Below are 54950 nucleotides of genomic sequence, written 5' to 3' on the forward strand. Positions count from 1 at the left end.
TCCGGCGCCTCCTTAAGACTCACCTCTTCAAACAGCACCTGTAGAACTCCTCTGTTGTATCCTGGGACACTATCACCCTTCATTTAAATATGCTTTATTTTGCTCTTATCTGCCCCCTATTTTACTGCATTTAATCCTGTACCTCAGAATATTGTAATCTCCCAAGTGTTTAATCTGTAGTATTTTGTACTTAATCATATCCTGATGTAACTATCACTACTTAATCATATCCTGATGTAACTTTCACTATTATCTGCTGTATTATTGAATTGTGGTTTGTCACACTTGAGAATTATTGTATTTCTTGTTCTTATTGTATGACTTATATTGTAACACTTGAATGTATTTGTATTTGCTTGCGATTGTAAGTCGCCCTGGATAAGGGCGTCTGCTAAGAAATAAATAATAATAATAATAAAGTATAAAACATTATGGAATGTATACAGCAGCCAAGGTCGAAAGTTTTGCATCACCTAGAATTTTAGGATTGAGTCAAAATTAAAATAAAGTGCCTATATTAGCATAATTTAGCTATTTTATTTAACATAATGTAATCAAATGATCTTGCAAAAGTCTACCAGAAGCCATAATAATAGTACAATATTTCACATTAGATTTTGAAATGTCAACTTTTTGTCTCTTTCTCGTTAAGTTTGGAAAACTATGAAGCGGTATGTAATTTAATATGTTAACGTAACATTATTAGCCGGTTTCAACTGACTTTATGAAGCAAAATGTGTTCATTCTACAGGGTGATGCAAAAGTTTTGGCCATACAGTAGCTGTAGTATAGTATAGTAACTGCATGCAGCCTTTCTTTTGAAAAAAAGTCCCTGTTCATGTTCATTTAAAATAAATACATGTAAATCTGTCTAAAATAGATGTGTACTGCCTGGGAATTCAATACCATGTGCTTTCTCATGCATGATTACATTTGAATTGCTGACAGTGTATCAATCTCTGAGATTATAATGGAAACACATTGTGTAGAAATGGAAATGGAAATTGAAAGCACATTTTAATAGGATGTTTTCAAGCAACATAATTGATTTCTAAAATGTTTTCCTTTTCAAAGTTGACTTATATCATGGTAAAAGCATTGCAAAGTGTAGTTTAAGACAGCAAAAAAAGGTATGATACATGGCAAATTAAGGTAAATGTATAGACTAAGTATGACAAACTGCAAAATGAATGTGCATTTTACCATGGTAAACTTTTACAATATTGTTTTCTGTTCATTATGAGCTTCCAAACATTACCCTCAAGCCTACCCTTCACTGACTGCATTATTGTGGGGGAAAGACAGAACAAATCGGTCTCCATTTTTTGCATTTTAAATTATGTATTTAACATTTAATCATAATGTGATGTGATTTCATTATTTTTCTTTTCATTAAGAATCAAAAAAAGTGTAACTAAGGTTGTCTCAACTGCCTCTCGTTTTTAAGTCGTTTATAAGAAGGGTGTCTCTTTATTGTATAAGAGATGTCATCTTGCGTAATTTGGGTGAGAGGACCGCGAAGCTACAGGACTAACTGCGCGAAATGATGTCACTTTCACAGTAAGAGACACCCTTCACACGACGTATTAACGTATTATAAATCACACACATAAGGATTAGACACACACATGTCTATACAGTGAAAATAACTTTTATTTTCGTTAAATATAACATTCAACCCCCCTTCTCCCTGTCTGAAAATGGTTTGGTCCAGGATCGACCATAAATGACCTACTACAGTAGCCGGTCTGTGCTGTGTTTGCAGACTAGTTAAACGTGACGAAACTATTTATTAAAAAACAAACGTACATCCTGTAAAACTTGCACCACTAGCATGTAAGTGTCCTGAAGTGCAGTTAGTAACTGAAGAGTTGAAACAGTGGCTCTGATTTGGTGTAGGAAAGAAGCATCGCTGTCGCAGCAGGTGGGACTTGTTCCTGAAGACTTGCGTGAAGAAATGTAGCCTATTTATTTCCCTTTTTTGCATTTCATCCGTGTTTGTCACGTAATGCTTGAGACTGAGTTTGCTCTTGTGTCTGTAATGCTGATGTTTGAGTGACATATTCACGGCCAGTGACATCACGTAATATGACCCAATTACTTATCCAAATTAAAATAAAGGTCAACGTTAATAACAGGATTTTCCATTTTGCTATGTTTTTATTTAGAGCATTTTATTTCTTTAAATACAGATCATTCTATGCACAGAATGACATTTATACACAAGACAAGAGGTATAGGAATGTTTGGAAATGCTGCTCTGTGATTGGTTGATTTCTCATATGTGATTTATAATAATTGGGATAGCCACTTATTCGGGATATTTTTCCTTCTTCCAAGGCGTCCCGATAAAGCGACGCAGACTGAATTAAAGTAAGGTACATTTAAACCTACTTCCCTTTGGGGTAAAATGTCTCTATGTATGTGTAATAAAATACTGCTCTTAAAATGCAAGTGGTGTCCTGACTGATATGCAATCACAGAGTTTGTAAAATAGCCTGGGGAGCACTGTTACATGATGCTCATCGCATCATCCTTGAAATTCAAATAGACAAGTCTAATGAAAGGCACAATAAAAACTATATTGCAGATTCATCTGGCTGTGGCTGATTTGAAATGTAAACGGTTTTTAAATGCAAAAAACACACCAGGCAGAGAGAATTGACGCACGGCCCTCCTGCTTTTACAGGCAGCTAAAGGTGATGAACTGGAATCACTAGGCCCACTCTGGGTCTGGCTCTTAACTCCTCAGCTCTCCCACGGGGACATTGTGTTTAAAATCAATATTCATGACAACTTCATGCTCCTTCATTACTAAAGTAAGCATGAAGCTCTGCCAAAGCTCAGTAAATCGCTCAGATGCTTTTATACTGCAATGCCATAAACATTCAACTACACACAGGTGTTGTCTGAAGAGGTGTGTCTTGAGGAGGCGCCGGAAGGTGGTCAGGGACTGGGCAGTCCTGGATGCGAGCGGTGATCCGGAGTCAGTGGAGTGAGCAGAGCAGTGGAGTAGCGTGGGAGAAGTGAAGGCAGGAAGCACACCAGGCGAGCAGCGGAGTTCTGGATGAGCTGGAGCTCACAAGTCTAAGCCAATGTTCCACTGTTACACGGTATTAAACTGTAAAGCAGGTGAAGCCAACAGAAACAGCCTCGCACGACTTTGGGGATTAAGGAAATCAATTTTGCTAATATTTAATCTACACTAAATGTAACCTATGCGTTAACTGATTAAAAATTAAGAACCACTCAATGATTGCAAAATTGCAAGGCAACAGAAAAGTTACATTTACAGAACATGAATCATAAATATGTTTTACAATAAAACAAGTATGGAACAACTATAGGATATGTCTCATTTTCAAGAGTCTTAGTGTCTCCCGACTTTTTAAACTCTACTTTTATAGTCTTGGGGCCACCCCCCATCTCCCATCTCAAAAGTGATGTGCTTACCTGAACAGGATAGGCAGAGGTTGGCACATAGCGAATAACGAAACCACAGCGCCTCCGAGTGGACAGGTTGGGCTCACTGCCATGGACTGTCAGACCATCGTGGACCTGGGGTATAAGAGTGAGTATAGCGCCCTCTTGTGCCGACAGGAGAATTTCTTGTGAATTCTACTCCTTTTTATTGAGTATCCAACATTTTTTATGTATAAAAAATACATAAAATTTCTCAAGGATGTCATTTTTTGGTTGTAATAGCACTCTTAGAAGCCCAATTTGAAAGGGAAGGCCGCAATTGCCAAGCATACATGTGGTCATTTATTGTTCCTGAGATGTTAAGCTTTCTTTTGATACCAAATGCACACATATATATATATATATATATATATATATATATATATATATATATATATATATATATATATATATATATGTGTGTGTGTGTGTGTTATTGTGTACATAGAGGTTACTTACAGACATTTGTCCGGCCTGTAGAGGGCACTCCACAGCCTCACTCGTGTTGAGGAGGTGATCTAGGATCTCCTGATTGGCTGTCAGCATGTTCCTCAGGCGGGGTGAGGTGATCTGGGGGAGGAGACCTTGATGGTGACTTCTTAAAAGATATTATGGAATTAAGTTTCATTTAAAGACATTGAAATTGCTTAAAACTGAACATCAGTATTTATACCATTAAAGTTGACCGTTAGACTGCAGTTTAAGATTGATTCATAAAATCTAAAAACATACCATTAAATCCTTGGCGGTCCAGTGGTTAAAGAAAAGGAGGTTCCTACTTCAAATTCTCAGCTACTCACTCACTTTGTGTGACCCTGAGCAAGTCATATAACCTCCTTGTGCTCCATCCCACAAATAAGACATCAAACTGAGGTCCTATTGTAAGTGAATCTGCGGCAGCAGTTGTTGATGCATAGCTCACCCCTTAATCACTGTAAGTCGCTTTGCATAAAAAGCATCTGTGAATTAATAATGATAATTTTGAAGAGGAATAGTTTATTACAATATTATATCAAAACAACATCCAGATTTGAAATTATTTTGAAAAAAAATGCTGCTATAATAAATATATATATGCCTCTAAAAAAAAAAATTGTTTACAACTAGTTATAACAAATCCAGTACACCTTACCGTACATATAAAATCAATGCAGACGTATTATGTTGTTTTGGGTGTACTTTATTCCTTATGTGATTTTAAATATGCATTTCATGTGGGTCATGCTTCAATTTGGTTTATTAACTGCTGACAACTGGTTTACTAAACTTATTTTCATTTTTACCAGTGGTTAGGTAATATACAGTAACCTATTTATAAATAATAAAAAAGGTCAGCTAAACCTGTTCAGCTGATCCCTATTTCAGTGTTATCAACTTCACGTGTGTCATGTTATTGAACGATGTGCAAAGGCACTTTTAAACATGTTACTGTAGTAATGTTTAGCAAGTTAGAGCTGTTTTTATTTTATTATACCTTAGTTTATATATAGGTTAACACAAAATAATGTTTGTTGCCATGTTAGTAGGCTGTTGTTAACAGTTACTAAACTGAAATGTCCCTTAAAATCATGGCCCACAGCATTGCTAATGCCTATTACTATTGCTTATAAAATGCATTTAGTGCTGCAGATGCATTATTGAGTGTTTATGACTAAAGTGTAACCGCATGAACCACTTGGGGATATCTTAACACACCCCAGAGAAAAAGAACTGGAATAAAGATGACTGGTTACTAGGGGTGTAGTGAGGATTCATATTTGTAAAAACGGCACACAGACAGGATACGATGCTGGACCAGGAGAAAGATAAACCCAGTCAGGCATGACATATTCAGTTTGATCTCAGATGCATTCAATTGCATTTGCAATATCCACGTGGGACTGTGCCCATTGGAGCTGTAAGTGTAACTACACAGCAGTGTTTCTTTAAAAACATCACGTCAACATGTTCCTTTCTACGCTTCCTTGGTGCTCATGCGGCGTGCAGTATTATCAACCACTGGAAAAGGTCAAATGTTGCCACGGCGAATTAGTGAAAAATATTCATGTTATATATATATATATATATATATATATATATATATATATATATATATATATATATATATATATATATATTGAAACATCTTCTGACGGGAAAATATGGTATGCTGTGATGAATAAAATCTCATTTTTAAAGCGGTAGTGATGACAATATCAGAGATTTCACTGTGAAGCATTACTATGTGTTGCTACCTGTTAGCAATGTGTGCAAAGCTTAAATCCCAACTGCAATACTGGTATGGGTTCTATACACTGAAAAGACTGAAAAGACTATGACCATATGGAACATTTTTTAAACTTCCATACTAATGTACTCAGGTACTTTTTACCTGTCATCATTACAATAGCCATATAATAAGTTTTGGTTAAAATTCGTCCTCATATTTTGCTATAAGATTATCAAATAACTGTGTTGACCTCCTTCTAACTTGCACAGTGCATAAAAAAGTCTACATCTGTACATGTAGATTACTGTACATGTTGATTGCTCCTAGCATTAATAAATTGTAGGGCTAGCATCAAATGCACATATTCATTATATTAAAGGAACCTGCCTTCTAAGCAGGTGTAAGTACTATTTATTTATATTTTAATTTGTTAACCAGGTATGGTGAAAGGGAACAAGGGGTTTTTTAAGGACCCTGGCAGCAGCTATAGAGAGATAAATACATATGAGCACCATTTAAATGTGAAAAGCAGCTAAGATACATCTAAATAAATCGCAATATACAATAAATGCAAGAAGAAAAGGTGTGAGTCGCAGTACCTGGGATGACCTGCAGGACTCCATTCTCTCAGTCTACGTCGTCCAGGGCCAGCCACACAGAAGCCACTGAACCCCCCTCAAAACCCCAGTACCTGCCATTCAAAATCACACTCAGGGTCAGTGATGATTTAAGCATCATCTCCACAACTACAAGACCCCCCAGCATCATTGCATTAACAAGCACCCTCTTATTTTCTTGTTTTAAGGTTAAAAAATATTAGATTAAGTCTAATGCCAGACAAACTTCCAGTTGAACTGTGACAAAAAAAAAAGACAGGAGCACTTTTCAGTAACCAAGTTTGATTCAATAAACAATACAGCACCTTCATTATGTCAGTGTTTAATGTAGACATTTAATCAAAGGTGCAATAAACAGGATTGCTATAAAAAAAAAAACCTTAAAGCTTTGTGGCCATAACTTTTAAAGGGAATGTGGAAAGAAGTTTGTAAAGGGAAGTGGTTACATTTGCCTCTACACGTAATGCACAATATCGCCCTCTGGTGGACATGAAACAACCTTGTGGCCAATTATTACTATAATTAATAAACTTCATTCCATACATGTGAATATGTGTATAACATGAGGCATGTTCACCATAATAATTGTATTGATATTTTTCTACACTACTAACCTGATATCCTGGTGCCAGGCAACAAAGGGAAGCCCGTGATTATGCTGACCTCCACAGGGGGCGCTGTGATATTGCAGTTCCCCACAGGGAGTGCTGCTGTTCTGTTGTTTTCCACAGGCAGCTTCGGGTATTTGCAGATGAAGCGTGAATCAAGGAGGATGACGTTGGGTCCCAGGATCCCCTTGATTGGCTCCAGCACCTTGGGATGGGTGGCCAGAGACATCACCCAGCGGTACTTCAAGTGCACGGTATGGAGACTGTACTGGGCATACTCCAACCCTACAGTGGAGAGAGTAATAGAGGTGAGGACAGGCACTCAGCAGTGCATTCATACAAGCCATGGCAAATGAAGAGATTTTACATTTATTCAAATTGTACAACCAAACAACATCCTAGGCATATACTCACCAAACTCCCTCTCCAGTCTACTGAAGCCCTCTGTAGCTCTCTCCAGCTCTTTGGGGTCTAGCACTGGCACCCCTGTTAGGAAGCCACGGTTGCAGTAGGTGGCACACAGTTCAGTCAGGGAGGGGGTCATTGTTGAGTTGAATTGGAGGTACTTACAGCTCCAAGCTCCCGCCCTTGTTTCCCTCAAAGCTCGCTCTCTTTGTTTCTAGTTTACTCTGTACTGTCTCAACTGACTCTCAGCACTTCCAGCTCACTCACTGAGCTCACTCTGTACATGCCCAACAACTTAGGAATTACTCTTCCCTTGCTCAAACTTCACATTCACGCACACAGCTTATGCTATGCAATGTGAGTTCTCTCTACTCTCTTCAGAACACAGATTCTCCTGTTTTCAGAACAATACTCACACCCGCTTGACCTGATCTCACTTTTTCCCAACAGCACACGTGCCACACTTTGTACACTCCCACTTTGCAGGATTTCTGCTCACTCTTTTAGCACTTAATGTTCACTTGCCTAAATCTCTATTCCTTATCTAAACTGGCTTTTTTTTAAAAAAAACTCTCTCATTCTGCGCACTCTTAGTTTACACAATACAATTTTAGCTCACACTCCAAGCCCTCTGTTCCCTCACTCGCCATGCTCACTGTTTTTTTTTTTTTTGTTAAATCTCAGGTCACCCAACTCAATTTATTTTCTAGATCCCCTTGTGCACTATAGCTCTAGTGCAGTATATTACAATCACACTGAGCTCACCCTTTCACTCGTAGTGCACTCTGTAAACTGGCCCACTCTCTACCCTCACAGCTGTCTCCTCAAAGTCAGAGTCCCAGCAGATCCAGGGGCTGCTTTTTAAACCCCGCTGGATCATTTTTTGAGTGTTTACGAGTTTTTTATTTGATAATAAAAAGACAACACCTGAATTTGCTTTAACAGATGAATATCTGCATTACATTAAACATATGAGTAATTCATTTATAACTTCTGGGTACAGGTGCTTTTTTCCAGCTAGTCAACTTCCTTGTGTCAAGAAAGTGGAGGAAGCCAATTACATTGTTATAGATTATTGCGGTCAATGCTTTTTCTTTTGATGCACATGTTGCTACTGTTACAATTACATGTTTTTATATAATTTGGCCAGAATTTACATGTGTACCGATTAAAGCAACTTTATATCTGATGTGTAGGACATTCACATTAGCAGTTTTGTTGCAGATTTAACATTTCCCTTGCATCCAGAACCTCTTGATTCTGTAACATCATACTAGCACTACGATGTATGATCGATCAGTCAAAAGAAGAAAAAAAAAATAAGCCTCATGGTTTAGGAACTTACAAATCTTAGAGGGTTGCTCACCAAGAAACTAAAGTATTACTGCTTTAAAAAAAACTAGTATGTTGGCGTTTGTAATTTTGATTTATGGTTATCCGTTGCATAACGCCTGTCTGATTACTTTAATCTACCTACCATTTAAATTTAAAAATAGAAAACAAAAGAAAAGCACAAACATGCTTATGAGATAATAAGTGTGCCACTAGCTATGCTGTCTATATGACATCATCTTCACCTATTCACACCTAATTAAATTTGCTTTAAGTTTTTTTTTAGTGATGCTATTATGATTTACATATTTTGTATGACAAAGGGGAAACTTTATGCAGTTACAGAAAACCCAGTTTTTCTTGCTTTACTGGTAATATAGGTTACATTGTGTGCTTATGTAATGATGGTATCTGGGTCTCTGGCAACACATATGCTGGCCTGTTAGATTTAAAATAGAAGTTTTGTGGTCTTTCTTTAAAACTCTTCAAAAAGGGCATTAAAGTCAAATAAAGATCCCTCTAGTCCATAGGTTAAACCTCAGTTCAGAAATTCAGGTTTTTTTCTGAGCTTTTTGAGAAACGTTAGTTAGTAAACCTGATAAATACATAATGATCAAAGCAGAAAAAGCAATCACGAATGAGACAAAACAAACCCAGGAGTCTATTTCAATGATCTAAAGAGTGGCATATGTAAATACCCCTGCTCTTTATCTCAGTGTTAACCCAGCTGGGATTTACTTACAGTATTAACATTACAAATACAGTGTGACAAAGTCGTGAAAAATCTAGATTTACATTTTTAAAATAGACCCCATAATACAATATAAAAGAGAGTGTTAATCATGTATTCTCCTTGTTGCTTAGGTTCACTTTGCAAATTAAATAATTTCAGTCATTACATCCTGGTGGCTTTTTAAAAGAGAAGTTTAAACAAGCCCTCCCCAGACTAAGTGTACAAATTATCTAAGAGGGGCGTCTAGTTTGTGAAGTGCATAAAGTTTAAAGGAAACAAAAACTAAAATAAGTAAATAAATAACACATTGATGAAGCAAAATGAAAGAAAAGGAAGAATGACAAATAAACACCAGTGTAATGAAGAGGTGAAAATGAGAGAAAGGGGGGTAAGGGAAATGTCTCTGGGGATATTTTTGTTTGTTTGTTTTCCAAATGGTTAACAAACTCTTTACTTAAGAAAAAATGAGCACCACTGTTGGTCCAGTTCAGGAAATGGCAAGGGTCTAGAAAGGGGATTTTTAAATGAGGCACAGATTGTAGCAGGGCAGCACGTATGTCATACTAGAAGGGTGTTTGAGGAAATACTGTAAAAGAAGAGTAATGGAGAGTCCTGCATACCTTCACTGGGTGGGTGTCCTTCCCCTGAATGCATCTCATCATTTACATATACAGTGCCTTGCAAAAGTATTCAGACCCATGACCAATTCTCTCATATTACTGAATTACAAATGGTACATTGAAATTTTGTTCTGTTTGATATTTTATTTTAAAACACTGAAACTCAAAATCAATTATTGTAAGGTGACATTGGTTTTATGTTGGGAAATATTTTTAAGAAAAATAGAAAACTGAAATATCTTGCTTGCATAAGTATTCAACTCCCACACATTAATATTTGGTAGAGCCACCTTTCGCTGCAATAACAGCTGTAAGTCTTTTGGGGTAAGTATGTACCAGCTTTGCACACAGTGTCGGAGTGATTTTGGCTCATTCTTTTTGGCAGATTTGCTATAGGTTGTTCAGGTTGGTTGGACGACGCTTGTGGACCGCAATTTTCAAATAGTGCCACAGATTCTCAATGGGATTGAGATCAGGACTTTGACTGGGCCACTGTAGGACATTCACCTTTTTGTTCTTTTTTTCCACATGGTCAACAGACTCTTTACTTAAGAAAAAATGTGCATGATGAGGAAAGTCAGCGTGCAACAATCTCTGTCAGTTCAGGAAATGGCAAGGCTATAGAATGGGGATTTTTTTTTTTTTAAATCAGGCACAGATTGTAGCAGGGCAGCACGCATGACATACTAGAAGGGTGTGTGAGGAAATAGTGTAATGGAGAGTCCTGCATACCTTCACTGGGTGGGTGTCCTTCCCCTGAATGCATCTCATCATTTACTCATAAGCTTCCCGAGGCAATGTAACACAATCCCATTTTACTGACAACCTTTTACTATTTACAAGTGTTTTATTTGATAATAAAAAGACAACACCTGAATTTGCTTTAACAGATGAATATCTGCATTACAAATTACACCGTGTAACAATTTTTTTTTTTTTTTTTGTTCCTGGTTAGTAAGTGTTATTTCCTAATTGCTTATGCCTCAAAAGTATAGAAAATGGCTATTATTCCCCACAAACTTTGCTTTTGTGACCAGGGCAGTGATATTTTGAAATGTACCTATTTTCCAGAACATTCCAGATAGATTCAATGCTGAGTAAACTTGGAGTAACTTCTAGAACTTTCTAGGACTTTCCAGTAATATAAATAGTAGTACACATACAGGGGCCTTAAGCCCACCAGTTCAGTTTAGTTCCAGCTGCCTAAGTGGATACATATCTGCATTTTTCTGAGATGGCATCAAGAGGCTGCAAGCATCCGGCAGACGCATTTTGAGACTTCAAAATGGTGGCATTCCTGATGGGTCTCCAAGGCGGTTTTACCAAGTTTCCATGCTATCTTTGCCTTTGGGACAGCAGGGACACCAAGGCGCACTACCACAGGCGGGACTGGCCACAGCGGACCCTTGTTCTCTGTGGGGAGGAACAACGTCAAGTGGGAGCCACTGGTGGACCCCCGGAAGGTGCTGTGCCACCACTGCACATCAAATTTGGCCTTATGAAACAATTTGTCAGAGCTCTAGATAAGGAGTCGGCAGCCTTCAAGTACCTTCAAGACTTCTTCCCTAAGCTGTCTGAGGCAAAGGTCAAAGCCGGTGTCTTCGTCGGACCACAGATAAAGAAGATCCTGGAGTGCAATGAATTCCCCAAGAAGCTCACTAGTAAGGAGAAAGCGGCTTGGAACAGCTTTGTCGCAGTGGTTCGGGGATTCCCGGGGCAATCACAAGGCCGAAAACTATGTGGAGCTGGTTGAGACTCTGGTGAAGAACTACGGCACAATGGGCTGTAGGATGTCCCTCAAAGTCCATATCCTTGATGCTCATCTTGAGAAATTCAAGGAGAACATGGGAGCGTACTCGGAGGAGCAAGGCGAGCGCTTCCACCAGGATATACTGGACTTTGAACGCCGCTACCAAGGACAGTATAACGAGAACATGATGGGAGACTACATTTGGGGGCTGATTCGTGAAAGTGATTTACAGTATAATCGTAAATCTCGACTTCTACTCACTTCTAAATCTTTTGTAGTCATTTTTGTATTACTTTAATATAAATACATGTTAATTTGGATTCATATGTTGTTTTTTTCTGACTTTATGTGAACGAAAAGATACAAATTCGCCTGTTTTCTCATTGGAAATAGGTAAATTTCAAAATATCACTCCTGGTCACAAAAGCAAAGTTTGTGGGGAATAATAGCCATTTTCTATACTTTTGAGGCATAAGCAATTAGGAAATAACACTTACTACCCAGGAACAAAAATTGTGTTACATAGTGTTATCTAAGAGGGGCGTCTAGTTTGTGAAGTGCATAAAATTTAAAGGAAACAAAAACTAAAATAAGTAAATAAATAACACATTGATGAAGCAAAATGAAAGAAAAGGAAGAATGACAAATAAACACCAGTGTAATGAAGAGGTGAAAATGAGAGAAAGGGGGGTAAGGGAAATGTCTCTGGGGATATTTTTGTTTGTTTGTTTTCCAAATGGTTAACAAACTCTTTACTTAAGAAAAAATGAGCACCACTGTTGGTCCAGTTCAGGAAATGGCAAGGGTCTAGAAAGGGGATTTTTAAATGAGGCACAGATTGTAGCAGGGCAGCACGTATGTCATACTAGAAGGGTGTTTGAGGAAATACTGTAAAGGAAGAGTAATGGAGAGTCCTGCATACCTTCACTGGGTGGGTGTCCTTCCCCTGAATGCATCTCATCATTTACATATACAGTGCCTTGCAAAAGTATTCAGACCCATGACCAATTCTCTCATATTACTGAATTACAAATGGTACATTGAAATTTTGTTCTGTTTGATATTTTATTTTAAAACACTGAAACTCAAAATCAATTATTGTAAGGTGACATTGGTTTTATGTTGGGAAATATTTTTAAGAAAAATAAAAAACTGAAATATCTTGCTTGCATAAGTATTCAACCCCAACACATTAATATTTGGTAGAGCCACCTTTCGCTGCAATAACAGCTTTAAGTCTTTTGGGGTAAGTATGTACCAGCTTTGCACACAGTGTCGGAGTGATTTTGGCTCATTCTTCTTGGCAGAAGAAAGCCAACAAAAAACACTGCTCACAGAGCCAAATAAACACAAATACCTCCACCAAAGAAGTAACAATTGTCTCTTTTCTTTTGATACTTTCTCCTTCGCTTACTTGCTTGCTTAGTAGCTCGCTCACGCTCCTCCTTCCTGCGCACCCACCCAGGTCAGCAAATGCTGCGGGTTTTTATAGATGTGGTCATCTCCGGATTAGCAAACACTTAATCAATCTGGAGATGACGAGTTTGCACGAGTTTATGGGGGTGGGTTTTTAACATTAACAAACATTCACCCGTTCTAAATCAACACAAACAATACATTTAAATCATACAATAATAACATCATTTGTTGCTGAATGCATGTCAATGCATACCCTGCATTCGTCTGTTTCACCCGCTAGACACAAATTACAGCACCAGCTCAATTGGAGCTCCAACTCTTAGCTAATCAACCTCTATCCCTCAGGGATAAACCACACCCGGAATTGGGGAGATTTCTGGGGAGATAACTATTTTGTTAGGTGAGGAAAGACTTATTTGGGGAAGTTTGACAGGTTATTTACATTCCCAGATGATTCTAGGTTAGGTAGAAGCTGGCTGCAAACACTAATATTAAAAATGATCCCATAAGTTTACAGAAAAGTTCATTTGAAGTTTAAAATGTTATTATTTTTGGTTAGGACATTTCTCATTGTAGTCTCACACTGCAGTTTGTCTATTGATGTAATTTGAAGGAGAGGAAAGTAAATATACCCTTGCATGAGCAATTGATTTCAAAAGAGAACACTTCATTTTACCAATTTATTATCTGCAGTATATACAATACATTTATATCACTTAACAATGAAATTACTGTATTATTGTACACCTTAAACACTGTAAACTAATAATCTTTTTCAATTAAATAAAATATAAACACCAAAACAATTACAATTGTTTCATTTGTATTATATTTGCACACTTGGGGCATTACACTGATTTCACATTTGATGATTGAATTGATTGAATTGACAGATGATATCTTCCAAACTAGTGACCTGTTACACAAATCAACAGTATTGCAATCCCGATACAAAAGTCTGAAATTACACACAATAAATCTTTGTAAAAGATCAAATAAAATAACAAGAATTCAATAAATAGGGCAATAGTGAGATTCACAGTGCTATCAGAATTGAGAGTATATACATTGCATAATCCATGTGAACTGTGCTTTACTTACAATTGAGTATGACTGGCAAATAATCACTAAAATTCTGCACTATATAACAACAACAACAACAACAACAACAACAACAACAACAACAACAACAACAACAACAACAATAATAATAATAATACAGTAAAACAAAACACAAATGGCATGAAGATCGTTTCCCCAATCATTTCATATTGTTTTCTTCAAGTGTACGTCATCAAAGGATGTCATGAAGCCCTTCACTCCAGGTGCATGGTGAGGTGGGAGCAGTCCTGCATGTCTTCTATGTTCTCCACAGCATCAATGATGGCCTCCACTCTCTCTCCTGGCAGGACTGCCCCAGCGTTGGCCCGGAACTTTTTCAGCAGACTGTCACGACTCAGTGGCTTCCTCCAGTGTCCATAAAAGGTGTCGCAACGACCCTTCAACACATCGCCAGTTGTGAGGGTCACCAGCACCTCTGCGTACATCTTATTGAAATTGGCAGGGTTGTCCTGGGGGTGCTCGACCTGTACTCTGCTCAGGAGGCTGAGCAGCTCAGGACGGTCCAGGAAGGCTGGGCTGAAGGATTGTACACTGACCTCGCCGTCCAGCAGAGCAGTGCAGGCGTTGAACTGGAAGGAGTGTCGGGCCTGGTGCTCGGATTCAGGGAAGGGCCGGTTGATATATTTGGAGAGGGGGATTCTCAGTAGGATGTTCTGGATCATAGAGGGCTGGAACCCCCCTACGGTGTTGACCAAAAGCTCCCGTGCTGCGCACGCTGCGTCTGCCACCCAGTGCATCCCCAGGTGTGCAGGGAAGCGCTTGAAGGCTATGTCCTGGTCCTCCAGCAGGAAGCGGGGATCCTGTTCCACCGGGGAGGGCAGAGCCTGAGGCAGGTAGTCGTTGTAGAAGGCACTAAAGCCAGCGCAGCCTGGGGTCGAGTCCAGGATCAGTGTGCTGGCCTCCAGGCCCCGGGATGCCAGCAGTGCCGCCTCCAGACCAAGTCGGGCTGCGTTCCCAATATGAAGAGGCTTGGATTGAGTGGCAGCATTGGCCATGGGAGCCCCTGCCAGCGAGGCAGCAATCGCCAAGGCGTTTGAGCACTGCGAGCGATCCAGGGAGAGCAGACGGGAGCAGGCAGCAGCACTACCCAGAGGGCCCACTACAGTCGGGGGATGGAACCTGAAGGGAGAAACACTGGCATGACCATCCTGGTAACTGAGAGAGTATTTTACATTATATATGCTTTTAATGGTTTTAAAATTCTGATTTAAAAACAACCTCGGGTAGACAAATGTTTCTTATCATGCCTTCTAAAAAAGGCATGCTAGGAAAGTGTAATAATTTCCAATAAAAACAACATAATCACTGTGAGGCTAAAAAACCACTGAAAAACAGATTAAGATTTGCTTTCAAATTCAAACACGGTCTCATTCATGCTGGAAGAATATTGGCACACTTCCTTCTTGGCAGCACTACAGTATTGTGCCAAGTTTGTTCGGCAGCAGTCTCCTCACCTGTTGGGGATGTTTTGGGCTTCGTTGGAGAACCTCATGAGCCGACCCTGAATCTCAATGCCCACGTTGAAGGCTAGCAGGAGGTCCATCCCACTGGGCTTGGCGTTGCCAGGTAACATCTGAGCAATAGCGAGCAGGGCAGGAAGGACTGCCCCTGAGGGGTGGGTGGCTGGGTGCCAGGTATCATCGAAATCCATTGAATGGACCTGCAAAGAAGAACGTGCGGGCACAGTAAGCACCTGGTACAGTGTGATCTCCACTGACATTCCTGATTGTGAGGAAGCCTGGCAGTGCCCCATCTTTCTACAAAAGAAACCTCAAGGACATGAATACAAACCTGAGCTTTCACTTTTCAAAAAAAAAAAAAAAAAACAACAGGATAAATGGAATGTGTCCTGAATACAGTCACTCCCTGATGGGCAAATATCCAGTATAATGAACAAATTAAATTATTTAAGTATTATATTTAAACAATTAAGGCATTACATTGGTTTTTAATTTTCTGCATTATGAAAATGTTTAGCCTCAGATCTCAGAAGTTTTTCTCCTTTGACTTTCTCATAGAACTACTCCTTAATCATCTGTTAAGTAACCTGTAAAGTGCTCTTGTTTGCTTTTCTCAAACAATTACTTAAAACTTGAGATAAAACAAACGTTTAAACTATTTTATGTTGAAATAATAACACATCATCTCTTACAAGATCTACTGATTTGTGTATGTACTGTATATACTAACATTTTGGAATGCTGTATTTCAAGAGGTGTTTTCACGGAAATTAGTTGCAGGCAGTGTAATGAGGAAATGACCAGCCACAGACATGAGCTGCAGAGCTCGTCAGCTGCTAGAATGTGCTCATTTCATGGACTACATTTTTACAATTTGAAAGGGCTGAGCACTGTGTAAACAAACCTGACATTAAAATATGCCAGCCAACAAATACACTGACTTACCGCAACTCCATTGACAAAGGCTGCCAGACTTGGAGAGAGTCTTGTGTGTCTTCGACCAAAGACTGAACTGATGTAATCTGGAGCATACATTTGCTGCAAAGAGAGTTAATCACAGATCATTATAGGGTCTCAATGTTCTTTTAGATGGAAACAAGCAAGTTAAATTCTTGATTATCATCACCCTGGTTTGACAATGCAAACCTCAACTGGAACGGTGACTGTTCAAAGAAACTTTTCAAAAATGGGGTAAGTACTGAAGGAATGGTTGATATTAAAATTGTACAGCCAGGGCCCACTTCTTTGGCCATCATTTTAGGACCATAGCCCAGTGTAAGACTCAGCTGAAGGATTACCTGGCAGTGCTGCAGAGCCAGCTCAAAGACATGGGAGCTGCTTCCCAGCAGCCCCACCCCGATGCTGTCCAGGATCATCCTCTTACTGCGGTGCAGCACAGTGTCTGACAGCTGGCCTGGGTGCACCAAGTGGATGAACCCTCCAAAACTGCTGGTGATTGTCTCCTCTGGGGCAGGTCTTTCTTGCACTGCAGGACAACAAACAGCAGATCAGTCTCTGCCTGTGCTTCACTTTAGTATTCAGAGCATCAACTCTACAATAATGCACTAAAATAACAACACTTAAAGACAACTGGGTCCATTGAATTGGTGATGGTATGAAATCCTGAAAATTAACGTTATTTACACAGTTTTTTTTTTTTTATTAAATAGCTTTTTAAAAAATGTTTACCTTCAACTGCAGATTTATGTAGAAGTCGCAGGCAGGAAAAGTGCCTTGAGGTTCTCTGAAACTAATTTAAAAAGGGAAAAAAATGAAATAAAATCAATATGATATATGACAGAAAATACTACTACGACTACTATGACTACTAATACTACTACTACTACTACTACTAATAATAATAATAATAATAATAAAATAAAAAATAAAAATGCATACATTTCTAAGAGTTTCAGCGCAATAATTACCTTGAGTGCTGAGAGCATGATGGTGTTCAGTAGATTGCTGTGTACAACAAAGTTCTGTCACTGAGCTGATATTTTGCTGTGGTTCCATCCTCTCTTTATATTCTTTCATACCTGGATGCTGATCGTCCTCCAGGTTCCAAAACCCCTCCTTCTTTTAGTGAAACTATTCAACTAATTGGGGGGATTTTTCTAATTTGACCAGGAAATGGGTTATGTATTGACCAAGAAGTGGTCTGGAATGTTGGGGAATAACCCTCTTTCTGTTCTGGGAGGACACTTACTGAGAACTTGGCACTGGGAGACTCCTCCCCTGCTTGAGAGAGAGGTTCTATAAAAAATAAACTCTCACCTCCTAAAGTTCACACCTTGTTGGCCAGGTACTGTAATACCAATCTTGTTTCATATTTTTACAGTTAGACAAATGCTTGTTTGATTATATAGAAAATATTTAAATGTATTTGTTTAATGTAAATTATGTTATATAGTGTGTGATCATTTTTTGTATTATTAAAAATACCAACTGTATTTTAGTTAACTAGTAGAAATGTAGATTATTATAAAACATATATATCAAATACTGCATGCATTTGGGGCGCCCATCCTCATGAGTGTGTTAATAATTATTATCACATACCATACAGTATATAATAAAGGAAACACAAAGACTGCGCAGAATATTTCCTTTACAAACACTAAAGATAAATAGATCAAAATGGCAAACTTTTTCATAAACCAGTATAATTAATGTATTACGTTTTTACGTGAACAAACAGTTAAGTTTACAAAGTATATATACAGTGTGGGTAATATATTTCATTAAAAAAAAAAAGATATATATCATTATAATCATTTGCATTCATAGAATATCTACATGGTTATCTGACATATGCTTTCATTAGTCACCATACTATATTGAACTATACTGTACTGAACAAGTATGCTTAAGACTTAAATAAAATGCCTCTGTCATAAACTGGCACTGTGGAAAATAGGTTGTGTTTTTGAAAAGACCACTTAGTTCAGTTTACTACTGACACAGATTATATTACCCACAATTTAATAAAAACATGTATTTATTCATTTATTTATTTGTTTGTTTGTTTGTTTATTTATGTAGTTTGTGTATATGTATATACAAATAATGGGGTGGATATCCCTTTTTTTCTCTTAGTACATGGTTATGCAGTTTCATTTGTATGCTTTATGGTGCATTAAGTTGGTACTGGTATTGCTAACTGTTCCTTGGCTGGCAGGCAGACAGATCACTGATAGCTAGATTCAGGAATGTCCTCATGCATGTCGACACTCCTGGGTGTTTTGTTCAAGCCTTTTCTTCTTTTTCAATAGCATTGTGTATCAGTCATGCTTGTTTAAGGAAGTAGTTTGACTCTGATTTTGCGATCAGCTGTTCAGTGTTTACCATATAAATCAGTCAGATGTGCATATGAACTCCAAATCACTTTAAAGGAAAAGCAGACAATAAACATTTTGGTGTATCCATTTAAATTGTTTATCTGGGCAGTACCAGATATCTAAATGGAACAACATTACTGAAATGCCAGTTTCTCGGGTTTGTTGTTGCTGAAAGATGCTGAGCTCCAGTCGAGCTGACAGGCTGTGATTGGCTGATTTGGCAGTTGTGGGTACAGACTGGTTGCTTTCATCGCTACAAAGTATTGATTGGCTGTTTGTGGTGGATAATACAATAAATGTGTACCAATTGTGTCTTTGTTTGGTATTTGCTGTCCAATAGAACTAAGCTTTCATTACGGCAAGTCAAAATGAAAAGCCGGCTCTTGCACTGATTGATTTTAAGTTTGATTCACAGTTGATGCTGTGACGTTCCAGTGGGCACCGTCTCATAGAAGCCTGCTAGAGTTGGCTGAGTGTACTCAATTGTTTTCTAATTTGACAGAGTTTTGACGTTAAGAAGATGGCGAGTGCAGATGAATTTGCGGCCATGTTCTATGGAGAGCCGGGGGTCCTGGGCCTCCTGGCCAATGGAATCAGTGCTTTCCTCGTTCTTCTGCAGAACTTCAACGGAGCACAGACTGGTGTACCATCCCAGGGAGTGGAGCACATTCTGGCTGGTAAAAACACAATCTATCTGTGTCTTAGGCAAAAAAGGATTCCATGTTCTCTAAACACCAATTCATCCTGTACTGATTTCTTCTATGATATTTAAGATGTTTCTTAATATTGTATTACTCTTATATGCTTCAATACAGTCTTACAGACCATGGGTGTAAGGCTGAGGTGCAGCAAATAAAGTTGGTATTCTATTAGAAAAACAATATGAACATACAGTGACCCTGTATGCTAATTTTTTAAAAAAGAAAAGAAAGATCTTCAGCACAACAATAGTTGGACCTGTAATAGCACAGCTGATAATTACTTTGAAGTTTGTTTGTTAGGTGACCTTGCTGGACTCTGACTTCTACCTATCTACATTTCACAGGTGTTCAACTGATTCTGATTGGGGGGGTAACTCAGCTGTTGGCTGGGCTCCTATCCTTCCGGAAGTATGATCACTTAAGTGGGACAGCCTTCATCGCATTTGCTGCTCTCTGGGGCAGTTATGGGTCTACCCGTATAGTCCTGGGTGCCTTTCCACCCTCTATTAACAGCACCAACATCACTGACCAGCTATATCCAGCCAACAGCACTTTTCCAAATACAGAATTGGCTACTCCACCAATCGGTCAGTCTGCTATAGCAGGGTTAATCGCTTACATTTCCATCTCATTTATCCTGTCCTTCTGCTCTGCCACTGTAAACTACATCATGCCTTTTGTCTTTGGGGCCATCACCTTGACGCTGATCTTTGAGGCAGTGGGGCTTGTCGGGGGGTGGGCTCTAGTGGTCTCCGGGGTCCTGGAGCTGGTGATCCTCATGTGTGGGCTTTATGGAGCGGCAGCCTTGCTCCTGAAAGGTGTCACGCAACGTTACATCCTCAAGGGCTTTGGGACCCCCCTTTTTGACGTGCTGCTCCTGGGGACGGCCAATAACAGCAACTCCCAAAAAATAGGGGAAGAAAAGAAGAAGAACACCCAATATGCTGAACCCATGGCACTGGGCTACCTGTGCGACACAATCTCTCCTTTCATCTTTGCCTTCTTCTGCTTTGGCTACCTACCTTCCTTCTTTGTGGGCACTATTTGGGTCACTATCAACGCTTTCTCCCAGCTTTTCTCCAGTTACTATGCCTACCTCCGAAAAGACGTCTACCACACAACCAAGTTTTGTCTGCACAGCACCTACTGGCTGGTGAAATCATGGGAGGAGTTTGTGCTGTCAGTTCTCATCGACAGAGAGGGAGCGGTCAGCGGGCGAGAAAGGATGGTTGGTGACTGGTTCTTCCTAGCGACCGCCATTGTTCTCTGCTTGATGTCACTCAACATGGATGTGCTAGAGGTGGCCCATAACTTGCTATTCCTCCTGCTCACGGTATCCACAATCTCCCAGATCCCACTGGGGGGCTACTACATCTTCTTTGGGGTGATCTGCAGCTTGTTCACAGCCCTGTCTCTCTACGGTACCTTTGCCCGACTCATCAATTCCATAGGGGAGAAGACCTTGATCCCTGTTGGGGTGCAGCCACTATCCACAGAGAAGCTCCAGGATGTCCTGGGACTCATCAAACGGTGCTGGGTGAAACCCCAAGACCTCCCTCGCAGCACCGTTACACAGCTACCTGATGCCCTTTTCTACGTGACCAATGGCATAGCTGCCCTCTCTGCCATCCACAGCCAGGACGTGCACCCCACCTTCCTCCATCTCACCATGCCCTGGGTACTGATCCCTGGAGCAATCATCCAGGTTTACGTGAGCCGACTGGGCATCCAGAAGGGAAGGCGCTTTGGGCCCATTATCCCATCCTGCTATGCTGCCATCTGGGCTACCTGGACCTGGTATCGGTTTGCAGGTATGTTTTAATAAGGGGAAAAGGCAATGCCAGTTGTCTTTTTAAGTAAATTCACATGATAACTTTACAGTGATCGACCAATTTGTTATAATAAACCCCTGTAGTAGGCAACAGTCATGTCAGTGGAAGTGCAACCTGTTTTAATTAAATAAAGTGGTTGAGGAAGTATATAGGTGTTGAAAGTAATAAATAAAAGATGTGTGTCCCTGTTGTAAAAAAGAGTAGCTCTGTTTGACTGCACACATGATATAAGGATTCTAGAACAAGCTAAACACTTTCTATTTGTGAAATCCCCCTGAGGATGTCCATGACTGTCCTGCACCTAATTCATGATTTTCTTAGTTGGGAATGTCTTGCTTTTAAAATTAGTAAAATAATGTCTTTATTTTGTAGGTGTGTTACTTGGCATTTCTACTGATTTTGCTGGTGGATTCACAGCTGGGGCTGTAGCATTCTTGGTACTTAATGGCTTCCTAATGCTTATAGGTAAGTAATTTTAATGGAATTGGATCTTCGTCTAACATTTAGGGGTTTGTTTAGTTGGAGTGAAAAGTGTCAGAGTAAATGGATGGAAAATATTAATGTGTGTTGCTGTGTGTTTTCCTCTCTTTCTCAAGGTGCCTATGTAAATGTTGTGCTGCTGTTGCTGACTCTTGTCATGGAGGTGATTGTGGTGTGTTTCCTGCTCTCCACACTGGGCAGACTGCCTTACCAACTGGAAAGTAAGAGTCTCCCCTTCTCCTTCCCCAAAGTCAAACCTGGAGCAAAGATTAACAGCAACTTGTTATTTAAACAATTTGAATTAGGAAGGTAGACATCTATCACCCGAACACCACACATAATGGCTAATAATTTATCCTTAATGAAAACATATTCTGTGTTTGGATTGGCAATCAAACAGGTTAAGTTCTTGACTAAATGTTTTCCTTAGACTAGAGTATTCATCTTTGGCTTTTGATTGAACTGAACTCAACAGATCCTAGAATTTTGGTTCACCCACAGTTCACGCATGGCAATCTCTCCTGTTTCTCCCCAATGTTACCATTGTTGGGTCTGTTTTGTTACACACATGCACTACCTCTATGGAGCCTGCCTGTAGACTCCAGTACATTTTCTTTCCAAGGATGGTGATAAAACTAAGTTGGTTTTCCATTACAGTTGCGATGCTGGCCATCTTCTCTTTGATCTGTTTGTATGGTACTCTGGCCTCCCTTGCAAATTCCATCTTCAGAAAGGAGCTGCTGCCTCTCGGGCCCCCATTGCTGAAGGTAAAGTTGTCATCCAGCTATATCGGAATTAGTTTTAAAATAATGTTTTTTTTTCAAAATAATAAAGATTTTTAATAGATCCTTAAACTAAGGTATGTCCACGAAGCCTTTGAATTCCCAGTGGTCATTACAAAAGTGCTGAAGTGGATTGTTGTAGATTTGAGCATGCTTTTAAATGCACTCTTTCTTATAGGCTACACAGGAAAAAGCTGACAAAACTCCCCCTCCTCCTCCTTGTTCCATCGCCACCTCAAGAAAGACCAGTGGGCTGCTGAGCATCTCAAAACTCCTGGATGCTGGTGGGGTCTGTGGTATTCCCACTGATACTGTGTACGCATTGGCAGCATCCTGCAAACACCCACAGGCTATAGAGAAGATCTACAATATCAAGGTATGGACTGGCGTATTTATGTGTTTGTTTGTCTGTGCTGTACAAAATAAGCACTCAAGAGTTCTTTTGCATGGAGGCAGGAGTAGAGTCACTTTCCAGAGCCATGCTCTCAGCTCACACTTCTGTCCCTCTTTCAGGATCGCCCACAGGAGAAGCCCATCTGTATCTGCATCTCCAACTTGGAGCAGCTGTCAACTGCCAAGCCCCCCTTCAGCCCCCTGCTCTGGGAGTTCATGAGGAACGTCTACCCAGGAGGCATCAGCTGCATTGTCAAGAAGGGCGAGTGGCTCAATAGGCTAGGTGAGTTCAGACAGGCTCTTCCATCTAAAGGAAATGATCCCTGCCACCGTACAGGCAGTTAGGTCAGCTACCGTTTGTATGTATATAGGATTTTACACAGTACATTTTTGTTATTTAGTTGTATTACTGATATTACTGGCAAATGGAAAAGAAAACTTAAGTGTAATATGAACTATTTAAACACCTGTTAATTTAATGAAAGTACTTTAAAACTCCTGTTGAAAGTTTAGTTGTATGTTTCTAGTTTTGTAACATTAATAGATGTTTTTGTCCTTCCAAAAATTGGAATGTATAATTTAGAGAAAAAAGCGAGGTCTGTGTTTCAAATCCTGGCAGTCATCACTGCATTGGTCTAATAGTTTATGGGTGTTATGGCAATTTCTGTGTAAAACCACAGGTGACTTCACTCTCCCTTTTATAGCACTGCTACATCTGTTGACTCTTTTACTCATATGGAAGGCTATCATTTGTTTCCTTTAAGAAAATCCAAAAACCTGTGTGAGTTTAGTTTGTAAGAGAGGCTCTGTCCAAAGACCCACGCTCACAGCCTTCTCTTGGTTCTGGTTTAGGAGTCGGGGCAGCCTATGACAGAGTGGGGACTAAAGAAAGCATCATGATCAGAGTCCCTGACCACACAGTGACCGCCCATCTGTGCAATATGACTGGACCACTGGCCATCACTTCAGCCAATCCAAGTGGAGAGCCTGATAGCACACACCATGACATGGTGATAACGTAAGTATTTGTGCTGTATGCTAATGACCAGGTGACAGCCACAACAGCAGCCGTTAAGGAAGATTCATTTCTATTCTAATTGTTAGATACTATATTCATGGCAGTGTGAGGTTGGTCCTAATTATTGAGCGTCTACTGGGTACTAATGGGAAAAAAGTGTTGTATCATGGATACATAATATTGCATGTTAGAATAATATTTACCTGCATTAAAGGACCTACTGGGCTAGTGTAGGAAAGCTAATATTTTGTAGTCACTGTTATAAATGCTATAATTTCCTTTTTGTTTCCCACAGGCGTCTCGGGCACAAAATCAGTGGGGTTCTGTGTGACGGAGAATCAAATGAAGCGGTCGGTTCCACTGTGGTCAACTGTTTGAAGATAGATGAAGGTATTTCCTTGATATTTTTCCTGTTCCCTTTTGTTTAAGGCAGCCTGGACTGAGAGCTTTTTTTACTGAACACTGTTACTCAGTTTTATTTTCTCTTTCAGGTACAATCACTATTATACGAGAAGGCTGTTTTCCTGCTGCCCAAGTTAGACACATTTTTGAAAAAGTCAAAAATTCCATGGAGTAAAGACAAGGAACACTCACTACAAATAACATTAACGTAGTGAATCACCTCTCAGGATGTGAGAAGTGTACTAGCTGGTGAAAATGTGAGCAGTGATCTTCAATTATGATGTAGTGACATCACTAGGATAATAAATTATTATTATAGTATTTATAATTATAAAAACTGTGCCATTTAATTTATTCTTAAACTTGTTTCTGTGAAGACTGGCAACATTTACTCCTGAAATGAAGATTTCAAATTTTACAGTCCACATTTGTGAATAATGCATATATTAATAAAGTTAATAAACATTTTGTGTGTGCATATATTTAAAACACTTTGATGGTAAATTATAATACAATTTGTGTATGCTATGTACTTTATGTAATTATATTTGTTATAGGTTTGTATTTATAAACTAATAAAACAAATCAAATAATTTGGTGAATCTTACCCCTGAATGCTATTTGCTATGATTGTCTCAAAATCCTGGATATAAAAGAACTGGTCAAGCAATTAAATGCATAGTATAGGCATTAGAAAAACATGGTTGTTAAAAGTGTTAAAAAGTGTTAAAAATTATATTTGTCCGGGGTGACATTTCTGTTTTGTATCTGCTGTGAATTTCCTTCCTTAAACATGTACTGTTTTATTTCATAAGACATTTTTAATACTGTGTATATATGTATATAGATATTTTTTTTTCTATTCTTATAAAGTATACTATGTCTAGGAAGAAGTGACTGGATTTTGAATCTGTAATTAATCCTTGTTAAAACTGTATAAACTGTTCAATGTCTTATAATTACAACATTTATTCTGTGATTGTCCTTATCAATGACCATCAATAAAGTATAATTAAGACTCAAATGACTAATACTTGAAACTTAACAAGATTACATTTATTTAATTTCCAAAGCACAACTTACATGTATTAAACTTCCATTACATTTAGTTGCAGCATCCAACAGCAGATTTAAGATAATGGCCAGGTTACCTGTTTTCTGCTGGGAGGTGATGGTATATGATTCCTTCACATGGTGGATAGGAGATCTGGAGATGTTGGATTCATCTTGGGATGTCTCACTACCCTTATATCTATACTGAAAACATGTTTAAAAATAAGATGAGGCCCCTTAACTATTTCCTTTTAGCTTTTCTCATGAAACTGGTCATAAACCAATTTCTGTCAAACAAGTCAATATGTTTATGTCCCAGCCATCACCTTACAATATATACCATAGGTTAACTATCGGTCAGTGCATATATATTCTCCTGCCAAAGCTTGATATAATACATCTGCCGAAGCCTGAACGCATCTTTGGTACACTCAGGCATTTCCCCTTGACATTTTTACTTTCTATACATAGTTCACTGAGGACATCATTAAAACTCCCTCTATGTGTTATCTGGATTTGAGACTTGAGTTTTACAGCAACTCAGACTTTCTTAATTGGTTAAACTCAAATCGGTCTCTTACTCACCTTTCATCACAGACAGTTCTAGGTGTATCGACAGACAGCTGAGAAAAAGTCAACTTTTCATTATAACTAAGGACAGTAGATCTAAATCATTAAACCAGTCAATTACACAGTACAGCAGTCTAGTCTAGTACAGCTCCAAATTATGCTGTATTGCTAAGCAGGCGCGCAGCTTGATAAAAGGAAAGTAATTCTGAATTCAGCTGTTTAATTTAGGTTTGGAACATACTAAATACAAACAAAAAGGTTTGGGATGAAACCTGAACTAGGATCGGTACAGTGATATCTTTCACTATTAAAAGTTAGAAGTATCAAACCCCTGAGAATTACCCCTGAGAAGTACAGCCCAACCCCACCACCGCATGACCCAGTACATCACAACCCCACCACTGCGTGACCCAATACAGCGAGACACCTTTACAGCGACAGACCTCCATCATGAGCCCCGTTACACCGCATCACTGCGCACAACTTTGTAGCTATACTTGCTGCCTGCCTGAGATGCATTCAGGGTCTTAAGTTATTGTGAAGTAGCTGCCTGGTTTGTTTCAAGTTATTATCATTGTTATTATTTATTATTTTTATTTTATTACACATTACCTTAACAAGTTGCTCTTCTTCAGTAAAGACATGTTTTCCATGCAGAGTTTCGATAAAGGACACTTCAGAAGCAATTCATGTTCAAAGCACTTTTTTTTATTATTATTTGGCTTACAGTACCAAAATAAATAAGTAAAGTCAAAACAAAGTGAAACGAAATTCTGCTTCCCTCTCTAACAAAAATAGTTCCAGTGTCACACTAATAACTGCTCGGTTGGAAAATAAAACTTAAAAAAAAAAAAAATAGTAATAATAATAATAATATTAATAATAATAATAATAATAATAATAATAATAATAATAATAATAATAATAGTAATAATAATAATAATAATAAAACTGCAGTCTTTTTTTAAGTAAATTACCTTATACATGTGTATGTGTATATGTCTAATTGATTCATTATTGTAGGGTTACATGTAAAAATACTACAGTATAAAACATTATGGAATGTATACAGCAGCCAAGGTCGAAAGTTTTGCATCACCTAGAATTTTAGGATTGAGTCAAAATTAAAATAAAGTGCCTATATTAGCATAATTTAGCTATTTTATTTAACATAATGTAATCAAATGATCTTGCAAAAGTCTACCAGAAGCCATAATAATAGTACAATATTTCACATTAGATTTTGAAATGTCAACTTTTTGTCTCTTTCTCATTAAGTTTGGAAAACTATGAAGCGGTATGTAATTTAATATGTTAACGTAACATTATTAGCCGGTTTCAACTGACTTTATGAAGCAAAATGTGTTCATTCTACAGGGTGATGCAAAAGTTTTGGCCATACAGTAGCTGTAGTATAGTATAGTAACTGCATGCAGCCTTTCTTTTGAAAAAAAGTCCCTGTTCATGTTCATTTAAAATAAATACATGTAAATCTGTCTAAAATAGATGTGTACTGCCTGGGAATTCAATACCATGTGCTTTCTCATGCATGATTACATTTGAATTGCTGACAGTGTATCAATCTCTGAGATTATAATGGAAACACATTGTGTAGAAATGGAAATGGAAATTGAAAGCACATTTTAATAGGATGTTTTCAAGCAACATAATTGATTTCTAAAATGTTTTCCTTTTCAAAGTTGACTTATATCATGGTAAAAGCATTGCAAAGTGTAGTTTAAGACAGCAAAAAAAGGTATGATACATGGCAAATTAAGGTAAATGTATAGACTAAGTATGACAAACTGCAAAATGAATGTGCATTTTACCATGGTAAACTTTTACAATATTGTTTTCTGTTCATTATGAGCTTCCAAACATTACCCACGAGCATTCCTCAAGCCTACCCTTCACTGACTGCATTATTGTGGGGGAAAGACAGAACAAATCGGTCTCCATTTTTTGCATTTTAAATTATGTATTTAACATTTAATCATAATGTGATGTGATTTCATTATTTTTCTTTTCATTAAGAATCAAAAAAAGTGTAACTAAGGTTGTCTCAACTGCCTCTCGTTTTTAAGTCGTTTATAAGAAGGGTGTCTCTTTATTGTATAAGAGATGTCATCTTGCGTAATTTGGGTGAGAGGACCGCGAAGCGAGAGGACTAACTGCGCGAAATGATGTCACTTTCCAGTAAGAGACACCCTTCACACGACGTATTAACGTATTATAAATCACACACATAAGGATTAGACACACACATATCTATACAGTGAAAATAACTTTTATTTTCGTTAAATATAACATTCAACCCCCCTTCTCCCTGTCTGAAAATGGTTTGGTCCAGGATCGACCATAAATGACCTACTACAGTAGCCGGTCTGTGCTGTGTTTGCAGACTAGTTAAACGTGACGAAACTATTTATTAAAAAACAAACGTACATCCTGTAAAACTTGCACCACTAGCATGTAAGTGTCCTGAAGTGCAGTTAGTAACTGAAGAGTTGAAACAGTGGCTCTGATTTGGTGTAGGAAAGAAGCATCGCTGTCGCAGCAGGTGGGACTTGTTCCTGAAGACTTGCGTGAAGAAATGTAGCCTATTTATTTCCCTTTTTTGCATTTCATCCGTGTTTGTCACGTAATGCTTGAGACTGAGTTTGCTCTTGTGTCTGTAATGCTGATGTTTGAGTGACATATTCACGGCCAGTGACATCACGTAATATGACCCAATTACTTATCCAAATTAAAATAAAGGTCAACGTTAATAACAGGATTTTCCATTTTGCTATGTTTTTATTTAGAGCATTTTATTTCTTTAAATACAGATCATTCTATGCACAGAATGACATTTATACACAAGACAAGAGGTATAGGAATGTTTGGAAATGCTGCTCTGTGATTGGTTGATTTCTCATATGTGATTTATAATAATTGGGATAGCCACTTATTCGGGATATTTTTCCTTCTTCCAAGGCGTCCCGATAAAGCGACGCAGACTGAATTAAAGTAAGGTACATTTAAACCTACTTCCCTTTGGGGTAAAATGTCTCTATGTATGTGTAATAAAATACTGCTCTTAAAATGCAAGTGGTGTCCTGACTGATATGCAATCACAGAGTTTGTAAAATAGCCTGGGGAGCACTGTTACATGATGCTCATCGCATCATCCTTGAAATTCAAATAGACAAGTCTAATGAAAGGCACAATAAAAACTATATTGCAGATTCATCTGGCTGTGGCTGATTTGAAATGTAAACGGTTTTTAAATGCAAAAAACACACCAGGCAGAGAGAATTGACGCACGGCCCTCCTGCTTTTACAGGCAGCTAAAGGTGATGAACTGGAATCACTAGGCCCACTCTGGGTCTGGCTCTTAACTCCTCAGCTCTCCCACGGGGACATTGTGTTTAAAATCAATATTCATGACAACTTCATGCTCCTTCATTACTAAAGTAAGCATGAAGCTCTGCCAAAGCTCAGTAAATCGCTCAGATGCTTTTATACTGCAATGCCATAAACATTCAACTACACACAGGTGTTGTCTGAAGAGGTGTGTCTTGAGGAGGCGCCGGAAGGTGGTCAGGGACTGGGCAGTCCTGGATGCGAGCGGTGATCCGGAGTCAGTGGAGTGAGCAGAGCAGTGGAGTAGCGTGGGAGAAGTGAAGGCAGGAAGCACACCAGGCGAGCAGCGGAGTTCTGGATGAGCTGGAGCTCACAAGTCTAAGCCAATGTTCCACTGTTACACGGTATTAAACTGTAAAGCAGGTGAAGCCAACAGAAACAGCCTCGCACGACTTTGGGGATTAAGGAAATCAATTTTGCTAATATTTAATCTACACTAAATGTAACCTATGCGTTAACTGATTAAAAATTAAGAACCACTCAATGATTGCAAAATTGCAAGGCAACAGAAAAGTTACATTTACAGAACATGAATCATAAATATGTTTTACAATAAAACAAGTATGGAACAACTATAGGATATGTCTCATTTTCAAGAGTCTTAGTGTCTCCCGACTTTTTAAACTCTACTTTTATAGTCTTGGGGCCACCCCCCATCTCCCATCTCAAAAGTGATGTGCTTACCTGAACAGGATAGGCAGAGGTTGGCACATAGCGAATAACGAAACCACAGCGCCTCCGAGTGGACAGGTTGGGCTCACTGCCATGGACTGTCAGACCATCGTGGACCTGGGGTATAAGAGTGAGTATAGCGCCCTCTTGTGCCGACAGGAGAATTTCTTGTGAATTCTACTCCTTTTTATTGAGTATCCAACATTTTTTATGTATAAAAAATACATAAAATTTCTCAAGGATGTCATTTTTTGGTTGTAATAGCACTCTTAGAAGCCCAATTTGAAAGGGAAGGCCGCAATTGCCAAGCATACATGTGGTCATTTATTGTTCCTGAGATGTTAAGCTTTCTTTTGATACCAAATGCACACATATATATATATATATATATATATATATATATATATATATATATATATATATATATATATGTGTGTGTGTGTGTGTTATTGTGTACATAGAGGTTACTTACAGACATTTGTCCGGCCTGTAGAGGGCACTCCACAGCCTCACTCGTGTTGAGGAGGTGATCTAGGATCTCCTGATTGGCTGTCAGCATGTTCCTCAGGCGGGGTGAGGTGATCTGGGGGAGGAGACCTTGATGGTGACTTCTTAAAAGATATTATGGAATTAAGTTTCATTTAAAGACATTGAAATTGCTTAAAACTGAACATCAGTATTTATACCATTAAAGTTGACCGTTAGACTGCAGTTTAAGATTGATTCATAAAATCTAAAAACATACCATTAAATCCTTGGCGGTCCAGTGGTTAAAGAAAAGGAGGTTCCTACTTCAAATTCTCAGCTACTCACTCACTTTGTGTGACCCTGAGCAAGTCATATAACCTCCTTGTGCTCCATCCCACAAATAAGACATCAAACTGAGGTCCTATTGTAAGTGAATCTGCGGCAGCAGTTGTTGATGCATAGCTCACCCCTTAATCACTGTAAGTCGCTTTGCATAAAAAGCATCTGTGAATTAATAATGATAATTTTGAAGAGGAATAGTTTATTACAATATTATATCAAAACAACATCCAGATTTGAAATTATTTTGAAAAAAAATGCTGCTATAATAAATATATATATGCCTCTAAAAAAAAAATTTGTTTACAACTAGTTATAACAAATCCAGTACACCTTACCGTACATATAAAATCAATGCAGACGTATTATGTTCTTTTGGGTGTACTTTATTCCTTATGTGATTTTAAATATGCATTTCATGTGGGTCATGCTTCAATTTGGTTTATTAACTGCTGACAACTGGTTTACTAAACTTATTTTCATTTTTACCAGTGGTTAGGTAATATACAGTAACCTATTTATAAATAATAAAAAAGGTCAGCTAAACCTGTTCAGCTGATCCCTATTTCAGTGTTATCAACTTCACGTGTGTCATGTTATTGAACGATGTGCAAAGGCACTTTTAAACATGTTACTGTAGTAATGTTTAGCAAGTTAGAGCTGTTTTTATTTTATTATACCTTAGTTTATATATAGGTTAACACAAAATAATGTTTGTTGCCATGTTAGTAGGCTGTTGTTAACAGTTACTAAACTGAAATGTCCCTTAAAATCATGGCCCACAGCATTGCTAATGCCTATTACTATTGCTTATAAAATGCATTTAGTGCTGCAGATGCATTATTGAGTGTTTATGACTAAAGTGTAACCGCATGAACCACTTGGGGATATCTTAACACACCCCAGAGAAAAAGAACTGGAATAAAGATGACTGGTTACTAGGGGTGTAGTGAGGATTCATATTTGTAAAAACGGCACACAGACAGGATACGATGCTGGACCAGGAGAAAGATAAACCCAGTCAGGCATGACATATTCAGTTTGATCTCAGATGCATTCAATTGCATTTGCAATATCCACGTGGGACTGTGCCCATTGGAGCTGTAAGTGTAACTACACAGCAGTGTTTCTTTAAAAACATCACGTCAACATGTTCCTTTCTACGCTTCCTTGGTGCTCATGCGGCGTGCAGTATTATCAACCACTGGAAAAGGTCAAATGTTGCCACGGCGAATTAGTGAAAAATATTCATGTTATATATATATATATATATATATATATATATATATATATATATATATATATATATATTGAAACATCTTCTGACGGGAAAATATGGTATGCTGTGATGAATAAAATCTCATTTTTAAAGCGGTAGTGATGACAATATCAGAGATTTCACTGTGAAGCATTACTATGTGTTGCTACCTGTTAGCAATGTGTGCAAAGCTTAAATCCCAACTGCAATACTGGTATGGGTTCTATACACTGAAAAGACTGAAAAGACTATGACCATATGGAACATTTTTTAAACTTCCATACTAATGTACTCAGGTACTTTTTACCTGTCATCATTACAATAGCCATATAATAAGTTTTGGTTAAAATTCGTCCTCATATTTTGCTATAAGATTATCAAATAACTGTGTTGACCTCCTTCTAACTTGCACAGTGCATAAAAAAGTCTACATCTGTACATGTAGATTACTGTACATGTTGATTGCTCCTAGCATTAATAAATTGTAGGGCTAGCATCAAATGCACATATTCATTATATTAAAGGAACCTGCCTTCTAAGCAGGTGTAAGTACTATTTATTTATATTTTAATTTGTTAACCAGGTATGGTGAAAGGGAACAAGGGGTTTTTTAAGGACCCTGGCAGCAGCTATAGAGAGATAAATACATATGAGCACCATTTAAATGTGTAAAGCAGCTAAGATACATCTAAATAAATAGCAATATACAATAAATGCAAGAAGAAAAGGTGTGAGTCGCAGTACCTGGGATGACCTGCAGGACCCCATTCTCTCAGTCTACGTCGTCCAGGGCCAGCCACACAGAAGCCACTGAACCCCCCTCAAAACCCCAGTACCTGCCATTCAAAATCACACTCAGGGTCAGTGATGATTTAAGCATCATCTCCACAACTACAAGACCCCCCAGCATCATTGCATTAACAAGCACCCTCTTATTTTCTTGTTTTAAGGTTAAAAAATATTAGATTAAGTCTAATGCCAGACAAACTTCCAGTTGAACTGTGACAAAAAAAAAAGACAGGAGCACTTTTCAGTAACCAAGTTTGATTCAATAAACAATACAGCACCTTCATTATGTCAGTGTTTAATGTAGACATTTAATCAAAGGTGCAATAAACAGGATTGCTATAAAAAAAAAACCTTAAAGCTTTGTGGCCATAACTTTTAAAGGGAATGTGGAAAGAAGTTTGTAAAGGGAAGTGGTTACATTTGCCTCTACACGTAATGCACAATATCGCCCTCTGGTGGACATGAAACAACCTTGTGGCCAATTATTACTATAATTAATAAACTTCATTCCATACATGTGAATATGTGTTTAACATGAGGCATGTTCACCATAATAATTGTATTGATATTTTTCTACACTACTAACCTGATATCCTGGTGCCAGGCAACAAAGGGAAGCCCGTGATTATGCTGACCTCCACAGGGGGCGCTGTGATATTGCAGTTCCCCACAGGGAGTGCTGCTGTTCTGTTGTTTTCCACAGGCAGCTTCGGGTATTTGCAGATGAAGCGTGAATCAAGGAGGATGACGTTGGGTCCCAGGATCCCCTTGATTGGCTCCAGCACCTTGGGATGGGTGGCCAGAGACATCACCCAGCGGTACTTCAAGTGCACGGTATGGAGACTGTACTGGGCATACTCCAACCCTACAGTGGAGAGAGTAATAGAGGTGAGGACAGGCACTCAGCAGTGCATTCATACAAGCCATGGCAAATGAAGAGATTTTACATTTATTCAAATTGTACAACCAAACAACATCCTAGGCATATACTCACCAAACTCCCTCTCCAGTCTACTGAAGCCCTCTGTAGCTCTCTCCAGCTCTTTGGGGTCTAGCACTGGCACCCCTGTTAGGAAGCCACGGTTGCAGTAGGTGGCACACAGTTCAGTCAGGGAGGGGGTCATTGTTGAGTTGAATTGGAGGTACTTACAGCTCCAAGCTCCCGCCCTTGTTTCCCTCAAAGCTCGCTCTCTTTGTTTCTAGTTTACTCTGTACTGTCTCAACTGACTCTCAGCACTTCCAGCTCACTCACTGAGCTCACTCTGTACATGCCCAACAACTTAGGAATTACTCTTCCCTTGCTCAAACTTCACATTCACGCACACAGCTTATGCTATGCAATGTGAGTTCTCTCTACTCTCTTCAGAACACAGATTCTCCTGTTTTCAGAACAATACTCACACCCGCTTGACCTGATCTCACTTTTTCCCAACAGCACACGTGCCACACTTTGTACACTCCCACTTTGCAGGATTTCTGCTCACTCTTTTAGCACTTAATGTTCACTTGCCTAAATCTCTATTCCTTATCTAAACTGGCTTTTTTTTAAAAAAAACTCTCTCATTCTGCGCACTCTTAGTTTACACAATACAATTTTAGCTCACACTCCAAGCCCTCTGTTCCCTCACTCGCCATGCTCACTGTTTTTTTTTTTTTTGTTAAATCTCAGGTCACCCAACTCAATTTATTTTCTAGATCCCCTTGTGCACTATAGCTCTAGTGCAGTATATTACAATCACACTGAGCTCACCCTTTCACTCGTAGTGCACTCTGTAAACTGGCCCACTCTCTACCCTCACAGCTGTCTCCTCAAAGTCAGAGTCCCAGCAGATCCAGGGGCTGCTTTTTAAACCCCGCTGGATCATTTTTTGAGTGTTTACGAGTTTTTTATTTGATAATAAAAAGACAACACCTGAATTTGCTTTAACAGATGAATATCTGCATTACATTAAACATATGAGTAATTCATTTATAACTTCTGGGTACAGGTGCTTTTTTCCAGCTAGTCAACTTCCTTGTGTCAAGAAAGTGGAGGAAGCCAATTACATTGTTATAGATTATTGCGGTCAATGCTTTTTCTTTTGATGCACATGTTGCTACTGTTACAATTACATGTTTTTATATAATTTGGCCAGAATTTACATGTGTACCGATTAAAGCAACTTTATATCTGATGTGTAGGACATTCACATTAGCAGTTTTGTTGCAGATTTAACATTTCCCTTGCATCCAGAACCTCTTGATTCTGTAACATCATACTAGCACTACGATGTATGATCGATCAGTCAAAAGAAGAAAAAAAAAATAAGCCTCATGGTTTAGGAACTTACAAATCTTAGAGGGTTGCTCACCAAGAAACTAAAGTATTACTGCTTTAAAAAAAACTAGTATGTTGGCGTTTGTAATTTTGATTTATGGTTATCCGTTGCATAACGCCTGTCTGATTACTTTAATCTACCTACCATTTAAATTTAAAAATAGAAAACAAAAGAAAAGCACAAACATGCTTATGAGATAATAAGTGTGCCACTAGCTATGCTGTCTATATGACATCATCTTCACCTATTCACACCTAATTCAATTTGCTTTAAGTTTTTTTTTAGTGATGCTATTATGATTTACATATTTTGTATGACAAAGGGGAAACTTTATGCAGTTACAGAAAACCCAGTTTTTCTTGCTTTACTGGTAATATAGGTTACATTGTGTGCTTATGTAATGATGGTATCTGGGTCTCTGGCAACACATATGCTGGCCTGTTAGATTTAAAATAGAAGTTTTGTGGTCTTTCTTTAAAACTCTTCAAAAAGGGCATTAAAGTCAAATAAAGATCCCTCTAGTCCATAGGTTAAACCTCAGTTCAGAAATTCAGGTTTTTTTCTGAGCTTTTTGAGAAACGTTAGTTAGTAAACCTGATAAATACATAATGATCAAAGCAGAAAAAGCAATCACGAATGAGACAAAACAAACCCAGGAGTCTATTTCAATGATCTAAAGAGTGGCATATGTAAATACCCCTGCTCTTTATCTCAGTGTTAACCCAGCTGGGATTTACTTACAGTATTAACATTACAAATACAGTGTGACAAAGTCGTGAAAAATCTAGATTTACATTTTTAAAATAGACCCCATAATACAATATAAAAGAGAGTGTTAATCATGTATTCTCCTTGTTGCTTAGGTTCACTTTGCAAATTAAATAATTTCAGTCATTACATCCTGGTGGCTTTTTAAAAGAGAAGTTTAAACAAGCCCTCCCCAGACTAAGTGTACAAATTATCTAAGAGGGGCGTCTAGTTTGTGAAGTGCATAAAGTTTAAAGGAAACAAAAACTAAAATAAGTAAATAAATAACACATTGATGAAGCAAAATGAAAGAAAAGGAAGAATGACAAATAAACACCAGTGTAATGAAGAGGTGAAAATGAGAGAAAGGGGGGTAAGGGAAATGTCTCTGGGGATATTTTTGTTTGTTTGTTTTCCAAATGGTTAACAAACTCTTTACTTAAGAAAAAATGAGCACCACTGTTGGTCCAGTTCAGGAAATGGCAAGGGTCTAGAAAGGGGATTTTTAAATGAGGCACAGATTGTAGCAGGGCAGCACGTATGTCATACTAGAAGGGTGTTTGAGGAAATACTGTAAAAGAAGAGTAATGGAGAGTCCTGCATACCTTCACTGGGTGGGTGTCCTTCCCCTGAATGCATCTCATCATTTACATATACAGTGCCTTGCAAAAGTATTCAGACCCATGACCAATTCTCTCATATTACTGAATTACAAATGGTACATTGAAATTTTGTTCTGTTTGATATTTTATTTTAAAACACTGAAACTCAAAATCAATTATTGTAAGGTGACATTGGTTTTATGTTGGGAAATATTTTTAAGAAAAATAGAAAACTGAAATATCTTGCTTGCATAAGTATTCAACTCCCACACATTAATATTTGGTAGAGCCACCTTTCGCTGCAATAACAGCTGTAAGTCTTTTGGGGTAAGTATGTACCAGCTTTGCACACAGTGTCGGAGTGATTTTGGCTCATTCTTTTTGGCAGATTTGCTATAGGTTGTTCAGGTTGGTTGGACGACGCTTGTGGACCGCAATTTTCAAATAGTGCCACAGATTCTCAATGGGATTGAGATCAGGACTTTGACTGGGCCACTGTAGGACATTCACCTTTTTGTTCTTTTTTTCCACATGGTCAACAGACTCTTTACTTAAGAAAAAATGTGCATGATGAGGAAAGTCAGCGTGCAACAATCTCTGTCAGTTCAGGAAATGGCAAGGCTATAGAATGGGGATTTTTTTTTTTTTAAATCAGGCACAGATTGTAGCAGGGCAGCACGCATGACATACTAGAAGGGTGTGTGAGGAAATAGTGTAATGGAGAGTCCTGCATACCTTCACTGGGTGGGTGTCCTTCCCCTGAATGCATCTCATCATTTACTCATAAGCTTCCCGAGGCAATGTAACACAATCCCATTTTACTGACAACCTTTTACTATTTACAAGTGTTTTATTTGATAATAAAAAGACAACACCTGAATTTGCTTTAACAGATGAATATCTGCATTACAAATTACACCGTGTAACAATTTTTTTTTTTTTTTTTGTTCCTGGTTAGTAAGTGTTATTTCCTAATTGCTTATGCCTCAAAAGTATAGAAAATGGCTATTATTCCCCACAAACTTTGCTTTTGTGACCAGGGCAGTGATATTTTGAAATGTACCTATTTTCCAGAACATTCCAGATAGATTCAATGCTGAGTAAACTTGGAGTAACTTCTAGAACTTTCTAGGACTTTCCAGTAATATAAATAGTAGTACACATACAGGGGCCTTAAGCCCACCAGTTCAGTTTAGTTCCAGCTGCCTAAGTGGATACATATCTGCATTTTTCTGAGATGGCATCAAGAGGCTGCAAGCATCCGGCAGACGCATTTTGAGACTTCAAAATGGTGGCATTCCTGATGGGTCTCCAAGGCGGTTTTACCAAGTTTCCATGCTATCTTTGCCTTTGGGACAGCAGGGACACCAAGGCGCACTACCACAGGCGGGACTGGCCACAGCGGACCCTTGTTCTCTGTGGGGAGGAACAACGTCAAGTGGGAGCCACTGGTGGACCCCCGGAAGGTGCTGTGCCACCACTGCACATCAAATTTGGCCTTATGAAACAATTTGTCAGAGCTCTAGATAAGGAGTCGGCAGCCTTCAAGTACCTTCAAGACTTCTTCCCTAAGCTGTCTGAGGCAAAGGTCAAAGCCGGTGTCTTCGTCGGACCACAGATAAAGAAGATCCTGGAGTGCAATGAATTCCCCAAGAAGCTCACTAGTAAGGAGAAAGCGGCTTGGAACAGCTTTGTCGCAGTGGTTCGGGGATTCCCGGGGCAATCACAAGGCCGAAAACTATGTGGAGCTGGTTGAGACTCTGGTGAAGAACTACGGCACAATGGGCTGTAGGATGTCCCTCAAAGTCCATATCCTTGATGCTCATCTTGAGAAATTCAAGGAGAACATGGGAGCGTACTCGGAGGAGCAAGGCGAGCGCTTCCACCAGGATATACTGGACTTTGAACGCCGCTACCAAGGACAGTATAACGAGAACATGATGGGAGACTACATTTGGGGGCTGATTCGTGAATGTGATTTACAGTATAATCGTAAATCTCGACTTCTACTCACTTCTAAATCTTTTGTAGTCATTTTTGTATTACTTTAATATAAATACATGTTAATTTGGATTCATATGTTGTTTTTTTCTGACTTTATGTGAACGAAAAGATACAAATTCGCCTGTTTTCTCATTGGAAATAGGTAAATTTCAAAATATCACTCCTGGTCACAAAAGCAAAGTTTGTGGGGAATAATAGCCATTTTCTATACTTTTGAGGCATAAGCAATTAGGAAATAACACTTACTACCCAGGAACAAAAATTGTGTTACATAGTGTTATCTAAGAGGGGCGTCTAGTTTGTGAAGTGCATAAAATTTAAAGGAAACAAAAACTAAAATAAGTAAATAAATAACACATTGATGAAGCAAAATGAAAGAAAAGGAAGAATGACAAATAAACACCAGTGTAATGAAGAGGTGAAAATGAGAGAAAGGGGGGTAAGGGAAATGTCTCTGGGGATATTTTTGTTTGTTTGTTTTCCAAATGGTTAACAAACTCTTTACTTAAGAAAAAATGAGCACCACTGTTGGTCCAGTTCAGGAAATGGCAAGGGTCTAGAAAGGGGATTTTTAAATGAGGCACAGATTGTAGCAGGGCAGCACGTATGTCATACTAGAAGGGTGTTTGAGGAAATACTGTAAAGGAAGAGTAATGGAGAGTCCTGCATACCTTCACTGGGTGGGTGTCCTTCCCCTGAATGCATCTCATCATTTACATATACAGTGCCTTGCAAAAGTATTCAGACCCATGACCAATTCTCTCATATTACTGAATTACAAATGGTACATTGAAATTTTGTTCTGTTTGATATTTTATTTTAAAACACTGAAACTCAAAATCAATTATTGTAAGGTGACATTGGTTTTATGTTGGGAAATATTTTTAAGAAAAATAAAAAACTGAAATATCTTGCTTGCATAAGTATTCAACCCCAACACATTAATATTTGGTAGAGCCACCTTTCGCTGCAATAACAGCTTTAAGTCTTTTGGGGTAAGTATGTACCAGCTTTGCACACAGTGTCGGAGTGATTTTGGCTCATTCTTCTTGGCAGAAGAAAGCCAACAAAAAACACTGCTCACAGAGCCAAATAAACACAAATACCTCCACCAAAGAAGTAACAATTGTCTCTTTTCTTTTGATACTTTCTCCTTCGCTTACTTGCTTGCTTAGTAGCTCGCTCACGCTCCTCCTTCCTGCGCACCCACCCAGGTCAGCAAATGCTGCGGGTTTTTATAGATGTGGTCATCTCCGGATTAGCAAACACTTAATCAATCTGGAGATGACGAGTTTGCACGAGTTTATGGGGGTGGGTTTTTAACATTAACAAACATTCACCCGTTCTAAATCAACACAAACAATACATTTAAATCATACAATAATAACATCATTTGTTGCTGAATGCATGTCAATGCATACCCTGCATTCGTCTGTTTCACCCGCTAGACACAAATTACAGCACCAGCTCAATTGGAGCTCCAACTCTTAGCTAATCAACCTCTATCCCTCAGGGATAAACCACACCCGGAATTGGGGAGATTTCTGGGGAGATAACTATTTTGTTAGGTGAGGAAAGACTTATTTGGGGAAGTTTGACAGGTTATTTACATTCCCAGATGATTCTAGGTTAGGTAGAAGCTGGCTGCAAACACTAATATTAAAAATGATCCCATAAGTTTACAGAAAAGTTCATTTGAAGTTTAAAATGTTATTATTTTTGGTTAGGACATTTCTCATTGTAGTCTCACACTGCAGTTTGTCTATTGATGTAATTTGAAGGAGAGGAAAGTAAATATACCCTTGCATGAGCAATTGATTTCAAAAGAGAACACTTCATTTTACCAATTTATTATCTGCAGTATATACAATACATTTATATCACTTAACAATGAAATTACTGTATTATTGTACACCTTAAACACTGTAAACTAATAATCTTTTTCAATTAAATAAAATATAAACACCAAAACAATTACAATTGTTTCATTTGTATTATATTTGCACACTTGGGGCATTACACTGATTTCACATTTGATGATTGAATTGATTGAATTGACAGATGATATCTTCCAAACTAGTGACCTGTTACACAAATCAACAGTATTGCAATCCCGATACAAAAGTCTGAAATTACACACAATAAATCTTTGTAAAAGATCAAATAAAATAACAAGAATTCAATAAATAGGGCAATAGTGAGATTCACAGTGCTATCAGAATTGAGAGTATATACATTGCATAATCCATGTGAACTGTGCTTTACTTACAATTGAGTATGACTGGCAAATAATCACTAAAATTCTGCACTATATAACAACAACAACAACAACAACAACAACAACAACAACAACAACAACAACAACAACAACAACAACAACAACAACAATAATAATAATAATACAGTAAAACAAAACACAAATGGCATGAAGATCGTTTCCCCAATCATTTCATATTGTTTTCTTCAAGTGTACGTCATCAAAGGATGTCATGAAGCCCTTCACTCCAGGTGCATGGTGAGGTGGGAGCAGTCCTGCATGTCTTCTATGTTCTCCACAGCATCAATGATGGCCTCCACTCTCTCTCCTGGCAGGACTGCCCCAGCGTTGGCCCGGAACTTTTTCAGCAGACTGTCACGACTCAGTGGCTTCCTCCAGTGTCCATAAAAGGTGTCGCAACGACCCTTCAACACATCGCCAGTTGTGAGGGTCACCAGCACCTCTGCGTACATCTTATTGAAATTGGCAGGGTTGTCCTGGGGGTGCTCGACCTGTACTCTGCTCAGGAGGCTGAGCAGCTCAGGACGGTCCAGGAAGGCTGGGCTGAAGGATTGTACACTGACCTCGCCGTCCAGCAGAGCAGTGCAGGCGTTGAACTGGAAGGAGTGTCGGGCCTGGTGCTCGGATTCAGGGAAGGGCCGGTTGATATATTTGGAGAGGGGGATTCTCAGTAGGATGTTCTGGATCATAGAGGGCTGGAACCCCCCTACGGTGTTGACCAAAAGCTCCCGTGCTGCGCACGCTGCGTCTGCCACCCAGTGCATCCCCAGGTGTGCAGGGAAGCGCTTGAAGGCTATGTCCTGGTCCTCCAGCAGGAAGCGGGGATCCTGTTCCACCGGGGAGGGCAGAGCCTGAGGCAGGTAGTCGTTGTAGAAGGCACTAAAGCCAGCGCAGCCTGGGGTCGAGTCCAGGATCAGTGTGCTGGCCTCCAGGCCCCGGGATGCCAGCAGTGCCGCCTCCAGACCAAGTCGGGCTGCGTTCCCAATATGAAGAGGCTTGGATTGAGTGGCAGCATTGGCCATGGGAGCCCCTGCCAGCGAGGCAGCAATCGCCAAGGCGTTTGAGCACTGCGAGCGATCCAGGGAGAGCAGACGGGAGCAGGCAGCAGCACTACCCAGAGGGCCCACTACAGTCGGGGGATGGAACCTGAAGGGAGAAACACTGGCATGACCATCCTGGTAACTGAGAGAGTATTTTACATTATATATGCTTTTAATGGTTTTAAAATTCTGATTTAAAAACAACCTCGGGTAGACAAATGTTTCTTATCATGCCTTCTAAAAAAGGCATGCTAGGAAAGTGTAATAATTTCCAATAAAAACAACATAATCACTGTGAGGCTAAAAAACCACTGAAAAACAGATTAAGATTTGCTTTCAAATTCAAACACGGTCTCATTCATGCTGGAAGAATATTGGCACACTTCCTTCTTGGCAGCACTACAGTATTGTGCCAAGTTTGTTCGGCAGCAGTCTCCTCACCTGTTGGGGATGTTTTGGGCTTCGTTGGAGAACCTCATGAGCCGACCCTGAATCTCAATGCCCACGTTGAAGGCTAGCAGGAGGTCCATCCCACTGGGCTTGGCGTTGCCAGGTAACATCTGAGCAATAGCGAGCAGGGCAGGAAGGACTGCCCCTGAGGGGTGGGTGGCTGGGTGCCAGGTATCATCGAAATCCATTGAATGGACCTGCAAAGAAGAACGTGCGGGCACAGTAAGCACCTGGTACAGTGTGATCTCCACTGACATTCCTGATTGTGAGGAAGCCTGGCAGTGCCCCATCTTTCTACAAAAGAAACCTCAAGGACATGAATACAAACCTGAGCTTTCACTTTTCAAAAAAAAAAAAAAAAAACAACAGGATAAATGGAATGTGTCCTGAATACAGTCACTCCCTGATGGGCAAATATCCAGTATAATGAACAAATTAAATTATTTAAGTATTATATTTAAACAATTAAGGCATTACATTGGTTTTTAATTTTCTGCATTATGAAAATGTTTAGCCTCAGATCTCAGAAGTTTTTCTCCTTTGACTTTCTCATAGAACTACTCCTTAATCATCTGTTAAGTAACCTGTAAAGTGCTCTTGTTTGCTTTTCTCAAACAATTACTTAAAACTTGAGATAAAACAAACGTTTAAACTATTTTATGTTGAAATAATAACACATCATCTCTTACAAGATCTACTGATTTGTGTATGTACTGTATATACTAACATTTTGGAATGCTGTATTTCAAGAGGTGTTTTCACGGAAATTAGTTGCAGGCAGTGTAATGAGGAAATGACCAGCCACAGACATGAGCTGCAGAGCTCGTCAGCTGCTAGAATGTGCTCATTTCATGGACTACATTTTTACAATTTGAAAGGGCTGAGCACTGTGTAAACAAACCTGACATTAAAATATGCCAGCCAACAAATACACTGACTTACCGCAACTCCATTGACAAAGGCTGCCAGACTTGGAGAGAGTCTTGTGTGTCTTCGACCAAAGACTGAACTGATGTAATCTGGAGCATACATTTGCTGCAAAGAGAGTTAATCACAGATCATTATAGGGTCTCAATGTTCTTTTAGATGGAAACAAGCAAGTTAAATTCTTGATTATCATCACCCTGGTTTGACAATGCAAACCTCAACTGGAACGGTGACTGTTCAAAGAAACTTTTCAAAAATGGGGTAAGTACTGAAGGAATGGTTGATATTAAAATTGTACAGCCAGGGCCCACTTCTTTGGCCATCATTTTAGGACCATAGCCCAGTGTAAGACTCAGCTGAAGGATTACCTGGCAGTGCTGCAGAGCCAGCTCAAAGACATGGGAGCTGCTTCCCAGCAGCCCCACCCCGATGCTGTCCAGGATCATCCTCTTACTGCGGTGCAGCACAGTGTCTGACAGCTGGCCTGGGTGCACCAAGTGGATGAACCCTCCAAAACTGCTGGTGATTGTCTCCTCTGGGGCAGGTCTTTCTTGCACTGCAGGACAACAAACAGCAGATCAGTCTCTGCCTGTGCTTCACTTTAGTATTCAGAGCATCAACTCTACAATAATGCACTAAAATAACAACACTTAAAGACAACTGGGTCCATTGAATTGGTGATGGTATGAAATCCTGAAAATTAACGTTATTTACACAGTTTTTTTTTTTTTATTAAATAGCTTTTTAAAAAATGTTTACCTTCAACTGCAGATTTATGTAGAAGTCGCAGGCAGGAAAAGTGCCTTGAGGTTCTCTGAAACTAATTTAAAAAGGGAAAAAAATGAAATAAAATCAATATGATATATGACAGAAAATACTACTACGACTACTATGACTACTAATACTACTACTACTACTACTACTAATAATAATAATAATAATAATAAAATAAAAAATAAAAATGCATACATTTCTAAGAGTTTCAGCGCAATAATTACCTTGAGTGCTGAGAGCATGATGGTGTTCAGTAGATTGCTGTGTACAACAAAGTTCTGTCACTGAGCTGATATTTTGCTGTGGTTCCATCCTCTCTTTATATTCTTTCATACCTGGATGCTGATCGTCCTCCAGGTTCCAAAACCCCTCCTTCTTTTAGTGAAACTATTCAACTAATTGGGGGGATTTTTCTAATTTGACCAGGAAATGGGTTATGTATTGACCAAGAAGTGGTCTGGAATGTTGGGGAATAACCCTCTTTCTGTTCTGGGAGGACACTTACTGAGAACTTGGCACTGGGAGACTCCTCCCCTGCTTGAGAGAGAGGTTCTATAAAAAATAAACTCTCACCTCCTAAAGTTCACACCTTGTTGGCCAGGTACTGTAATACCAATCTTGTTTCATATTTTTACAGTTAGACAAATGCTTGTTTGATTATATAGAAAATATTTAAATGTATTTGTTTAATGTAAATTATGTTATATAGTGTGTGATCATTTTTTGTATTATTAAAAATACCAACTGTATTTTAGTTAACTAGTAGAAATGTAGATTATTATAAAACATATATATCAAATACTGCATGCATTTGGGGCGCCCATCCTCATGAGTGTGTTAATAATTATTATCACATACCATACAGTATATAATAAAGGAAACACAAAGACTGCGCAGAATATTTCCTTTACAAACACTAAAGATAAATAGATCAAAATGGCAAACTTTTTCATAAACCAGTATAATTAATGTATTACGTTTTTACGTGAACAAACAGTTAAGTTTACAAAGTATATATACAGTGTGGGTAATATATTTCATTAAAAAAAAAAAGATATATATCATTATAATCATTTGCATTCATAGAATATCTACATGGTTATCTGACATATGCTTTCATTAGTCACCATACTATATTGAACTATACTGTACTGAACAAGTATGCTTAAGACTTAAATAAAATGCCTCTGTCATAAACTGGCACTGTGGAAAATAGGTTGTGTTTTTGAAAAGACCACTTAGTTCAGTTTACTACTGACACAGATTATATTACCCACAATTTAATAAAAACATGTATTTATTCATTTATTTATTTGTTTGTTTGTTTGTTTATTTATGTAGTTTGTGTATATGTATATACAAATAATGGGGTGGATATCCCTTTTTTTCTCTTAGTACATGGTTATGCAGTTTCATTTGTATGCTTTATGGTGCATTAAGTTGGTACTGGTATTGCTAACTGTTCCTTGGCTGGCAGGCAGACAGATCACTGATAGCTAGATTCAGGAATGTCCTCATGCATGTCGACACTCCTGGGTGTTTTGTTCAAGCCTTTTCTTCTTTTTCAATAGCATTGTGTATCAGTCATGCTTGTTTAAGGAAGTAGTTTGACTCTGATTTTGCGATCAGCTGTTCAGTGTTTACCATATAAATCAGTCAGATGTGCATATGAACTCCAAATCACTTTAAAGGAAAAGCAGACAATAAACATTTTGGTGTATCCATTTAAATTGTTTATCTGGGCAGTACCAGATATCTAAATGGAACAACATTACTGAAATGCCAGTTTCTCGGGTTTGTTGTTGCTGAAAGATGCTGAGCTCCAGTCGAGCTGACAGGCTGTGATTGGCTGATTTGGCAGTTGTGGGTACAGACTGGTTGCTTTCATCGCTACAAAGTATTGATTGGCTGTTTGTGGTGGATAATACAATAAATGTGTACCAATTGTGTCTTTGTTTGGTATTTGCTGTCCAATAGAACTAAGCTTTCATTACGGCAAGTCAAAATGAAAAGCCGGCTCTTGCACTGATTGATTTTAAGTTTGATTCACAGTTGATGCTGTGACGTTCCAGTGGGCACCGTCTCATAGAAGCCTGCTAGAGTTGGCTGAGTGTACTCAATTGTTTTCTAATTTGACAGAGTTTTGACGTTAAGAAGATGGCGAGTGCAGATGAATTTGCGGCCATGTTCTATGGAGAGCCGGGGGTCCTGGGCCTCCTGGCCAATGGAATCAGTGCTTTCCTCGTTCTTCTGCAGAACTTCAACGGAGCACAGACTGGTGTACCATCCCAGGGAGTGGAGCACATTCTGGCTGGTAAAAACACAATCTATCTGTGTCTTAGGCAAAAAAGGATTCCATGTTCTCTAAACACCAATTCATCCTGTACTGATTTCTTCTATGATATTTAAGATGTTTCTTAATATTGTATTACTCTTATATGCTTCAATACAGTCTTACAGACCATGGGTGTAAGGCTGAGGTGCAGCAAATAAAGTTGGTATTCTATTAGAAAAACAATATGAACATACAGTGACCCTGTATGCTAATTTTTTAAAAAAGAAAAGAAAGATCTTCAGCACAACAATAGTTGGACCTGTAATAGCACAGCTGATAATTACTTTGAAGTTTGTTTGTTAGGTGACCTTGCTGGACTCTGACTTCTACCTATCTACATTTCACAGGTGTTCAACTGATTCTGATTGGGGGGGTAACTCAGCTGTTGGCTGGGCTCCTATCCTTCCGGAAGTATGATCACTTAAGTGGGACAGCCTTCATCGCATTTGCTGCTCTCTGGGGCAGTTATGGGTCTACCCGTATAGTCCTGGGTGCCTTTCCACCCTCTATTAACAGCACCAACATCACTGACCAGCTATATCCAGCCAACAGCACTTTTCCAAATACAGAATTGGCTACTCCACCAATCGGTCAGTCTGCTATAGCAGGGTTAATCGCTTACATTTCCATCTCATTTATCCTGTCCTTCTGCTCTGCCACTGTAAACTACATCATGCCTTTTGTCTTTGGGGCCATCACCTTGACGCTGATCTTTGAGGCAGTGGGGCTTGTCGGGGGGTGGGCTCTAGTGGTCTCCGGGGTCCTGGAGCTGGTGATCCTCATGTGTGGGCTTTATGGAGCGGCAGCCTTGCTCCTGAAAGGTGTCACGCAACGTTACATCCTCAAGGGCTTTGGGACCCCCCTTTTTGACGTGCTGCTCCTGGGGACGGCCAATAACAGCAACTCCCAAAAAATAGGGGAAGAAAAGAAGAAGAACACCCAATATGCTGAACCCATGGCACTGGGCTACCTGTGCGACACAATCTCTCCTTTCATCTTTGCCTTCTTCTGCTTTGGCTACCTACCTTCCTTCTTTGTGGGCACTATTTGGGTCACTATCAACGCTTTCTCCCAGCTTTTCTCCAGTTACTATGCCTACCTCCGAAAAGACGTCTACCACACAACCAAGTTTTGTCTGCACAGCACCTACTGGCTGGTGAAATCATGGGAGGAGTTTGTGCTGTCAGTTCTCATCGACAGAGAGGGAGCGGTCAGCGGGCGAGAAAGGATGGTTGGTGACTGGTTCTTCCTAGCGACCGCCATTGTTCTCTGCTTGATGTCACTCAACATGGATGTGCTAGAGGTGGCCCATAACTTGCTATTCCTCCTGCTCACGGTATCCACAATCTCCCAGATCCCACTGGGGGGCTACTACATCTTCTTTGGGGTGATCTGCAGCTTGTTCACAGCCCTGTCTCTCTACGGTACCTTTGCCCGACTCATCAATTCCATAGGGGAGAAGACCTTGATCCCTGTTGGGGTGCAGCCACTATCCACAGAGAAGCTCCAGGATGTCCTGGGACTCATCAAACGGTGCTGGGTGAAACCCCAAGACCTCCCTCGCAGCACCGTTACACAGCTACCTGATGCCCTTTTCTACGTGACCAATGGCATAGCTGCCCTCTCTGCCATCCACAGCCAGGACGTGCACCCCACCTTCCTCCATCTCACCATGCCCTGGGTACTGATCCCTGGAGCAATCATCCAGGTTTACGTGAGCCGACTGGGCATCCAGAAGGGAAGGCGCTTTGGGCCCATTATCCCATCCTGCTATGCTGCCATCTGGGCTACCTGGACCTGGTATCGGTTTGCAGGTATGTTTTAATAAGGGGAAAAGGCAATGCCAGTTGTCTTTTTAAGTAAATTCACATGATAACTTTACAGTGATCGACCAATTTGTTATAATAAACCCCTGTAGTAGGCAACAGTCATGTCAGTGGAAGTGCAACCTGTTTTAATTAAATAAAGTGGTTGAGGAAGTATATAGGTGTTGAAAGTAATAAATAAAAGATGTGTGTCCCTGTTGTAAAAAAGAGTAGCTCTGTTTGACTGCACACATGATATAAGGATTCTAGAACAAGCTAAACACTTTCTATTTGTGAAATCCCCCTGAGGATGTCCATGACTGTCCTGCACCTAATTCATGATTTTCTTAGTTGGGAATGTCTTGCTTTTAAAATTAGTAAAATAATGTCTTTATTTTGTAGGTGTGTTACTTGGCATTTCTACTGATTTTGCTGGTGGATTCACAGCTGGGGCTGTAGCATTCTTGGTACTTAATGGCTTCCTAATGCTTATAGGTAAGTAATTTTAATGGAATTGGATCTTCGTCTAACATTTAGGGGTTTGTTTAGTTGGAGTGAAAAGTGTCAGAGTAAATGGATGGAAAATATTAATGTGTGTTGCTGTGTGTTTTCCTCTCTTTCTCAAGGTGCCTATGTAAATGTTGTGCTGCTGTTGCTGACTCTTGTCATGGAGGTGATTGTGGTGTGTTTCCTGCTCTCCACACTGGGCAGACTGCCTTACCAACTGGAAAGTAAGAGTCTCCCCTTCTCCTTCCCCAAAGTCAAACCTGGAGCAAAGATTAACAGCAACTTGTTATTTAAACAATTTGAATTAGGAAGGTAGACATCTATCACCCGAACACCACACATAATGGCTAATAATTTATCCTTAATGAAAACATATTCTGTGTTTGGATTGGCAATCAAACAGGTTAAGTTCTTGACTAAATGTTTTCCTTAGACTAGAGTATTCATCTTTGGCTTTTGATTGAACTGAACTCAACAGATCCTAGACTTTTGGCTCACCCACAGTTCACGCATGGCAATCTCTCCTGTTTCTCCCCAATGTTACCATTGTTGGGTCTGTTTTGTTACACACATGCACTACCTCTATGGAGCCTGCCTGTAGACTCCAGTACATTTTCTTTCCAAGGATGGTGATAAAACTAAGTTGGTTTTCCATTACAGTTGCGATGCTGGCCATCTTCTCTTTGATCTGTTTGTATGGTACTCTGGCCTCCCTTGCAAATTCCATCTTCAGAAAGGAGCTGCTGCCTCTCGGGCCCCCATTGCTGAAGGTAAAGTTGTCATCCAGCTATATCGGAATTAGTTTTAAAATAATGTTTTTTTTTCAAAATAATAAAGATTTTTAATAGATCCTTAAACTAAGGTATGTCCACGAAGCCTTTGAATTCCCAGTGGTCATTACAAAAGTGCTGAAGTGGATTGTTGTAGATTTGAGCATGCTTTTAAATGCACTCTTTCTTATAGGCTACACAGGAAAAAGCTGACAAAACTCCCCCTCCTCCTCCTTGTTCCATCGCCACCTCAAGAAAGACCAGTGGGCTGCTGAGCATCTCAAAACTCCTGGATGCTGGTGGGGTCTGTGGTATTCCCACTGATACTGTGTACGCATTGGCAGCATCCTGCAAACACCCACAGGCTATAGAGAAGATCTACAATATCAAGGTATGGACTGGCGTATTTATGTGTTTGTTTGTCTGTGCTGTACAAAATAAGCACTCAAGAGTTATTTTGCATGGAGGCAGGAGTAGAGTCACTTTCCAGAGCCATGCTCTCAGCTCACACTTCTGTCCCTCTTTCAGGATCGCCCACAGGAGAAGCCCATCTGTATCTGCATCTCCAACTTGGAGCAGCTGTCAACTGCCAAGCCCCCCTTCAGCCCCCTGCTCTGGGAGTTCATGAGGAACGTCTACCCAGGAGGCATCAGCTGCATTGTCAAGAAGGGCGAGTGGCTCAATAGGCTAGGTGAGTTCAGACAGGCTCTTCCATCTAAAGGAAATGATCCCTGCCACCGTACAGGCAGTTAGGTCAGCTACCGTTTGTATGTATATAGGATTTTACACAGTACGTTTTTGTTATTTAGTTGTATTACTGATATTACTGGCAAATGGAAAAAAAACTTAAGTGTAATATGAACTATTTAAACACCTGTTAATTTAATGAAACTACTTTAAAACTCCTGTTGAAAGTTTAGTTGTATGTTTCTAGTTTTGTAACATTAATAGATGTTTTTGTCCTTCCAAAAATTGGAATGTATAATTTAGAGAAAAAAGCGAGGTCTGTGTTTCAAATCCTGGCAGTCACTGCATTGGTCTAATAGTTTATGGGTGTTATGGCAATTTCTGTGTAAAACCACAGGTGACTTCACTCTCCCTTTTATAGCACTGCTACATCTGTTGACTCTTTTACTCATATGGAAGGCTATCATTTGTTTCCTTTAAGAAAATCCAAAAACCTGTGTGAGTTTAGTTTGTAAGAGAGGCTCTGTCCAAAGACCCACGCTCACAGCCTTCTCTTGGTTCTGGTTTAGGAGTCGGGGCAGCCTATAACAGAGTGGGGACTAAAGAAAGCATCATGATCAGAGTCCCTGACCACACAGTGACCGCCCATCTGTGCAATATGACTGGACCACTGGCCATCACTTCAGCCAATCCAAGTGGAGAGCCTGATAGCACACACCATGACATGGTGATAACGTAAGTATTTGTGCTGTATGCTAATGACCAGGTGACAGCCACAACAGCAGCCGTTAAGGAAGATTCATTTCTATTCTAATTGTTAGATACTATATTCATGGCAGTGTGAGGTTGGTCCTAATTATCGAGCGTCTACTGGGTACTAATGGGAAAAAAGTGTTGTATCATGGATACATAATATTGCATGTTAGAATAATATTTACCTGCATTAAAGGACCTACTGGGCTAGTGTAGGAAAGCTAATATTTTGTAGTCACTGTTATAAATGCTATAATTTCCTTTTTGTTTCCCACAGGCGTCTCGGGCACAAAATCAGTGGGGTTCTGTGTGACGGAGAATCAAATGAAGCGGTCGGTTCCACTGTGGTCAACTGTTTGAAGATAGATGAAGGTATTTCCTTGATATTTTTCCTGTTCCCTTTTGTTTAAGGCAGCCTGGACTGAGAGCTTTTTTTACTGAACACTGTTACTCAGTTTTATTTTCTCTTTCAGGTACAATCACTATTATACGAGAAGGCTGTTTTCCTGCTGCCCAAGTTAGACACATTTTTGAAAAAGTCAAAAATTCCATGGAGTAAAGACAAGGAACACTCACTACAAATAACAGTAACGTAGTGAATCACTTCTCAGGATGTGAGAAGTGTACTAGCTGGTGAAAATGTGAGCAGTGATCTTCAATTAGAACTGAGATGATGTAGTGACATCACTAGGATAATAAATTATTATTATAGTATTTATAATTATAAAAACTGTGCCATTTAATTTATTCTTAAACTTGTTTCTGTGAAGACTGGCAACATTTACTCCTGAAATGAAGATTTCAAATTTTACAGTCCACATTTGTGAATAATGTATATAGTAATAAAGTATAAATAAACATTTTGTGTGTGCATATATTGAAAACACTTTGATGGTAAATTATAATACAATTTGTGTATGCTATGTACTTTATGTAATTATATTTGTTATAGGTTTGTATTTATAAACTAATAAAACAAATCAAATAATTTGGTGAATCTTACCCCTGAATGCTATTTGCTATGATTGTCTCAAAATCCTGGATATAAAAGAACTGGTCAAGCAATTAAATGCATAGTATAGGCATTTGAAAAACATGGCCAAGTGTTAAAAATTATATTTGTCCGGTGTGACATTTCTGTTTTGTATCTGCTGTGAATTTCCTTCCTTAAACATGTACTGTTTTATTTCATAAGACATTTTTAATACTGTGTATATATGTATATAGATATTTTTTTATACTATGTCTAGGAAGAAGTGACTGGATTTTGAATCTGTAATTAATCCTCATTAAAACTGTATAAACTGTTCAATGTCTTATAATTACAACATGTATTCTGTGATTGTCCTTATCAATGACCATCAATAAAGTATAATTAAGACTCAAATGACTAATACTTGAAACTTAACAAGATTACATTTATTTAATTTCCAAAGCACAACTTAAACTTCCATTACATTTAGTTGCAGCATCCAACAGCAGATTTAAGATAATGGCCAGGTTACCTGTTTTCTGCTGGGAGGTGATGGTATATGACTCCTTCACATGGTGGATAGGAGATCTGGAGATGTTGGAATCATCTTGGGATGTCTCACTACCCTTATATCTATACTGAAAACATGTTTAAAAATAAGATGAGGCCCCTTAACTATTTCCTTTTAGCTTTTCTCATGAAACTGGTCATAAACCAATTTCTGTCAAACAAGTCAATATGTTTATGTCCCAGCCATCACCTTACAATATATACCATAGGTTAACTATCGGTCAGTGCATATATATTCTCCTGCCAAAGCTTGATATAATACATCTGCCGAAGCCTGAACGCATCTTTGGTACACTCAGGCATTTCCCCTTGACATTTTTACTTTCTATACATAGTTCACTGAGGACATCATTAAAACTCCCTCTATGTGTTATCTGGATTTGAGACTTGAGTTTTACAGCAACTCAGACTTTCTTAATTGGTTAAACTCAAATCTGTCTCTTCTCAGTCAATTACACAGTACAGCAGTCTAGTCCAGTACAGCTCCAAATTATGCTGTATTGCTAAGCAGGCGCGCAGCTTGATAAAAGGAAAGTAATTCTGAATTCAGCTGTTTAATTTAGGTTTGGAACATACTAAATACAAACAAAAAGGTTTGGGATGAAACCTGAACTAGGATCGGTACAGTGATATCTTTCACTATTAAAAGTTAGAAGTATCAAACCCCTGAGAAGTACAGCCCAACCCCATCACCGCATGACCCAGTACATCACAACCCCACCACTGCGTGACCCAATACAGCGAGACACCTTTACAGCGACAGACCTCCATCATGAGCCCCGTTACAGCGCATCACTGCGCACAACTTTGTAGCTATACTTGCTGCCTGCCTGAGATGCATTCAGGGTCTTAAGTTATTGTGAAGTAGCTGCCTGGTTTGTTTCAAGTTATTATCATTGTTATTATTTATTATTTTTATTTTATTACACATTACCTTAACAAGTTGCTCTTCTTCAGTAAAGACATGTTTTCCATGCAGAGTTTCGATAAAGGACACTTCAGAAGCAATTCATGTTCAAAGCACTTTTTTATTATTATTTGGCTTACAGTACCAAAATAAATAAGTCAAAACAAAGTGAAATGAAATTCTGCTTCCCTCTCTAACAAAAATAGTTCCAGTGTCACACTAATATCTGCTCTGTTGGAAAATAAAACTTAAAAAAAAAAATAATAGTAATAATAATTATAATATTAATAATAATAATAATAATAATAATAATAATAATAATAATAATAATAATAATAATAATAATAATAATAATAATAATAATAAAACTGCAGTCTTTTTTTAAGTAAATTACCTTATACATGTGTATGTGTATATGTCTAATTGATTCATTATTGTAGGGTTACATGTAAAAATACTACAGCATAAAACATTATGGAATGTATACAGCAGCTAAGGTCGAAAGTTTTGCATCACCTAGAATTTTAGGATTGAGTCCAAATTAAAATAAAGTGCCTATATTAGCATAATTTAGCTATTTTATTTAACATAATGTAATCAAATGATCTTGCAAAAGTCTACCAGAAGCCATAATAATAGTACAATATTTCACATTAGATTTTGAAATGTCAACTTTTTGTCTCTTTCTCGTTAAGTTTGGAAAACTATGAAGCGGTATGTAATTTAATATGTTAACGTAACATGATTAGCCGGTTTCAACTGACTTTATGAAGCAAAATGTGTTCATTCTACATGGCGATGCAAAAGTTTTGGCCATACAGTAGCTGTAGTATAGTATAGTAACTGCATGCAGCCTTTCTTTTGAAAAAAAGTCCCTGTTCATGTTCATTTAAAATAAATACATGTAAATCTGTCTAAAATAGATGTGTACTGCCTGGGAATTCAATACCATGTGCTTTCTCATGCATGATTACATTTGAATTGCTGACAGTGTATCAATCTCTGAGATTATAATGGAAACACATTGTGTAGAAATGGAAATGGAAATTGAAAGCACATTTTAATAGGATGTTTTCAAGCAACATAATTGATTTCTAAAATGTTTTCCTTTTCAAAGTTGACTTATATCATGGGAAAAGCATTGCAAAGTGTAGTTTAAGACAGCAAAAAAAAGGTATGATACATGGCAAATTAAGGTAAATGCATAGACTAAGTATGACAAACTGCAAAATGAATGTGCATTGTATACACAAGACAAGAGGT

The 54950-nt window shown here is 38.8% G+C and overlaps 4 protein-coding genes across 4 annotated transcripts; 2 read left to right on the plus strand and 2 right to left on the minus strand.

Moving 5' to 3' along the window:
* Positions 1-13821: 13821 nt before the first annotated feature.
* LOC131697806 (cis-aconitate decarboxylase-like) lies at positions 13822-17790 on the minus strand. The gene is made up of 6 exons (XM_058989225.1): positions 17666-17790; positions 17427-17487; positions 17036-17223; positions 16683-16775; positions 15732-15937; positions 13822-15396 (listed from the first exon to the last, which is right to left on the minus strand). The coding sequence occupies exons 1-6, from the start codon at positions 17681-17683 to the stop codon at positions 14472-14474; spliced, it is 1491 nt and encodes a 496-aa protein (XP_058845208.1). The 5' UTR covers positions 17684-17790; the 3' UTR covers positions 13822-14471.
* Positions 17791-18032: 242 nt separating this feature from the next.
* Positions 18033-25710, plus strand: LOC131697805 (uncharacterized). Its single transcript, XM_058989224.1, has 11 exons — positions 18033-18042; positions 19581-19755; positions 20124-21590; positions 21984-22076; positions 22208-22312; positions 22749-22858; positions 23052-23249; positions 23387-23549; positions 24119-24284; positions 24580-24674; positions 24776-25710. Exons 2-11 carry the CDS (start codon positions 19599-19601, stop codon positions 24859-24861), a joined length of 2640 nt encoding a protein of 879 aa, XP_058845207.1. The 5' UTR covers positions 18033-18042; positions 19581-19598; the 3' UTR covers positions 24862-25710.
* A 15035-nt stretch (positions 25711-40745) lies between these two features.
* On the minus strand, positions 40746-44729 carry LOC131697809 (cis-aconitate decarboxylase-like). The gene is made up of 6 exons (XM_058989227.1): positions 44605-44729; positions 44366-44426; positions 43975-44162; positions 43622-43714; positions 42671-42876; positions 40746-42335 (listed from the first exon to the last, which is right to left on the minus strand). Exons 1-6 carry the CDS (start codon positions 44620-44622, stop codon positions 41411-41413), a joined length of 1491 nt encoding a protein of 496 aa, XP_058845210.1. The 5' UTR covers positions 44623-44729; the 3' UTR covers positions 40746-41410.
* A 242-nt stretch (positions 44730-44971) lies between these two features.
* On the plus strand, positions 44972-52619 carry LOC131697808 (uncharacterized). Its single transcript, XM_058989226.1, has 11 exons — positions 44972-44981; positions 46520-46694; positions 47063-48529; positions 48923-49015; positions 49147-49251; positions 49688-49797; positions 49991-50188; positions 50326-50488; positions 51054-51219; positions 51515-51609; positions 51711-52619. The coding sequence occupies exons 2-11, from the start codon at positions 46538-46540 to the stop codon at positions 51794-51796; spliced, it is 2640 nt and encodes an 879-aa protein (XP_058845209.1). The 5' UTR covers positions 44972-44981; positions 46520-46537; the 3' UTR covers positions 51797-52619.
* The last annotated feature ends 2331 nt before the right edge of the window (positions 52620-54950 follow it).

The sequence above is a fragment of the Acipenser ruthenus genome, chromosome 16 (genome assembly GCF_902713425.1).
Source record: "Acipenser ruthenus chromosome 16, fAciRut3.2 maternal haplotype, whole genome shotgun sequence".
In the NCBI taxonomy this organism is placed as follows: Eukaryota; Metazoa; Chordata; class Actinopteri; order Acipenseriformes; family Acipenseridae; genus Acipenser; species Acipenser ruthenus.

Coding starts and splice junctions, on each gene's coding strand:
- LOC131697808 (XM_058989226.1), top strand. CDS start 46,538: ATGGCGAGTGCAGATGAATTTGCGGCCATGTTCTATGGAGAGCCGGGG. Junction 50,189..50,325: donor AGAAGATCTACAATATCAAG/GTATGGACTGGC, acceptor TCCCTCTTTCAG/GATCGCCCACAGGAGAAGCC. Junction 51,610..51,710: donor CTGTTTGAAGATAGATGAAG/GTATTTCCTTGA, acceptor TTTCTCTTTCAG/GTACAATCACTATTATACGA.
- LOC131697805 (XM_058989224.1), top strand. CDS start 19,599: ATGGCGAGTGCAGATGAATTTGCGGCCATGTTCTATGGAGAGCCGGGG. Junction 22,077..22,207: donor TGGCTTCCTAATGCTTATAG/GTAAGTAATTTT, acceptor CTCTTTCTCAAG/GTGCCTATGTAAATGTTGTG. Junction 24,285..24,579: donor CACCATGACATGGTGATAAC/GTAAGTATTTGT, acceptor TGTTTCCCACAG/GCGTCTCGGGCACAAAATCA.
- LOC131697806 (XM_058989225.1), bottom strand. Junction 17,224..17,426: donor ACATAAATCTGCAGTTGAAG/GTAAACATTTTT, acceptor GTTGTCCTGCAG/TGCAAGAAAGACCTGCCCCA. Junction 15,397..15,731: donor GCCCAAAACATCCCCAACAG/GTGAGGAGACTG, acceptor TTCTCCCTTCAG/GTTCCATCCCCCGACTGTAG.
- LOC131697809 (XM_058989227.1), bottom strand. Junction 44,163..44,365: donor ACATAAATCTGCAGTTGAAG/GTAAACATTTTT, acceptor GTTGTCCTGCAG/TGCAAGAAAGACCTGCCCCA. Junction 43,715..43,974: donor TGGCTCTGCAGCACTGCCAG/GTAATCCTTCAG, acceptor CTCTCTTTGCAG/CAAATGTATGCTCCAGATTA.